The 56,625-nt window shown below is 37.9% G+C and overlaps 2 protein-coding genes and 2 pseudogenes across 2 annotated transcripts; all 4 read left to right on the top strand.

The window, feature by feature from the left end:
* The first annotated feature begins 2,215 nt into the window (after positions 1 to 2,215).
* LOC124864955 lies at positions 2,216 to 12,028 on the top strand (annotated as a pseudogene).
* A 6,691-nt stretch (positions 12,029 to 18,719) lies between these two features.
* Positions 18,720 to 26,234, top strand: LOC124863707 (GTPase IMAP family member 8-like). Its single transcript, XM_047358148.1, has 6 exons — positions 18,720 to 18,849; positions 19,475 to 20,185; positions 21,546 to 22,262; positions 22,967 to 23,100; positions 23,182 to 23,864; positions 24,334 to 26,234. Exons 1-5 carry the CDS (start codon positions 18,819 to 18,821, stop codon positions 23,836 to 23,838), a joined length of 2,250 nt encoding a protein of 749 aa, XP_047214104.1. The 5' UTR covers positions 18,720 to 18,818; the 3' UTR covers positions 23,839 to 23,864; positions 24,334 to 26,234.
* A 2,764-nt stretch (positions 26,235 to 28,998) lies between these two features.
* On the top strand, positions 28,999 to 44,308 carry LOC124864768 (GTPase IMAP family member 8-like). The gene is made up of 7 exons (XM_047359673.1): positions 28,999 to 29,096; positions 29,236 to 29,958; positions 38,562 to 39,054; positions 42,065 to 42,288; positions 42,372 to 42,505; positions 42,617 to 43,289; positions 43,375 to 44,308. Exons 1-7 carry the CDS (start codon positions 29,069 to 29,071, stop codon positions 43,662 to 43,664), a joined length of 2,565 nt encoding a protein of 854 aa, XP_047215629.1. The 5' UTR covers positions 28,999 to 29,068; the 3' UTR covers positions 43,665 to 44,308.
* Positions 44,309 to 51,071: 6,763 nt separating this feature from the next.
* LOC124864952 lies at positions 51,072 to 56,285 on the top strand (annotated as a pseudogene).
* Positions 56,286 to 56,625: the final 340 nt, after the last annotated feature.

Here is a 56,625-nt window from a genome sequence, read left to right as displayed (position 1 = left end):
ATTTTTTTAAAGACACTGCATAGTGCTGTTTACCTGGGAGACTGGCTCAATGACCTCCCTGTAGGTCAACTTCATTAAGGAGGGCAAGGAGCTCCAGGAGCTTCTGGAGAAGTGTGGAAACCGATACCATGTTCTCAACCCTGATCCTGAAATAAATAGATTTAGAACTATATGCCTGTTTTAATTATTTATATGATAAATATTTTAATAATTAAATGTCTAAACCATTAATTACAATTTCAATCCGTCATATGTTATTAGCATTTATTTTTTATGTCTGTATGCATATATCTTTATTTATTAGACCAGAACTCAAGTTTTGATTCATGATTCAAACATTTTTTACTTGTGTTTTAATAAATTATTGCTATGTTTACCTAAAATATAATTCAGTAATTTAATTTATTTTTCCAATTCCGTTTAAATGATTGTCTACATCACATTTTGACAAATTATGTATTTGTTCACTTTTGGCTGTCAGTGTAGAGATTATTTATTTATTCAATTATTTATTTAAGTTTTTTAAACTATAATATGCATTACTATTATTAAATGATAATTTATGGCTTAGATTGTTGTGCTTTTGGCCACTTTTGATACTAGTAGGCTTGGGTATACTTTTTTATAGAAAATGTTTAATTAATTTTAACTTCTCACTAGAGGTGAGATATCTAGAGGGAAAAAAATTCATTTGTGTTTTCTAAGTAAACTGAAGACTCTGAAACAAAACATAAAAACCAAAACTTGATTAGTTATTACGGTGATTAGTTATTATTCGTTTGATATATTGAACAATTTGATAATTTGTTTCCCTGCAGTTAATTTAATATGACTTCTGACTTCTGATACAACTGCAGTCTAAAGGAACTAGCCAGACCATCCTTGTGGATATGCATGAAAAACCCTCCCTTCATGCTCAGTTTTACATTTAAAACAAGGTCTGTAGGTCCTAAAGTGTCAATGCCAAAGGAAAACAATGACTGGTACATCTGATTAGTCCAACAATGCCAAGTTCCAAGTACTTTCAAGTACTTTCAGTAATCTCGTCATCTGTTTAGTGTAAGGGAATGTGATTAAGTTACTCAAGTTAATAATATATAAAGAGATAACCCCTGAACATCATTGTTTCTCTTCAGTTTGAAACGTTAGTGTTAACGCCAACCCCCATGTTCTGTTGTGTTTTATATTACTTCATTCAACTAAATGGGGATCATAACCACAATAACTGGAAACATGGTGGAATATAAACTGTTTTGGAAAAAAATAGATTAGCTTGTGCCAAGAACATAAAACATAAAGAGTAGATTAAAAAGCATTGTAATTCTAGTTGTAAACAGTATTTATTTATATATTTACTGTAAACCATGATGTGCTTCTCTTATAGGACTGAACCCTCCTCTGGAGCTGAGGATTGTGTTGATGGAAAGAACAAAATTAATAGGAATCCCCAGTGGAAAAACTTGACTGGAAACTTAATCCTGGTTCAAAATGTTTTTGATACCAGCAGAAGAACAGCTAAGAATGAAGCAACGCAGCAAGACTTTGAATCAAACCATTTTGGAGTTCATTGTGGTCACTCTTTATAGTCATTTGAAGGTAAAAACCAAATGCAGAAACAAAGGAGGAAACTTAGAAACTCACAAGTTTTTGAATGTTTTAATAAGGCATGAAATGTTGCAGCAAACAACACTTCTGTAGCATTTCTGAATCCTTCAATGTATATTTCAACAGTATTCAACAGCAAAATTAGAATTGTATCAATCTCATTTATTTTAAAGAACAAAAACAGAAAAAGGCACAAAAAAATCCTTCATTTTTTAAACAACTTGTGTTAAAATGAGTCTGCATCACACAGTTTATGCAGCACATTTAGCATCATTTAGAGTATTTTTTTAAAGACACTGCATAGTGCTGTTTACCTGGAAGACTGGCTCAATGACCTCCCTGTAGGTCAACTTCATTAGGGAGGGCAAGAAGCTCCAGGAGCTTCTGGAGAAGTGTGGAAACAGATACCATGTTCTCAACCCTGATCGTTCTGAAGATCCTGTTAAAGTCAAGGATGTGTTCCAAAAAATTATTGACATAGTAAAACAACGCAAAGGATGCTTCACAACTGAAGCCTAACAAAGGTTTCAGAAACTGCCTTGATCAACAAAATCACACATTTGCAGAAGAGTAGAGGAACAGAGGAGAGGAGGAGCTGATAGAGCGAATGATGAAAGCTTTAGCAAAGAAACCAGAGCAACCAAGAGTGCCATCAACAAATGAGGGTAATATATTTAGCTTAAAATGGACATCAAACTACGACTGCAAGAATCTAAGTAAATAACAAAATAAATGAAGGTATTCACTTTTTCTTTAAAGCCTGTCCTGAAGGATTATGAACAGAAACTGTTCTTGAACCCTCTGGTTTTGGACCAGATGGTCCTGTTCTACTCACCTGATGGCAGAAGCATGAATTAATTAATAATAATTACAGCGGGTTTACTTGAATTTATTTACAGGTCCTTCTCAAAATATTAGCATATTGTGATAAAGTTAATTATTTTCTATAATGTCATGATGAAAATTTAACATTCATATATTTTAGATTCATTGCACACTAACTGAAATATTTCAGGTCTTTTATTGTCTTAATACGGATGATTTTGGCATACAGCTCATGAAAACCCAAAATTCCTATCTCACAAAATTAGCATATTTCATCCGACCAATAAAAGAAAAGTGTTTTTAATACAAAAAACGTCAACCTTCAAATAATCATGTACAGTTATGCACTCAATACTTGGTTGGGAATCCTTTTGCAGAAATGACTGCTTCAATGCGGCGTGGCATGGAGGCAATCAGCCTGTGGCACTGCTGAGGTCTTATGGAGGCCCAGGATGCTTCGATAGCGGCCTTTAGCTCATCCAGAGTGTTGGGTCTTGAGTCTCTCAACGTTCTCTTCACAATATCCCACAGATTCTCTATGGGGTTCAGGTCAGGAGAGTTGGCAGGCCAATTGAGCACAGTGATACCATGGTCAGTAAACCATTTACCAGTGGTTTTGACACTGTGAGCAGGTGCCAGGTCGTGGTGAAAAATGAAATCTTCATCTCCATAAAGCTTTTCAGCAGATGGAAGCATGAAGTGCTCCAAAATCTCCTGATAGCTAGCTGCATTGACCCTGCCCTTGATAAAACACAGTGGACCAACACCAGCAGCTGACACGGCACCCCAGACCATCACTGACTGTGGGTACTTGACACTGGACTTCTGGCATTTTGGCATTTCCTTCTCCTCAGTCTTCCTCCAGACTCTGGCACCTTGATTTCCGAATGACATGCAGAATTTGCTTTCATCCGAAAAAAATACTTTGGACCACTGAGCAACAGTCCAGTGCTGCTTCTCTGTAGCCCAGGTCTGGGGAATGCGACACCTGTAGTCCATTTCCTGTACACGCCTGTGCACGGTGGCTCTGGATGTTTCTACTCCAGACTCAGTCCACTGCTTCCGCAGGTCCCCCAAGGTCTGGAATCGGCCCTTCTCCACAATCTTCCTCAGGATCCGGTCACCTCTTCTCGTTGTGCAGCGTTTTCTGCTACACTTTTTCCTTCCCACAGACTTCCCACTGAGGTGCCTTGATACAGCACTCTGGGAACAGCCTATTTGTTCAGAAATTTCTTTCTGTGTCTTACCCTCTTGCTTGAGGGTGTCAATAGTGGCCTTCTGGACAGCAGTCAGGTCGTCAGTCTTACCCATGATTGGGGTTTTGAGTGATGAACCAGGCTGGGAGTTTTAAAGGCCTCAGGAATCTTTTGCAGGTGTTTAGAGTTAACTCGTTGATTCAGATGATTAGGTTCATAGCTCGTTTAGAGACCCTTTTAATGATATGCTAATTTTGTGAGATAGGAATTTTGGGTTTTCATGAGCTGTATGCCAAAATCATCCGTATTAAGACAATAAAATACCTGAAATATTTCAGTTAGTGTGCAATGAATCTAAAATATATGAATGTTAAATTTTCATCATGACATTATGGAAAATAATGAACTTTATCACAATATGCTAATATTTTGAGAAGGACCTGTACTTCTTGTAACCCCAATAAACGTATGGGTACTCAAGTCGTGCAGCAGATGGCGCTTTCTACCAACCAACTATCATCCCTCAACAACATTCACTTCTGCAGGATTTACTTTCATTTACGTTTTGTGAGAACAGACAACAAGCAGAGACATCAGCAGAGAGAAGGTAATGAAATGCCTGCTTAGGTTGATATTTTCAACTCAGGTCAGTGATCTTTTTGTAAAACTTTCCCTAAACTTCATGCCGTCTTGAATTTTGCTTTTGTAAACTCTTATTTTACTTGCTGAAAATGTTGAATTCAGGAGCTTTGATTTTATACGGAAGATGGGAGTTGGACAAAATGGCTCCAGTGGCTTTTCTAGTTTTTATGATGAAAGTTTTTTGTTTTGTGTGAATGTTATTTTTAATTATTACATTGTATTGGTATTTCAATGGAAATCTTCTGTTGGATTAGAAAGGTGTTTGAAAACTGTATGCAAATAATTCCTTATCTCTAATAACAGCTCAAAGCCACCCTGCTGCAGAGTTGAGGATTGTATTGATAGGAGGGAGATTTAATGATGGTCTCAGTGGTAGAAGCTCAGCTGGGAACATCATTCTGGGTCAAGATGTTTTTGACACCAGAAGAAGAACAGCTCAGAGTGAAGCGAAGCAGCAGGAAGTACTTGGAAGATGAGTTACAGTAGTTGATACTCCAGGCTGGTGGTGGGCTTATCCAAGAGAAGACACTCCAGAACTGGATCAGATAAAAATACAGAACAGTGTCCATCTGTGTCCTCCAGGACCTCATGTGTTTCTTCTGGTCATTCCTGTTGATTTTTATTTATCCAAATCATCACTAAAGGAGCACCTGGAACTTTTTAATCCAGATGTTTTTAGTCACACCATTGTGATGTTCACTGCAGTTGCTCCATGTAGTGATGAAACAATAGAATCTAAAATCAGAAGATGTTCAACCCTGCAGTGGATTCTTCAACAATGTGGAAACAGAAAACATGTTCTCAACATCAGGAACAGAGACAATGAAAATCAAGTCAAGATGCTTTTAGAGAAAATTGAGACCATGGTTAAAAACAATGGAGGCAGACACGGTTCTGTTGATATTTCTCATGGAAATGCTCTGAGAGAGAAATTAAAAGTTTTGGTTGAAAAAGCCTCCAAAAGGTTTGGTGACGTACAGAAACAAAGAAGACAACTGAAGATACAGATTGAAGGTAATTCAAGTTTTTTTTCTATTAGTCTGAAGTGCTCTATATGAATAGAAGAAAATGCACATGCTACATACAGGTCCTTCTCAAAATATTAGCATATTGTGATAAAGTTCATTATTTTCCATAATGTCATGATGAAAATTTAACATTCATATATTTTAGATTCATTGCACACTAACTGAAATATTTCAGGTCTTTTATTGTCTTAATACGGATGATTTTGGCATACAGCTCATGAAAACCCAAAATTCCTATCTCACAAAATTAGCATATCATTAAAAGGGTCTCTAAACGAGCTATGAACCTAATCATCTGAATCAACAAGTTAACTCTAAACACCTGCAAAAGATTCCTGAGGCCTTTAAAACTCCCAGCCTGGTTCATCACTCAAAACCCCAATCATGGGTAAGACTGCCGACCTGACTGCTGTCCAGAAGGCCACTATTGACACCCTCAAGCAAGAGGGTAAGACACAGAAAGAAATTTCTGAACGAATAGGTTGTTCCCAGAGTGCTGTATCAAGGCACCTCAGTGGGAAGTCTGTGGGAAGGAAAAAGTGTGGCAGAAAACGCTGCACAACGAGAAGAGGTGACCGGACCCTGAGGAAGATTGTGGAGAAGGGCCGATTCCAGACCTTGGGGGACCTGCGGAAGCAGTGGACTGAGTCTGGAGTAGAAACATCCAGAGCCACCGTGCACAGGCGTGTGCAGGAAATGGGCTACAGGTGCCGCATTCCCCAGACCTGGGCTACAGAGAAGCAGCACTGGACTGTTGCTCAGTGGTCCAAAGTACTTTTTTCGGATGAAAGCAAATTCTGCATGTCATTCAGAAATCAAGGTGCCAGAGTCTGGAGGAAGACTGGGGAGAAGGAAATGCCAAAATGCCAGAAGTCCAGTGTCAAGTACCCACAGTCAGTGATGGTCTGGGGTGCCGTGTCAGCTGCTGGTGTTGGTCCACTGTGTTTTATCAAGGGCAGGGTCAATGCAGCTAGCTATCAGGAGATTTTGGAGCACTTCATGCTTCCATCTGCTGAAAAGCTTTATGGAGATGAAGATTTCATTTTTCAGCATGACCTGGCACCTGCTCACAGTGCCAAAACCACTGGTAAATGGTTTACTGACCATGGTATCACTGTGCTCAATTGGCCTGCCAACTCTCCTGACCTGAACCCCATAGAGAATCTGTGGGATATTGTGAAGAGAACGTTGAGAGACTCAAGACCCAACACTCTGGATGAGCTAAAGGCCGCTATCGAAGCATCCTGGGCCTCCATAAGACCTCAGCAGTGCCACAGGCTGATTGCCTCCATGCCACGCCGCATTGAAGCAGTCATTTCTGCCAAAGGATTCCCGACCAAGTATTGAGTGCATAACTGTACATGATTATTTGAAGGTTGACGTTTTTTGTATTAAAAACACTTTTCTTTTATTGGTCGGATGAAATATGCTAATTTTGTGAGATAGGAATTTTGGGTTTTCATGAGCTGTATGCCAAAATCATCCGTATTAAGACAATAAAAGACCTGAAATATTTCAGTTAGTGTGCAATGAATCTAAAATATATGAATGTTAAATTTTCATCATTACATTATGGAAAATAATGAACTTTATCACAATATGCTAATATTTTGAGAAGGAATATTTTGTAAATGAATTAACACTTTTGGAAAATGTTTATTGTCTGTAAATAAAATAAAACAAAAACCACAAAAATCATTTTAAAACCATCTTAAAAATTTTCTCATACAACCACCAATAATTAATAGCTGTTATTGCTTTGACAAATGTTTGGATAGACACATAGATTATTTTTTGTTATTTGAGTTACAATATTCTTTAAAATAAAAATGTATTTCTTTGTTTTGATGGTTTAGGAGAAAAAATACCTCCTAACCATTTGAGAATAGTGATGATTGGTTGTTCATTGGCTGGCAAGAGCTCAACAGGAAACACCATTGTAGGAAAACATTTATTTGGTGTTAAAAAAATGGATCAACTAACACCAACACACAGTGAAATAAGCCACAGTGTGGTTGAAGGAAGGCGGCTCACGGTGGTAGATTCTCCTGGATGGTACCTCATCCACACCCTTCAGGACACCAATGAGATGGACAAACTGGAAATAAGGAACAGTGTGTATCTGTGTCCTCCAGGACCCCATGCTGTGCTGCTGGTTATTCCTCTAGCAATCAACATTGATGCATCATACCTAAACGGTGTCCAGCAACACATGAGTCTGTTTAGAGAAGACGTCTGGAAACACACACTTGTTCTGTTCACCAGAGGAGACTGGTTAGGAGTGAAGACTGTGGAGGAGCGGATAGAGAGTGAAGAAGGTCTGCAGTGGATAGTGAACAAGTGTGGGAACAGGTATCATGTCCTGAACAACACGGATCACAGTGATGCGACTCAGGTACATGAGCTCCTTGAGAAGATTGAAGAGATGTGGGCAGGAAATGAAGATCCTTATTATGAAGTGGACCTGGACCGAACTGCACAGATAGAAGTCAAGAAAGAGGCTGAAGACAAGATGGCCAGAAGATTGAAGAAGATCAATGAGAGACAGTAAAGAGTGTTGAAAGAGGTACTGGGAGGTAAGCAATAAATATAACTTATTTTACGATATAGTGATGTAACAATGTTTTAGAAATAACTGCTTTTTTTGGTTTGTTTTACAGGTGAGAGACAGCCAGTCTCTGACATCAGGATTATTCTTGTTGGCCAGAAATGTTCAGGAAAAAGTTCAGCAGGAAATCAGATTCTCTTTAAGCATAGATTTAACATAACGTTTGGCAGAGCTATGTTAATGAACTTGAAAAAGATAAACCAACATGCTCATTAAGCAAAAGCATTTAATTCAGTCTAACATCCAGACTTGAGGTTTCCTTTGAGTAAAGTATGTCCCTATATACATTACTGGTCAAAGGTTTCAGAAAGCCTTTCTTATTTAATGGTTTTCTTTATGTTTATGACTATTTACACTGTATGTAGATTCTCAATGAAGGCATCAAAACAGTGAATGAACACATATGGAATTATGTAGCAAACCAAAAATTGTAAAATAAGTTTATATATACTATATTTTAGATTCCTCAAAGTAGCCACCCTTTGCTGTAATGACTGAAATAATAACCTCTGGCCGTCACTTAATGAACGTCTGGGAAGTTCTTTCAAGACTCAAAACCATTTCAGGTGACCTCCTCATGAAGCTTATGGAGGGAATGCCAAGAGCAGTCATCAAAGCACATGGTGGCTGTTTGTAATAATCTAAAATATAAAAATGTTTAGAGTTATCTTACACTTTTTGTTCACTACATAATTCCATGTGTGTTCATTCACCAGTAGTGTGTGTGTGTGTGTATATATGTATATATATATATATATATATATCTTTTACTGTATTATTTCAGAACTACCAAGATGAAAGAGGTACCAGAACATGTGTAAAACATGAAGGAAACTTTAATGGAGTAAAGGTCTCAGTTGTTGAAACACCAGGTTGGTTCACAGACCCAACACCACCAGACTGGATCAAAGATGAAGTTCTCCACAGTGTCTCTATGTGTCCTCCAGGACCTCATGTTTTTCTCCTGGTTGTTCCGATCTCCAGAGCTTTCACAGAGAAAGATCTCAGAGCTCTGGTGGAGGTCTTGAAACCATTAACAGAGAGAGTGTGGAGACACTGCATGGTGCTGTTTACCTGGGGAGACTGGCTCAATGACCTCCCTGTAGAGAACTACATTGCCAGAGAGGGCAAGGAGCTCCAGGAGCTTCTGGAGAAGTGTGGAAACAGATACCATGTTCTAAACCCCTACATTTCCGATGGTCCTGTTGAAGTCAAAGAGCTGTTCCAAAAAATTATTGACATGGTAAAACTAAACAAAGGATGTTTCACAACTGAAGTAAAAAGAAAATCGTTTGAGATTTCTTCTTGGCTGGGAAAGAAACACATGCTGACAGAAGATGAGTGGAGTAGACGTGAGCAGGACCTGATAGAGAGAATGTTGAAGGCTTTATCGAAAGAACCAGAGGAACCAGCAGTACCTTCTGAGAAAATGGCACATAGCATGGATGATCATCACATTCCAGACAGTAAGTTTAATTTGAGCAAATATTTAAACCACTATTCATATGTATTCATATGTATTTTACTGCAGACGACTTTTCATGCAACAGTCAATCAGATTTTATTTAGCAAGAAGAATCAAGCATGCAAACAGCCAACAATGAAAATGTGGAACTAAACTACTATCTTCTGTTTCAGTGAGCGGAGATGTTGCCTCAGAATATGGGAGCCTTTCAGAGTTCAGGAATCAGCGAGCACATGACAACGTTGCTGAATGGTTGAGCAGGAGAGTGAGAGAGTCTGAGATCAGCTCTGGGATTGGCAGCATTTGTTCTTCAAGCACTTATATGGAAAATATTGATGAAAGTCCCATAATGGCAGCAAAACAACCAGCAAATAGTTCTGTCTCTGAAACGATCCCCTGAAATTTTTCTCAGACATCACAAAGATTCAACTTTTCTGACAGGTTTAACCTTTGTTCAAACATTTGAAGGCCAAACATATAATTAAAAAAACTTCAACAAACAAAATAAAATAATAACTACAGTTACACTAAAAACCTACATGTTGGACTGACCCGTAGATTTTCACTTTTAGCTATAGATAAATGTGCTGATATTTAAACATTCAGGAATACACTTCTCATTAGGACTGAACCTCTCTTGCCTGTGGTGGATCGTAAATGTATTTCAATACATTCCCTCCTAACAGTTACCACTGGCATGTGTGGAGATAAAGTGAAGTCCATCAACCAGAGGTTTTTAGTCACCTTTAAGTCCGAGCAAACTTCTGATCTTTGTAATTCACACTTTACTGTCTCTGCTCCGTTTAGAAGTTAATTACTGCAGCATTCATCTCAAGGTGCATGGTTACTTTCACATAATCAATAACGTAAGATGTTTTTCTTAGTCTTCAAAGATGTTCATGGGTACTAAGTGAAAGAAATGTTGTAATGAGATGCTGTATCTTTGTGTTGAACATTTCTGCTTCACCGCCTCTCCAAAATGTTCTCGTCACCAGCAGTACCTTGTTAGACTTGTTTCTTGGTCAGGCAGCAGAAGCTGTTCACTCAACTTTTTTTTTCTGTTATTGTTAACAAAAACAAACTGGTCTTCTTCTGATAAAACATGACATGTCTATAAACCTTTTAAGTTTTAGATGTAGAGGTGGTTTCAGAGAAGAACCTCTTGAAAATTGGAGGGTATTGAAAAGAAGAGATTAAGTAAACAACTTTAAAAACATGTTTATGGGGATTTTTCAAATGAAATTTATACTAGAAAATATAAAGCATAGTACATTGACAAATACTGATATTAAACTTGGGGATTGTCTGAAAGTGATGTGACAAACAGATATTTGAATTTAAAAGGGATTTTATTCATTTATATGTGTTATACATTACAACTAGGTTTTAATAACTGGCAGGATTGTTCTTGTTGGACAAAAATGTTCTGAATAGAGTGAAGCTGGAAATCTGTTCCTTTTTAATAAAATATTCCGCCTCAGTTTGAATCTAAGTTGGTTGAAGAAGGTAACCTTGTATTTTGCCTGCAGATCAATATTTTACATGTCAACTCTGTGAGGGATGCCATGTTTGAGGTGTCAGAGATTTCACAGAAAAAGATCTCTGAGCTGTCCAGACACATCCTCGAGAAACATAGGCCACCAAAACCAAGGGGGCAGCAGACATGTATGTCTAAAGTACATTAAAATTGGGGTTGTGGCTGGGGTCTGAGAGACACCCATGCTTGCTGACAGTGGAGTCTCCTTCAGCCCAAGCCCAAATGTTTGGCAGGATAGAGTCACCACAGAGGGGACCCCAAACCCATGTTCTGTAAAGTATGTCCAGGGTTTCTGCAGTTTCAGTAAGTTATATTTAGGAACTTTAAGGACTCTTTTAAGACCATTATAAATAAAATTTTAGACCTATAACAATTATACAAAATAATGCACCTTAATACCTGGCTTATTTAATAGCGTATGTGTAACTTATTTGAAAATTTAGGCAATTTTTAAAAACAATGTTATCCACTAAATTTGGTATTTTGCCGTTCTGACAAGTAACTAAAGTTTTATTTCACAATTAAAACCGTAAACAATAAACTTTATAACTGTCATATTGATGGGTTTTAGTCAACTACAAAAATCACACATTTCAAGCCAAACCCTAAATTATGCTTTTATCATAACGAAGGACCTGGTTGTAAATATCTAATCAGAATGTTTTGATTTTAATTTCTTCAAGAAAGGTTCTGAAAGTTCTGTAGTTTTGTCGAAGCATAACAGTGCCAAGATCTCATTCAGAACCAAAGCAGATAAGGTTAATGAAAACTGTAACTTAATAAAAAACAGTAAATATAATGAATAAAGAACAACATTTTAAAATAAGACCCTAGTATAAGGTAATTTAAGACATTTTACGGAAAATCTCAGCTTAATTAAGACTTTTTTAAGGCCTAAAATCTAAATGGTTAAGTTCTAGATCCTGCAGAAACCTTGATGACAAAGTTTTTATTTTCTGTCTTTTTAGGACCTTCAGAGTGTTGATGAAAAGTTTGGTGCCTTGGATAAGAGCCCTCGTCATAACCTGATAGTCTGCCTGACATAAAATAGTAATCACCCCGCTCCCTGTCATTTAATCTATGGCCTCCCATGTGCATGGTGATCAATAAAGCTAACCTGAGTGACGATCTCGAATCTTTTCCCTTGGTAAATACAATTTTTTTTTACTATGAAAACTAGCTCAATAAATTTTATTTTGAAAGTTTCTGCACCACATAAGTCAAGAAGTTTAGGAACTTCTGTAAATTTTAGAGAACACATTTTATCTTGTCAGCCTTTTTTATTTCTGCGATTCAAAAAGTCCTACAATAGCTCAAAAAAACTCTTCAGATGGTAAAAAAACGACTTAAATTACATTACCATTTCAACACAAACAGCTTGTCATCACACTGAGACAATCCTCATCATCCAATGCTTGAATGTTTTCTTTGAAACGTCTTCTCTTAAGACTACAACTTCTGAATAGAATTTGAATTTATTTGTTTGTGTTTGTTGTTAGGTTTTAGCAAATACCAAAAACTTTACATCATGACCTAAATTAATTTGCGATGCCAGTCCTTTATTGGGCCTTTGGAAAAACAATAAAAACATGATACAAGATTTGAGATGCACATACAACACAAAATAAAAACAAGAAACTCAATAAAAACAATCAGAACAATAATCAATCATATTACAATCAATAAAAGAGATCTTACAATCATTCATGACTACAAAGCGGTTCTTAAACTTTAACTTAAACTGATGCTTGTTGGAGTTCAGTTTTAGTCCTGCAGGACAGGAAATTCATGTTAACTCCTTGTACAGAGGATGCTGTTTCTTCCAGAGAGGTTTTACCTAAAGGCATCTTAAAACTCTTACTCAATGCTTTGTGCTGAACCTGTAGTTTTAAGAGGAACAAAAAGGTCACCAAGGAACCTAGGAACCTTATCGAGTAAAAACATTTAACAATCAGTTTAACATATAAAAATTTTATAAAATTATTAAAATCCATCGTGTTCAATTTTATGAGAACATGGCAGGGATGGGATCTAACAGGCTTGCCTTCCAGGAATTTAATCACCCGCTTCTAAATAAATTTAAGTGACTTAATAGTTGTTGGAGCTGCTTGTGAACAAGAGGTGCACAATAATTTAGATCAGAAAAAAAGTCACTGAGTGCATGAAAACATTTGCAGCATGTGTCTAAAAAGTCTAAAAGTATCCAGGTTTGCTTTTGCAACTCTGCTCATCATCTTGCAATTAATTTATCTGGGTGGAATTACTTTGACTTCCAGTATCACTGTCAATGACCTTGGAGTTGTTTTTTTTTTTTTATCAAGATTTGTCTTTTAGTTCACATTTAAGTTTCTAGAGCCGCTTTCTAAGCTTGATGATTGTATTGTTCTTTAGTAGGTTATTCCAAAGTAAGTCTGAGAGGTTTTCAGCTGATCCAAAACACTGCTGCTAGAGTTTTAATGAGAATTAACAGGAGAGACTACATTTTACTAGTTTTATCTTCCCTCCACTGGCTTCCTGTTCAGTTTAGGATTAGGTTTAAACTTCTTACTCTAGCTTATCAAATACCTAAAGGCTTTACTCCTCCTTACCAGACATTATCATAACTTACTGTCCAAAAAGAGCACTTCACTCCCACACAACTGGTTTGCTTGTGGTTCCCCGAGGGGGCAGAGCCTTTAGCTACAAGGCATCTCTTATGAGGCATCTCAGCATTCAAGGTCAAACTGAAGATGTTTCTTGTTGAAAGAGCTTTTAATTTATTTTTTTATTCTTATCAATTGTTTTATGTTCATCCTAATAATTGTCATAAATGGTATGGTTTTTAGTATTCTATGGAAAGCACATTGAGATGTTGAAAGCAGCTAAATAAATAAAGTTTGATTTGTTTTGATCTTGGCATGCTTATCAAATTTAAATTCAGTGATGTTTTATTTGTCAGTGGTGGTTAATCTTTAAATTCAAAGCTTTATTGACAGTCAAGACTCGTGTCCTAGAAAAACGTTGATTGACAAAGTTTTCATATAGTTTAACGTGATCCGTTCCTCGGTGGTGTAAAAAGGTCTAAAAACAGAGACAGCATTGAAATAGTTGTAACCTCTGTACCAGCTACATGTGTAAGTATGTCATCAGCATACATCTGGGATCCTGCACCGGGATATAAATTTGACAAATCAGTCAGATTCAAAGTAGACAAATACCCCTATTATAATCCTTTGTCAATTTCTCACCTTCTATAACAACCCATTGTTCACTGTTAACAGTATATGATTTAAACCACTCTAAACCTAACTTAAAAAATGTCATGTTTAATCATTTCTGAATATGAATTTCATGCTTTGATGCAATAAATGCATTTAGTTATCCAAACAAACTGCCCCTCTACTACTTTACCCTGATAAAGTAAAAAATTCACCTGCTAGATAAAGAAGCAAATAGCAGACTCTGTCGAATAGTGTGGAAGAACAGGTGTAAACCAGTATGAGCTTCTTCCTAATTAGTTGATTTGGTAAAATCTTCCCCAGAACCTTAAAACATACAGGTTAAATACAAATTAACCTATAATCACATCCTCTTTCAGGGGAAATCAGTTATAATGGGTAAATTAATAACATGAGTAAGAGGCATGAAAAGTACAGGAAAAGAAGCATGTATACTGAATCACCATCTTAGATGTCTCCTACTTTCATTTGCCAGTGTGCTTTTGGAACACCTGAACAACCAGTTTTTTGAGTGATTATAATGAGAAACCCATTGCTCAGTGTATGAACCCAGCGTGATCAGCTGACTGGGGGTGCAGCAAAAGACGTGACTCATTTTAAAGTGCTTATATTCATATGAACTCTTCTATTTCAAAATCAGTGGAGACCTTGCATGTGTAGAACATGAATATGATATATATTTTGGATTTCTGGCACAATTTCCATCTACTTCCAATGTAGATGAAGAGGGTCAAAAATCTCCTAATACAAAGACTCCTGCAACACTTGAAGCAATGTGAAACCAACCAGCATTACCAACTAGAAGTAACTGCGTCGCACTTCCTCTGTCTACAAAACCACCAGGCTTTGGACATCATGAGTCTGTCAGCACGTCCCGTGCATGAGATGATAATCTAATTTCTAAATGCTGGCACAGCATTAACTAAAGGAAGACGAACCGAACAGCTAAAGATATGCTTGGGTTTTCATCTAAGAGCCAAAGCTGTTGAAAGGGTGTATGAGCTGTATTAGTGTATATTAGTGTATATTATATATTATATTATATTATATTAGTGTATATTAGCTATAATATGTGATAATTGGCTATTTTAGGAGAGGAATAGACCATTCTCATTCAAGATTCCTCAATGGAACCAGACTTAACAAACCATGACACTACAAAGGTAAGGTTCAAAAGTTCAGTCCTCGCTGAGTTGCAAATAAATTATAATATGTTTTCATGTAGATTTAGTCTCCTTTTGAGAAATGAAAACATCATAAAAAAAAGAGACTATTCTTGTTCTTGTAAATGGGAAAACAAACATAACTGTGTTAAAATAAGCCCAGGAAATTGAGGATTATTTTTCTCACTGTATGTGCATCATGTTTATTATCATGCAACACCCTTACCCAGTTTTTTTTTTTGCTAACCATTCTAACCATCAAGTATGAACTGCTCCAGTCCTGAATTGACTGGGTTATGGATATGACCCCCAAACTGGGTTAGGTTTTTAAGTGACTTATAGTGACTAATGTTAAGGCTACCAGATTGTGTTTCAAAGAATAACCAACTTCACTGTTGTTTTTCAGCTGTATTGTATTAAAATCAGGCTGATCCTTATAGTTTAGGAAGTTAATTTCTGAGATTATTTTCTTTATGTTAACCTCTTCCATTTTTCTTTGTGGTGGTCTTCTTACAACTTAGCAGTACACCCCTCTAAACCGCAGCATCGCCAGCAAGATTGCCCCAGTGATCCCAGTGAGTCACACTCAGTTTCTGATCAATTTGGGAGTTAAATATTGGTCATTGTTTTCTTCTTCTGTTTTGATGTGCATCATCTTTCTTTTGGAAAAATATTTAAACAATGTCCTTATCTTCAGCCTTTAGGCTAAGTCTAACTCTGTTTCTGATAATCCGTCTTTCTTTTTAATTAACTAACCCTAAACCTTTAATTACACCCTTAGACACAAAGAAAAACGGAGTAATTAAGCAAGAACAATCAGAATCAGAAAAGCTTTATTGCCAAGTACGTTTTTGGACATACAAGGAATTTGTTTTGGCGTAGTTGGTGCAATACAATACAAATTAAACCGTATAAACATATCTACAATATAATATAAATATATGTGCACAGTTTTAAGTGAGTGAGAGTAAATATAGAGCAGTATAAGATGCAAGAGCAATACAACAGTGCAGATGATCATTGTGCAAGTATGGCAGTGCCAGTAAAGCAGGAGACGCTACAAAACAACAAACGTTAAACGTTTGTATGTGTGTAAAAGCAGGTGCACAGGTTGACACCTCAACGTATGGCTTATAATAACATGCTTTAAACGTTAAAGGTTTGACACCTTTCCTCAGAGAAATCTTAGCAATTTAGCCCTATGTTTACCTTTCTTTAAGGAGATTTCGCAAAGTAGCATTATGCTTTATGCTCCCTATAGCAGGGTGGGTTAGGCTTTATTAATTCAGCTTTATGATTCACCTTTCTTTAAGGGATATTAGGAATTTAGGGATTCGGAGTTTCTCTTTGTTTGTGTGCAGTTCAGTCCATGTTTCATCCATTGGCTGCAGCACAACAATTGCAACATTCCCCTCATATAATTAACTTCTCCCTGTCTGTTTTAGTCCTCGATGGAAGCCCTCTACAAACCATTACTCAGCAGACCTTACCTCTTCAGTTTGTTGTCTCAGGGAATCACCATGAAGAAATGTCTTTCTTTGTTTTCCCAAACAGGACTCACCTTGTATTGGTTTCTTCTGGTTACAGAAACACAATCGCCACATAAACTGGTCAGAGTCCGGAATCAAGCTCTCGAGCTTCGTCTGTTTATCCACCTGCCTGCAGCATGCCATTCAACCATCATCTACTTCTTCTGCAATTATGAAAGACCCTCCTGATCTTTCCAAAGTTCCATCTACATACCGTGATCTCCAGAGAGTTTTGGCAAGGATCTTGCTCTTTCATTACCACCCCATTGCACATATTACTGCTCCATAAATCCCTTTCAGGTGCTACTCTTCCATCTAGCCGTCTGTAAAACCTCTCTCTTTCTGAGAAAGAAGCCATGGAACAAAATATCAACGACTCTCTTAATGCAGGCATCATCCATCCATCCTTTTCTCCCATGACAGCTGTTTTTTTCTTTGTGGAGAAGAAGGATAAGATGTTCAGACCTTGCATAGACTACCGTGAACTTAAGCAAATCACCATTGAAAATAATTACTCTCTACCTCTGAGCTCTTCCTTCTTGAATCTGTTCAAGAAGCTTCCATGTTTTCTTAACCAGACTTGTTCACAGCTTACCACCATGTTCATGTTAAGAAAGGAGATAAATAGAAGAGTGCTTTTAAGATTCATGTGGGGCATTTTGAATAGTTATGCCTTTTGGCCTAACTAATTCTCCAGCTGTCTTCCAGTCTTTAATTAATGACTTCTTCAGAGACTTTCTATACCAATTTGTTTTTGTCTACCTTGACAACATTCTTATCTTTTCCAAGAGTCTTCCTGAGCATAAGATACATGTCAAGCAGGTCCTCCAGAGGCTTCCAGAGAACTGCCTTTATGTGAAAACAGAAAAATTTGACTTTACTTCCTCCTCCATAACGTTGCATGGTGGGCAGGTGAAGACAAACCCCAAGAAGATTCGAGCAGTTCAAGAGTGGCCTACACACACCTCCAGAAAACAATTACGTTTGCCAACTTCTAAAGAAGATTCATCCAAAATTCCAGTCTATTAGCAGTCCCCTCTTACTACTTTCACTTCCACAAAAAGACAATTTATCTTGTCTTCTGAGGCAGAATGTGCTCTCTCCGACCTCAAGAACCTTGCTTACATCCCGTGTGCCAGATCCCTTAATCTCCATCAGGCCTGCTGGTCTGTGTCTTCTCCAGGTTCAGTTTCACCATCACCCTTAGATCTGGTTCTCGCAACATAAATGCCTTTAAATCACATAATATCCATGATGTAAATAATAAGCCTGGTCATATTACAGTGAAAGCTTCTAAAAAAGCTCAGTGTAACAACGTTTTGATCACTCTGACACAAACATCCACCCTGTCACTGAACTCAGAAAACATCCTTATATAACAATCTAACCATTTACTGCAGCAGGGTTTTTCCATCTTAAAACATCTTACACCTTTCATTTTCACTGAGAGACTGTATAATATAAAATGGTATAAAACATGACAGAAACCACACTGCTATCAAGAACAGTTTCTAGTATTAGTGTCAATAAACAGCAATTATCCAGGGTCTAAAACTGATTTATGCAGCAATAAAGTTGAAATAAACCCTCAGTATATATTTCAAATGTGTAAACATTACTGATTCGCATTTCAAAGTAGGAAACTAATGTGTTTGTGCTAAAGGACACCGATTCTGACCATTTTTTGATTTTTAATTAGACAGAGCAAATTCTTGAAGTAAGTAAATAATGAAACTGTTTTTCTTTTTGGATTTGTCCCAATGGGGTTTATTCTATTTTTATTGATAAATGAATTTGTTCATTGATTAGGTCATTTTTAATTAAACCTTTGATAGCAAACGTAGACCTGTAGTTACTCTAGCTGTCCAGCAGATGGCAGTCTCTGAGTATGTTTGAGTTTATCAACCAACCCTCAACACCAATATTCTTCTCTGCAGGTTTTACTTTCATTTACGTTTTGTAAAACTACAAGCAGAGACATCAGCAGAGAGAAGCTAATGAAATGGGTGCTGCGGTTGATATTTTCAGCTCAGGTCAGTGATCTTTTTGTAAAACTTTCCCTAAACTTATTGCCTTCTTGAATTCTGCTTTTGTGAATTCAGTTTTCTTTAGCTGAATATACTGAATGCAAGAATTTTGATTTCATAGAGAAGTTAAATTACAGAGTCTGGCACGTGTCAGTGGGATAAAAAAAAAAAAAAAAAAGCAAAGCCGGTGGAAATCCGTGCTCTCAGTTTCTGTAATCCGACTGATAAACTGTGCTCCCCATTTTGCAATCCATGCGTGCAGATTAGTCATCGACATCTGTCGAGAGTTTGGACGCTTGGGCCACACCTGTCAAGTGTGCTGATTAAAACATTGCTTTGCTTTAAGTTTTTATATAAAAACAGATCCACATGCGTCTCAACATATGTCAATGAGTGATCTGCGCGCAAAGCGTGAGCACAGATTAGTTTGTTTTGGTCTTTTTTTTACCCACTGACACTTTCCGAGTCCGTACAAAATGGCGTCCTCAATTTTTTTCTGACCTTTATTTTGTGTGGATGTTATTTAATGATTCAATACAATACAAAGTAAATATAAAGTTCATACTTTCTTCAGCTAAATCGACTTTTGTTTTTCAAAATAATGTTATTTATACCTTATTTCTGCTGACAGGGCAAAGCCACCCTGCTGCAGAGTTGAGGATTGTGTTGATAGGAGAAAGTAACTCAAAAGCAAGTAGTACAACTGGAAACATCATTCTGGGTGAAAATGTTTTTGACACCAGCAGAAGAACAGCTCAGAGTGAAGCGAAGCAGCAGGAAGTATTCGGCAGACTAGTTACAGTGGTTGATACTCCAGGCTGTTGGTGGCATTATCCAAGCGAAGACACTGCAGAACTGGATCGGATAGAAATCCGTAACAGTGTCCATCTGTGTCCTCCAGGACCTCATGTCTTTCTTCTGGTCATTCCCGTTGATTTATATTTACCTCAGCGGGTCAAATCATCACTAGAGGAGCACCTGCAACTTTTCAATGAAGATGTTTTTAGTCACACCATCGTGCTGTTCGCTGCAGACGATCCATGTAGTGATGAAATGATAGAATATGATATCGAAGATAGTCCAACTCTGCAGTGGATCCTTCAACAATGTGGAAACAGAAAACATGTTCTCAACATCAGTGACAAAGAAGATAAAGATCAAGTCAGGATGCTTTTTGAGAAAATTGAGACCATGGTTACAAACAATGGAGGAAGACACTGTCCTGTTGACAGACGTCAAGGAGAAGCTCTGAGGAAAGAAATGACAGATTTGTCTGAAAGAGCCTCAAGAAGGTTTGATCAAGTTCAGAAACAAAGAAGGAAACTCAAAGAGCTGATTGAAGGTAGGTTACAAGTTTCTCTGTTAGATACAACAAATGCAACTCTTTAACATTACTGTTCATATCAACCCTTTTTTTCTAAAAACCTTCTAAAATTACTAAACAAAAGAAACTAAATCTATTTTCTCAAATAAAATAAAAAACACAGTTGTTGATATATGGAAAAACTAAGATGTATCTAAACAGCAATTGAAATGATTGGTACACAAACACTAAATGAACAAAGACTGCTTCATGGATACAAATACCAGCTTTTGGTGACTGAAGGCAAGTTATAAATTCCTCTTTTAGGAAAGAAATACCAAAATGCTAAAAACTGAATTACTGAAAAACATATGCAACGTTACACATTTAACACTTTATTTCCTACAAAGCCCCTACAATTATAAAGTAACAAAATTCATTTTCCTAAATTTCTAAAAACATTTACTTACAGGCAACAGAGATAATGAACAGGGAACATTTAATTATTTAGCCTCAGCAATCCAGAACAATGGTGAGTGTGGAAAAGTGGTGAAGCAACATATCCAAGCAGGTTGGAACAGGTGGAGAAAATTGTCATGCGTGTTGAGTAATAAAAGAGTGTCAGTGAGAATGAAAGGAAAGATGTACAAGAAGATGATGAGACCAGCATTGTTGTACGGTTTAAAGACAGAGGAGACGAGGCAGAGCTGGAGGTAGCAGTGATGAAGATGTTGAGGTTCTCTTTGGCAATGACGAGGATGGATAGGACCAGGAATAAGTACTTAAGAAGGACAGCTTATGTTAGATTTGTTGGAGATAAAGTCAGACAGGCCAGACTGAGATGAACATGTTCAGAGGAGGGATAGTGAGGAAGTGAGGAGATTGGTAGAAGGATTCTGAGGCTCGAACTGCCAGAGAAGATGCCTATAAAGACTAAAGATGGAATTTATGAATGGAGTGAAAGAGGACAGGAAGCTAGTGGGTATGAGAGAAGAAGATGCAGAAGAGAAGTTAGATGGAGACAGCGGACTCGCTGTGGCGACCCCTGAAAGGAAAAAGGTGAAAGAAAAAAGGTTTACAATATAAATTTGGAGATATATACAGGGAAATGCTTTCTTAGATACCTTCTTGGACTTTCTATTGACACCCTTTAAAATATTGGTGATACATACAATAAACAATTAATAAATGAAGAATAACTTCAGTTGGAATAGTTTACACATTCTGTTATTTATTTGAATATTTTAAAATCTGTTTCATACAACCAGGAGCAGTCATTTTTGAAGTACCTTTTAAACTTTTATCCGATTTGATTTTTTTACATCATCAGTGTGCTAAAAAAAAAATGTTATATTAATCATAAAATATTACTTTTGGGGGGGGGGGGGGGTTTATTCAGGTGGGAAACGTCCACCAAAACATTTAAAGATGGTGTTAGCTGGTGCAGAGTGGGAAGGCAAGAGCTCAGCAGGAAACACCATTCTGGGAAAAAAAGCCTTTCATGTTAATACAAATGGAAGAAGGACAGCGTACAATGAAATAAGCCACAATGTGGTTGAAGGAAGGCGGCTCACGGTGGTAGATTCTCCTGGATGGTTCTACATCAACACCCTTCAGGACACCAATGAGATGGACAAACAGGAAATGGAGAACAGTGTGTATCTGTGTCCTCCAGGACCCCATGCTGTGCTGCTGGTTATTTCATTGGCAACTGCTCTGAATATATCAAGTCTGACAGCTGTTCATGAACACATGAGCCTGTTTAGAGAAGACGTCTGGAAACACACACTTGTTCTGTTCACCAGAGGAGACTGGTTAGGAGTGAAGACTGTGGAGGAGCGTATAGAGAGTGAAAAAGGTCTGCAGTGGATAGTGAACAAGTGTGGGAACAGGTATCATGTCCTGAACAACATGGATCACAGTGATGCGACTCAGGTACATGAGCTCCTTGAGAAGATTGAAGAGATGTGGGCAGGAAATAAAGATCCTTACTATGAAGTGGACCTGGACCGAGCTGCACAGATAGAAGCCAAGAAAGAGGCTGGAGACAAGATGGCCAGAAGATTGAAGAAGATCAATGAGAGACAGTCAAGAGTGTTGAAAGTGCTGTTTGAAGGTATGTTAAAAAATTGTGGCTGGGCGGTTGCATCCTCTTTTTGAATGTATGGTCACCGGCATTTGGATCAGCCTAATGGTGAAAGATGGAGCTGAACTGGTTGGTGCTCCTACCTGGGCTGTCTTTGCAGTGGCAGTAATTGGCACCTGGACCTGGGAGTATAGAGTATGTATGGGGAGTGCAAGTGAATGTACAGCATCCATTGTTGTGTGTCTTTACATTGGGTGTGTGAATGTTTTTATGTGATTGTGACTGTGTGTGCCTGTTTTTGTGTCAGATTGGGTCTTAGGCTGCTCCCTGTCATCTTAGCCCCCCCATCAAAATGCGGGGCCCATTTTCTCCCTGCTGGTGTGTTGGTGGTTCTCAGTGTCTGGGGCTGGGTGTGTGCCGGGTCCCCAACTTGCTTCTTTTTTTTCCTTTCATTTCTGTCTCCGTGTCCCTTGCATTTGAAATAATGCCAAAGCAGTTTCTAATAAAGTTTTTTTTATATATACAGAATCAAGCGAAGCATTAAAGCATTAGCGGTAATGCTCCACTTGTGAAAGTAAAGCTGTTAGGCTTCTTCTTGGTACTCAGACAACAATTCGGAGTGCTACTCTGCCAGAAAGGACACTTAAAAAACAAAAATTACAAAATATGTGACAATAGTTTAATGTATTATTACAAGTTTTGAATAAAAATATGAACTGCATAATTTTTTACAGGTGAGAAACAGCCAGTCACTGAGATAAGGATTGGTCTTGTTGGCCAAAAATGTTCAGGGAAGAGTAAAGCAGGAAATATAATCCTTCATAATGAGATATTTCACAAGGTTTTTGACACAGCTCGATTGAAAAAGGTAATTCAATAGAATGCCGTAAAAATATTTTAGATAGTCACAAAATGCCTTTTTAATAGTTTTTATTTTTCATCATTTCAGAACTACCAAGATCAGAGAGAAACTTCAACATGTGTAAAACACGAAGGAGACGTTGACGGAGTAAAAGTCTCTGTTGTTGAAACACCAGGTTGGTTCACAGACCCAACACCACCAGACTGGATCAAAGGTGAAGTTCTCCACAGTGTCTCCATGTGTCCTCCAGGACCTCATGTTTTTCTCCTGGTTGTTCCGATCTCCAGAGCTTTCACAGAGAAAGATCTCAAAGCTCTGGTGGAGGTCTTAATGCCATTAACAGAGAGAGTGTGGAGACACTGCATGGTGCTGTTTACCTGGGGAGACTGGCTCCATGACCTCCCTGTAGAGAACTACATTGCCAGAGAGGGCAAGGAGCTCCAGGAGCTTCTGGAGAAGTGTGGAAACAGATACCATGTTCTAAACCCCTACATTTCCGATGATCCTGTTCAAGTCAAAGAGCTGTTCCAAAAAATTATTGACATGGTGACACAAAATAAGGAATGTTTCACAACTGAAGGAACGAAACTCTCTTTCCTTGAGAAATTCAGTTTTTTCTTTGGCAACAAAAAACAAATGGAAGAAGAATGGAAGAAGAGGGAGGAGGAGCTGATCAGGCGAATGTTGAAAGCTTTAGCAAAGGAACCAGAGGAACCAACTGTCTTCTGCGAGGATGGCACATAGCATGGATGAGTTTCTTATTCCACACAGTAAGTTTGAAATAAATCACAGAAAATTCTGATGAAAAAAATAAGTAGTTTACTGAGTTTACTCATATTCTTAGTTACATTCATTGTTTTAGTACTCAAAAGTTTGGTTTAATGTCATTTCAGCAACAATGGCTATATCATAGCAACAGCATATTATAATCAAAATACTTTTTTAAAACATTAGATAAAAATAAATGAATTCTCAAATAAATAAATATCACAGGCAATTAAACCGTGAGGCAGACACCCCGTCTACTTTTAAGGCTAGGCTTCAAACCTTCCTTTTTGATAAAGTTTATGGTTTATCCTGAGCTATCTCTGTAGTTATGCTGCTATAGGCTTAGGCTGCTGGATGGCATAATGACCACTTTCACTCTCTTTGCCACATTCTCATACTACTCTACAATTCTGCATTATTTGCTGTTATTTCAGCTTTTAACTTTATGTTCTGTGTTTTTTCTCTTCCTAGAAGCAACAGACCTGGCTCTGTGTTTAGCTGTGGCACCTTCCTGGAGGGGGACATCAGCCAAGCGGCTGGCAACAATTAATGCTCACCTTCTACAGATGATACACTTGGCCCTGTCTTTCAGTGTTTTACCCTGTCTCTTCTTTGGAAGACTAATTCTATGGAAAATGTTTTTAATAAAAACAAAGTTTTTTATAGATTTGTCAATCAAAAAATCCTGGAAAATTTCAAAGTGGTAATTTTTCCTATTAGCTTCTTAAACATAAAGGTTCAACAGTATTGTTCTTGGTAGGTTAATCAGAAAAAAACGAGAAACATATAAAGATACAACATGAAAGTATATCCACAGCTCTAAGAACCTTAGCGAGTGATAATTATATCCATTATCCTGGCAATATTATAAATGTTTTGATGAGTATTAATACTGTGATATCGGTGATTAACCTGATTTAGTCCTCACACTTTCATTGCTGTAGAAAGAGTAAGTGCAACTTTCTTAATCAGAAAAACAATTGGATAATATCAACCCAGTCAACCAGCAGGTGGAACAGCACAACACAGGAGATGTTGATCCAAGCCATCAAGACTGGTCTCAACCAAGGCTCAGATCAGTACAACAAACCGCTGGTCCAAATATACAGTCATCACTGAGCTAGAACCTCATATGGTGCAACCATCAAAACCTCCTGTGTTTCTCCAGGTCCAGGAGATGCTGGATGAGTTTCTTTGGACAGAGATCAAATTATTATTTCATGCATTATGTGCTCAGATTTTGCTTTTATGGTTTTCAGAGTGAGCACTCAGTAGGCACAGGGGAGAAATGTTTAAGAAAATCCAGAATTACTCTGAATTATGTAACAGTTATTCTTACTTGGATTTTTAATGTGAAAAACTCATATCTTTCACCAGTGACTCCACATCTGGAGGGCCAGCCTCCCTAAGGGGGGCCCTGAGGAGCTCAGGTGGAGGCTCTAATGTGTTGATAAAGATAACAAACCGAGATGATCAATTACAGGAGCTATTAACAACAGTTACATTTTATCGCATCATGTGATGGTTTGCCACATGTATCTGTATATTATGAGCATGTTTATTAAAATATGTATCGGACAAATTTTTACATCAAAACTCAATAAAAACTTATCCAGTGTTCACACTGAAGTAAAAAGTTATAATAAAAAGCTGTGCATGCATCTTTCAGCAAATTAAATCTTGGTTGACTGAGTTAACACAGAGCTTGCTTCTCAAACGAAGTGTACTACTGGAGAAATAAAACAAGTTTGCTGTGATGAAGTTTTTTTAGGCTGATATAGAGAGAAAAAGAAATCCCAGAAGCACATCAACCAAAAAAGGTATGCTGGAAAATTTAGCTTATTGTGACAATACCACAAAGTCTGTATTATCTGCCAAATCCTAATATTTGACCCCTGCACAAAAGTACGAAAGAAAAATACAGGTTTTAGTGTCCAAAGGAAAGAATTGTTATATTACTGATAAAGAAATTACTAAGTTTTGACATTCGCACATAGGCGTGCGTCTGCATTACACTGATGGGGCGGGTAGACTTGGGGAACTCTTGTGATTTTATAATTATTACATTTTAAAATGTCCGTTCAACTCAAAAAAGACAAATAAATGTATTTGTGTTTTTTATGATGGACAAATTCTATATTTTCACAATAGTTTTTGTCTGGAAACCCAGCTGCTGCAAAATTGTTTAAGAAACTGTATGTTAATCACTGACTGAGCAAATTGACTTTAATGACTTGTGCAGCCACAATTTGACTCCCAACCTTTCTCTCTCTATCTCCCCCTCCACCTGTCTGAAACACTGTAAATAAAGGCCACGTGTTTTACAAAAGTTTTAAAAAAACAAACAATAAATGACTTGAATTTTTCCAGAATCATTTTGTATTTAATGTTACATGTGATACAAAGAAATCAACTGCAAATGAAGATTTGTTTTTCTGCAACAGGTTTCTACCATATTAAAATAAACAACCTCTTTGCTTTGTGCTACCACCTGATATAATATCACATTAGATCATTTATGACAGAGGCATACCTTTGTTTTCAACAGCAGTTTTAGATTTAGTCTTATGATCCTGACAAGTCTAGAAAAATGTTGCTTTGTGCGGGCCTTCGATTGGTCCAATACATCCTCAGTTGGTGTTCTAAAGACGTGTCCTCCATTCATTTCACAGTATGTGAATAAAACTGACATGTCTATGCAAAATTATAGAGTTGTGTAAAAAACAAAGTTAACATTTTAGTGACAGAGCAGCCAAGAGTCAGAAGTTTCCATTGACTTGTTCTTGGCATGAATGTCGTAGATTAGGTTTATTTGAATGGATGTTTTTCCAGGTGGAATGGTCATACAACAAACTGATTCAATGAGATTTTTAAAAATAAAAAGGCCTGGTCCATAGCAGGATACCGTTCAGTTTAGATGAATTCGTCTTAATTTGCCAACAAGATTGGTTGAATATTCAGCTAGAATGCTTCCAGAAACGTATTGATGCCTATGTATGTTGCTCAGAGACATTTAACCACATATTGGTTGGTGTGTTTGTAGTGAAGCGAAATTAATGGATAAATGTCTCCATTCACACAATGCATAGGTAGCATCTGTATTTTTTAAAAGTCAGTCTCATTAAATGTAATGTTATATTTGTCAGTCTGAAATCTTTAAATCTATTTGTCTAAACAGTAAATTCTCTGTCAGAGAGCCTAAATTGCACACTTTATGAAAGGAATGAGAGAAATATATAATGACAATATATTATTTCTTACATTCACAATTTTAACAATTTCAATTGGAAGTTTAATGATTATATAGGAATAGTCAATAAATAATCAGTAAACTATTATTAATCACACTAATATTAGCTAATGCAACATAACTTAAAATGTCACTACTTCAAGAGAATTCTCAAATACTCTGAAAATGATGAAGATTTTACTTTATCAGATTGTCTCACTGGAAAGTTAAACTCATGGTTTACTCACATATGTTTGGTTCTGATTCATAGACACAGCTGAAGATGAATCGATGAGATGTTGGATGTTTGGCAGTTCCACTCTTTGGGATTTAGAGTTAATTTATAAGCAATTCAAATAAATTGTCTTGTAGAAAGATCTTGGAGAAATATCAGAACAGATACTATGTTGTAAACCCATGGCCTAACAGAATGTGGGGTTTCAGTAAGTCAAGCTATTCCAAACAACATCATACTTATTGAAGAGGAGTGGAACAGGAGGAAGAACGAGCTGGTAGAGCAAGTGATGAAAGCTTTACCAAAGGAACCAGAGGAAACAGCTATACATTCTGCAAAGGAAACAAATAGCATGGATGATTTTACCATTCCAGACACTTGAGTTTTAAAATTCTAAAACAAAATAAAACATTTTACAAATTTTCAGTCCCACTAACTCTTCTAATGAATGACACCTTTTAATTGGTTTACTCTCATGAAAGAATAAAGAAGATCCTCTAAGCATGTTCTTAAACCCAGCAAAGAATCAACACAAGAATTCCTGTTGGACCAAACATCTAAATCAGAATACCCTGAGTTAGCACACAGAGTTAGCTCTTTAATAAGCTATAAATATATTTAACATCTGAGCCTTCCTTTTGATCTTTCAAAATGAATATTTGTTACATGGTTATAATGTAGTAAAAGAAACCTGCTAAGACCTCACGCTATATTTGTATATACATTTTTTTCATTAATTTGTGTTATTAAAGCTTCACTCAGTGACATTTGAGCAGGACTGATAAACTTTGAATCCAGAAACTAAACTTTAACGTTATGATTGTTTGAGATTTTTACTGAATACACTCTGCAGGGGATAGTTAGTACATTAACTTTAAGAGCAACATTTCTGATAATTATAGCTGGTCCGTTTCATTAATCAGTTTCTGCTGCCACATGTAGATGTCATTTGTAATTCTGTGTTATTATGTAAAGGTGTGTAACATTATTCTACTTCATCTGTTAGACTGATATGGGTTTGTGGTGAGTTCAAAGTGCATATACCGTGGAGATTTTCCAGAGAGTAATAGTGCATGCAAACAAATTTGTCAAGAAACATTGAACAATGGTGAAAAATAACATGAATTCAATTCAAAGTCAATCCAGGTTAAATTCACAGTAGAAGATCATGACTACAAGACAATGTTTGGAACCAGATTCAACACTGTGCAAAATGTGGACACAATGACAATTATTTCTCTCAGTGTTTTCAAGGAAATTTTCATCAATACTTGGAGCTTTCATCTAATAATCTCATGACATAATTTAGAAATAATACTTCCCTTAATAAACACTGTGCTACTTTGAATTGACCACTTCAAGCTTCTGTTGTATAATTATTCTAAGTATACAACCAAAAAAATTTAAAGCAATATTCAATTCAAAGATACTTTATTGATCCCGGAGGGGATATATGAAGTTATCTTTCCTCTTGTCTTTTATTTTTATTCATACATATAATTTTTTATTATTGGTGTGTTCACTTAGTAAAGCACACAGTAATTGTTCCAAATGTGGGCTTCCGGTACCTACAGTAGACTTGTCAATCAATTCTATTCATCCATGAGATGGCGATGTTTCTCTATTTGATTTTGCGAGTATTTACTTTCGTTTCTGAATCAGAGCTAAAAAAATGGGCTTCCTGTATCAGCAGCCACATTTCTTACTTTCGTTATTTTAGAACACATCATCAAGTTAACGCGATGGGTTTTACTGATATTTCCAACTCAGGTCAGTGATCTTTATATAAAGTTCTCTAAAACGGAGTTAGAAATTAAGAAATCACATTCTGTATAGGCCTACATAGGCCATTGTGCTTATAAACAATATAAATAAATATATGTAAATAATTCATTATCTCTTTTAACAGGGCAAAGGCATAAAGCTTCAGAGTTGAGGATTGTGCTGACAGGAGGAAGAGAATCAAAAGGAAATCTATGTGGTAGAAGCTCAGTTGGAAACATCATTCTGGGTCAAAATGTTTTTGACACCAGCATGAGAACAGCTCAGAGTGAAACAAGGCAGCAGGAAGTATACGGCAGACTAGTTACAGTAGTTGATACTCCAGGGTGGTGGTGGACGGATACACAAGAAAATACACCAAAACTGGATCAGATAGAAATTCAGAATAGTGTCCATCTGTGTCCTCCAGGACCTCATGTGTTTCTTCTGGTCATTCCCGTTGATTTATATTTACCTCATTGGGTCACATCATCACTAAAGGAGCACCTGGAACTTTTCAATGCAGATGTTTTCAGTCACACCATCGTGCTGTTTGCTGCAGATGCTCCTTGTAGTGATGAAACAATAGAATCTAAAATCAGAAGAAGTCCAACCCTGCAGTGGATCCTTCAACGATGTGGAAACAGAAAACATGTTCTCAACATCAGTGACAGAGACGATGAAGATCAAGTCAAGATGCTCTTTGAGAAAATTGACACCATGGTTACAAACAATGGAGGAAGACACTGTCCTGTTGACAGACGTCAAGGAGAAGCTCTGAGGAAAGAAATTACAGATTTGTCTGAAAGAGCCTCAAGAAGGTTTGATCAAGTTCAGAAACAAAGAAGGAAACTCAAAGAGCTGATTGAAGGTAGGTTAAATTTTTTTTGTTAAAAAAGCTAATTTTCGCCCCTTAAGGGAATCTGTGTGTTATACCTTCCTTAAAAAATACTTTTAACCATCCTTTCATATAAACTCTTTTAAAACGATCAATCAAAAGTGACTAAATATTGACTCTTTTTAGGGTAAACGGTTTCTTTTTCCAACATTTGAGGACATACAATGCCCCTTACATTTTGGTTAAAACTATGAAAATTATAACTTAATTAAATATTTTTTCCACCTTTGATGTGACATACAGGTCCTTCTCAAAATATTAGCATATTGTGATAAAGTTCATTATTTTCCATAATGTAATGATGAAAATTTAACATTCATATATTTTAGATTCATTGCACACTAACTGAAATATTTCAGGTCTTTTATTGTCTTAATACGGATGATTTTGGCATACAGCTCATGAAAACCCAAAATTCCTATCTCACAAAATTAGCATATTTCATCCGACCAATAAAAGAAAAGTGTTTTTAATACAAAAAACGTCAACCTTCAAATAATCATGTACAGTTATGCACTCAATACTTGGTCGGGAATCCTTTTGCAGAAATGACTGCTTCAATGCAGCGTGGCATGGAGGCAATCAGCCTGTGGCACTGCTGAGGTCTTATGGAGGCCCAGGATGCTTCGATAGCGGCCTTTAGCTCATCCAGAGTGATGGGTCTTGAGTCTCTCAACGTTCTCTTCACAATATCCCACAGATTCTCTATAGGGTTCAGGTCAGGAGAGTTGGCAGGCCAATTGAGCACAGTGATACCATGGTCAGTAAACCATTTACCAGTGGTTTTGGCACTGTGAGCAGGTGCCAGGTCGTGCTGAAAAATGAAATCTTCATCTCCATAAAGCTTTTCAGCAGATGGAAGCATGAAGTGCTCCAAAATCTCCTGATAGCTAGCTGCATTGACCCTGCCCTTGATAAAACACAGTGGACCAACACCAGCAGCTGACACGGCACCCCAGACCATCACTGACTGTGGGTACTTGACACTGGACTTCTGGCATTTTGGCATTTCCTTCTCCCCAGTCTTCCTCCAGACTCTGGCACTTTGATTTCCGAATGACATGCAGAATTTGCTTTCATCCGAAAAAGGTACTTTGGACCACTGAGCAACAGTCCAATGCTGCTTCTCTGTAGCCCAGGTCAGGCGCTTCTGCCGCTGTTTCTGGTTCAAAAGTGGCTTGACCTGGGAAATGTGGCACCTGTAGCCCATTTCCTGCACACGCCTGTGCACGGTGGCTCTGGATGTTTCTACTCCAGACTCAGTCCACTGCTTCCGCAGGTCCCTCAAGGTCTGGAATCGGCCCTTCTCCACAATCTTCCTCAGGGTCCGGTCACCTCTTCTCGTTGTGCAGCGTTTTCTGCCACACTTTTTCCTTCCCACAGACTTCCCACTGAGGTGCCTTGATACAGCACTCTGGGAACAGCCTATTCGTTCAGAAATGTCTTTCTGTGTCTTACCCTCTTGCTTGAGGGTGTCAATAGTGGCCTTCTGGACAGCAGTCAGGTCGGCAGTCTTACCCATGATTGGGGTTTTGAGTGATGAACCAGGCTGGGAGTTTTAAAGGCCTCAGGAATCTTTTGCAGGTGTTTAGAGTTAACTCGTTGATTCAGATGATTAGGTTCATAGCTCGTTTAGAGACCCTTTTAATGATATGCTAATTTTGTGAGATAGGAATTTTGGGTTTTCATGAGCTGTATGCCAAAATCATCCGTATTAAGACAATAAAATACCTGAAATATTTCAGTTAGTGTGCAATGAATCTAAAATATATGAATGTTAAATTTTCATCATGACATTATGGAAAATAATGAACTTTATCACAATATGCTAATATTTTGAGAAGGACCTGTATATCCTGTACAATTCACATGAAAAATAGAGATGCTGGGATATAAGGGTGTTCACATTTATCGTTGCATAGGTGTGCACAACTGGCATCTTAAACTAAAACTTTGTTAAAGTACCTTTTAATTCAGTTTCAACATTTAGTCTTCCTTTGTATGAGCTCATTATCTTGTCACGTCAACATTGTCATCATTGTGAAATCAACCAGGTCTGTTCTTACAAATATCTGGGTGCAGAGATCATATTTCTTACGTAGACTCGGGGTCTTCGGCTTGACCAGAAGTGTGAATGTTTTCATTCTATCAAGCTATTTTGCAAAGTATTATCCGGTATGGCATGTCAGCGTGGTATGGTAATTTCTTTGTGAAATTAAAATCGAAACTCAGTCGTCTGGTCCAGACTGCAATAAGGGTCATAGAAGGACCTATAACTCCTTTATTAGGAGTCTGTCCTCAGCCTTGCTCACAAAGTACAGTCTGATCCCGCTCATATCCTCAAATCACTATATGAATTGTTACCATCTGGCAAACGGTACAGAGTCCCTGCTTGCAAACCTAATAGATTCAAATATTCATTTGTCCCTACCTCTATCAGATTAACAAATAAGGTAGAAATGTAGTCTGAGGATTTATTACTGTCATGTTGTGCTCTGGTCTGTTTGCTGGTTTGTTGTTCTTTGGAATGTGTGTGTTCTGGTGCAATGTGTGTTTTATTGAGCAACTGAGCGATATGTGTATTTTCTGCATTTACTGCGGTGTAAATGTGCAATTTGTGAATTTAATGTGTATTTATTGCATTTTATTCCATTCAGTTTGGTGAAATCTGATGCTTTTTTTCTGTGCCAAACATACATTTTGGAGTTGTGTCCCAACGTTTCTGTTTGGTTCTTTTAGACTATAAAACATTTGCCCTAAGGTTTTGAGAGATGTTAGCCAAGCCTAAATGTGTTTTGTTTTGTTTTTGGCAGAAAATGCTTTTGTGTTGTAACCATGTTTCTTAACCCAGACAGATGGAGAATACATCATATTGTTGCCACATGTAGAAAACAAGAAACACTTTTGGAAAGTTTGCTGTGCAATTTAGAGGTAAAATAAATTACAAGGCTGAATCTACGTGAGCATCCTAACAAAGATCTAAATGCAGAGAATCATTATCAGCTTGCGAGGAGACGCTGGAGAATTTTCCACTGCTTGATGTTGAAATACTCTGCAAAGTTATTTCATTTGTTATTTGTTTAATAGGAATTACTGTGTATTAACATTATCAGGCTACAACTGGCCTGGCTTTAGGTCTACCTGTGACACCTTTCTGGAGAGGGGCATTGACCCAGCTTCTGCTGGCAACAACTTAATGCTCACCTTCTACAGATGATCCACATAGACCTGTCTTTCAGTGTTTAACCCTTTATCTCTCCTAGATATAGCGATTGACTGAGCTTTTAATGTAACTAATTATATGTGCTCTCTTTCAGACTCTAACCTTGAAAACTGGCTCAGAGTTTATCTGTTCTTTCTTTCTAGGTAAAACGACTAAAGGAGCTACATCCATTAACAATTACTTTTCCTTCCCATAGAAAGTACTCCTGGATCAGTGCTTCTTTGTTCTCTTTGTGTCTCTGCTCTGTTCTCTCTAACTCCCAGTCGGTCGTGGCAGATGGCCGCTCACACTGAGCCTGGTTCTGCTGGAGGTTTCTTCCTGTTAAAAGGGAGTTTTTCCTCTCCACTGTCGCTACATGCATGCTCAGTATGAGGGATTGCTGCAAAGTCAACACCAGTGACTGTCCACTGTCTCTACATGCTCATCTGGGAGGAGGGAATGCTGCAAGTCACTGACTGGATGCAATCTGCTGGGTTTCCTAAGATAGAAAAACGTTTTAACCAATTTGAATAAATAACTGAATCTGACTGCACTGTTCAATGGTTAGGATTAATTGGAATGTATGTACCTGACTTCAAATCTGTATTATTCGACTAAACTGACTTTATAAAGTGCCTTGAGACAACATGTGTTGTGAATTGGTGCTATATAAATAAAACTGAATTGAATTGAACATTTTAGAAATAGAGTATCCTACCAACAGTTTAATGTGGTGGAGGTAGTGTGATGGTCTGGGCCTACTTTGCTGCTTCAGGACTTGAATAGCTTGTCATAAATGATAGAATCATTAATATTTCTCTCCACAAGAAAATCCTGAGGTAGAATGCCCTACCAAAAATGTTTGGGCTTGAGTTCGAGCTTACTTGGATTATGGGGCAGAACAATGATTATCGAAACACAAGCATGTCTACTTCTGAATGGCTATAAAAATGAAGGTTTTGGAAAATGTTAGTTCTTTTGAAAATGTCGCTGTCTAGCCCAAAGCTTTACATTGTTGAATATTTACAGACCTTCAAATTCAATCCAGAGTTCTTTGACAAGTTCTCTAAACTGCTGTATATTATGGGCATTGACTTTGACTGCATTCCTATAGCTGATTCAACATTCATGTTAATGTAAAAGATAGATGTGCTTTTGAATATTGTGAATAGCTTTGGCTTTTCCTAACAATAACAAGGGGAAATGTGCTTGATCTGATTATTTCCAAAGGCTTAAACATTGCTGATGACTGATGTTGCTCTTTCTGATCATTACTGTTTAAAAGGAACTTCAGCTCTGGGATAAACTCGTTGTAAACCTTAGATCTACAGAAATTGTTGAGTGCTGAAAACACTGTTTACTGCAGCTTTCGATCAATAATGATATCGATGAACTGTTTGCTCAACAGGAGAAAGTGAACGAAAGAACTCAAACTGAATATCAGACACAGTAAAGTGTCTCAATGTTCAGACTTCGTCCTTTATTCATTTGCTGTGGATCCTTGTTCAATTGTTTATTTTAACACCTGATTAAATAGTAAATCATAATAAATGTCTGTTTAGTATAGAATATCGCCGTTTATGAGTACCTTATTTATTTAAATTGTTTGCAAACCAAATGTTATTAAACATTTGTTTATATAGAAGTACTTTTAAAGTAAATTCACAAAACACAATTTTTTTTCTTACTAAATTTTGCACGTGACAGTGCAATTATTCCTGATTAAGAATTTTAATAGTTGCCCAGCACGTATAAATAAAGACAGATTAATAAAGCTAGACAGACGGAGATGAACAAATAGATGAGGACAGATGGAGAGAATTAAATATAAAAATTGAAAGATAAAGATAAATATATAGATATGTACATGGACTGATTCATATAGGAGTGCTTGTTCAATAACTGTTAAATTATATTGTGTTTATAATTGTATATTGATTTTTCTGTCATATTGATTGATTGCTGTTATTGATAGAAAAATTAAAATTATTACTTTTTTGTGTGTGTGTGTCGGTACAACCAAAATCCACTTTACACTCTAATGACAGAAGGAAACACATTTTAATCTAAAGTGTTTTTAAGCAGTTGAGCTGTACACGGTGTGCACTGACAGCTAGATGCTTTCTCAATATTATCAGAGACAAAGTTCAAAGTTTGCATTAGAAAAATGTCAGCTGTGCAGGAATAATCACAATTACCAACCCGAACTACTACACACCTCTTGTGACAGAGTTGTTCAGAACACAGGGAGAATGCAGCGGTCACAAAATGTCACAGAGGCTCATGAGGAACAGAGTTTCATTTTGCAACAGTAATAAAAATCTGAGCAATTCACGTTGAAAAGTCATGGATTTGTATATTGTGAGCGCAAGAACTTGCATGCTGACAAACAGCTCAGTTAGAAAAACCTAGGATGAGACATCAAATATTCACAATTTTGTGGCTAGTTGCTGTAACTCCTTTTCTTTTTTTCAATCTCAGCCTAAAACATTTCTACGTTCGGACTCATAATAAATGTCTTAGATATCACAAAAACATTTGAACCAAATGTTTACTAAATTTAGAGACATCTATGAACCATTTAGACACTGTTTAGATGTGATTCAACAAGAAAATCCTCAGTGGGTTAGGTTCAGTTTGGCTCAGGAGGTTCTGGTGCTTGAAAAAAATCTGTAAACTGAAGCAGCCGACTGTACCTACAAAGACCTTTGAGACTTTTAGCTGTTTGGTTAATGCTGCAAAAAACACTAAAACACAGAAGTATATCTTAAGATGTGGATCACAATCAAACTTGTGGGAATGTCTCTGCTGTCCCGAGGGAGGTTGGAGACATGGAATCTGAATGGACCATGTTCAGGACCTTCATTGTGGATGCGGCTTCCAGGAGCTGTAGTCTAAAGTTTATGGGTGCCTATATAGATGGGAACCAGAGTACCAGCTGGTGGATAGCAGTGGTGATGGAAGCCATCATGGTGAAGAGGGAGGCCTTTAAGGCCTGGTTGTCCTTGGAGACTCCAGAAGGAGCTGACTGGTACCAGATGAACCGAAGGACTGTGGCTTCTGTGGTGACGGAAGCAAATATTCGGGCATGGGAGGAATTTTGAGAGGCTATGGAGAGACACCTTAGGTTGGTTTCAAGGACATTCTGGAAAACAATTCAGCGACTCAGAAGAGGATACAGGGTCCATCCCAAGCTGTGTGTTATTTGGGGGGAGTTTACTGTAGATCCAGACTGAGGATATCGTTGAGTGGCAGGAGAACTTTGAGGGTCTCATTAATCTGGTCACTCTGTCCTCCATGCGGGAGATCCTGAAGACGTGGGACAATGTTATTCCCTCACTGTGTCAGAGTTTGCTCCCCAACAGCAGGGTGCCAGGTATGGATGAGATTCAGCCTAAGATGCTGAAGGCTCTGGACATTGTGGGCTTGTCAGGGTTAACATATGTCATCAATGTTGCATGGAGGATCACTGTTGGAGAGGCAGACTGTGGTCCTTTTTATAAGAAAAGGGACCAGAAAGTGTGTTCCAATTGAGGAATCACACCGCTCAGTCTAACTGGGAAAGCTTACTCTGTTGTATTGGACAGAAGGCTCCGACAGTCAAACCTTGGATCCAGAAGAAATGTGGCCTGGCCCTGTAACAGTGGACCAGATCTATACACTAGTGGAATGGGTAATGGGAATATGCTTCTCCGGTTTCGTCTTTGCTTTCCACAGATGATGTGGTTCGCTTGGCTTCTTCAAACCATGACCTCCAGCATGCAAGGGAGCCGTTCCCTGTTAATGAGCATGGAGGATGTCACTGGAAAGAAGGATGTCTGCAGCTTCTTCCTGGATCTGTTGCCCACACGATGGATGGATGGATGGATGGATGGATGGATGGATGGATGGATGGATGGATGGATCTTCTGTGTATGCCAACTGTTTTACTCACGGTTTTTAACATATGGCGACACACTTCCTGTTTCCTCTTTTTCAACATTTCTTCTTCCATTATTTACAAACTTACCACCAATGAAATGTATAAAAACAAGATGATTTGTGGTTGTTTGGTTTTTGGTTTCGGGTTTTTTCTTTATGTTTTTCACATTTAAGGTTTTGAATCGTTCTTCTGTTTGTAATCCTGGTCATGCTTTAGTTTTTGTATTCATGTTTTGCCAAGTTTGGTTTTTGGATCTGGTTTTGCTTTAGTTTCATGTTTTTCTAGTTTCTGTTAGTTTGTACTCATGAGTCTCTGTTTTGCTCCAGCCACGTTTTGTTCTGTCTGTCATTATCTTTATTTGGTTCACCTGCTCCAAGCTAATCTGCCTCCTTACTCCACCTGGTTCACACTTCATATATACATCCATTATGCATCGTGGAAACATTTTCAATTCATGCTCATGTCATGCTGTTCACGCTGAGCCTGTCTTGCCAGCCTGCCTATGTCAGTTTTGCCTGTGCGTTTATTGTTTTGGTTTCTGCCTCCTAGTGTGTGAGTTTTTTGTTATTAAATCTTTTTCCACTTACCATCATGCTGCCTGCTAGTCTGCATTCTGGGTTCGTCTGTTGCGCAAGCCCTAACAGAACCATGGCGAAAAAGGTGAAAATGTCAAAACAAAAAGGCTAACAATGCCCAAAATGTTGCAATAAACATAGTGTAAGCACTCCAAAACTCTCCTAAAAAATTCTTATACTAATATTTACAACACCAAAATATTACTTACACAAAGAAGAGGGAACTGGTGTATTAGCTAAAACACCATCAAAACATCACCATATTACTGAGGACATTTTTCTCTCATTCTTCACTTGTCCTCTACACAATCAATCCCACAGCAACTACATTAATGACCGTATATCAATGTAAAGCTCAATTTGTCAGCTTTCAGAATCTGTTAAAATCACATCACCAGAATGAAAAGTTCTGCTAATTTGAATTATGCATGTCCTTTTCTGTTGTCTGCGTTAGGGCAGGCTTAATGGGCTTAATGGGTTGTGAAATCTTAAAGCACTGTACATATCTATTGATCAATCGATCAGAAATATAGTCTAACTTTGTTTCTCTGGCCCCCCAAGCCCCAACATATTTCTTTTTCTTAGTGAATCTGTACAGGATATCAATCAAATTTAAGATGGAAAAACTTTCAAAATGACCATTCATGGCCCCACATTTTTAAGTCTCAAAAACACATTCTTTGCCTGAATGTTTTTTTTTATTTTTTTTTTATCCTAGACTGTTTTACACAAAACCAGCAGTCCAATCTGGTGATTCATATCCTGTTTTGTTTTACATCCCTTTGATGTTTCTGTATTTTTTTATAAGGTTTGTATTCTGAATGTACCACATTGTTTTATTAATTAGATCATGTATATTTGGTTTAATTTTCTTTAGGTGGAAAACCCCCACCAGAGCATCTAAGACTGGTTTTAATTGGTGCAGAGTGTGAAGGCAAGAGCTCAGCCGGCAACACCATTTTAGGAAAGACTGCATTCGTTGTTAATAATAATGGCAACAGAACCACACACTGTGAAATAAGCCACAGTGTGGTAGAAGGAAGGTGGCTCACAGTGGTAGATTCTCCTGGATGGTTCTACATCAACAGCCTTCAGGACACCAGCGAGATGGATAAACTGGAAATAGAGGACAGCATGGACCTTTGCTTACCTGGACCACATGCTGTGCTGCTTGTGATAAGCCTTGAAACAGCAATCCATGCATCATATCTGAGAGCTGTCCAGGAACACATGAGTCTGTTTGGAGAAGAAATCTGGAAACACACTCTGGTTCTGTTCACCATGAGTGACTGGCTGGGAGTGAAGACTGTGGAAGACCGTATAGAGAGTGAGGAAGGTCTGCAGTGGATCGTGAACAAGTGTGGGAACAGGTATGTAGCGTGAGCAGGCCATGTTAAATTATATTAATGTACATAACTAAATCAGTCTCATAATATATCAAAAAATAGTCCGAAGAAGGAATTCATCCCTTCTGATTGAGAAATCTCCACCAGATATTTAATTTAGAATCAGGAAGTTTTGTATCTTGGAGGATTAAGATTTATTTACATTGAAATGATTACACTTCAATTAAAATGGAATGATTATGAGAAATATAATTGGGAACTGGAAACAGCATTGGGAATGTTACACACTAAGGTGTATTTACTAATGAATTAATTAAACCAAATAGAAAAACATTAACACTAATTATGCTGAACAAAAGCTCCTACCAAGGGGAAAAATTATGACTAAAATTTGAGCAGCAGAGTACATTGAATAGCAATTGTATTTTCAGTATAAATGTGGACAATGTCAAGGGCTGCTCGGGTGCAATATTTGGTAGAATATTGTATTTCAAGTGTCATGTATTCATGCTCTGAATGCCGGTAATATATTTTGTTAGTTGGATGGACTGAGTTTCCTTGATGCCCAAACCTAAAGTATATTTTTATTAGCTGAGATGCTTAATGCTAAAGGAGAATGGTGCAGATATTGGGATTTGGATGAATAGTTAGGTAAATGTGGCAAAATGTTAACTGATGCGCCATTGCAATATTCTGCTTCAGTTTCACATTTGCATGTTCTTTTCTGAAAACTGAGTGCTTTAATTCAGTTCAGTTTTATTTACCGGTATATAGCGCCAATTCACAACACATGTCGTCTCACATTATAAAGTCAGTTTAGTCGAATAATACAGATTTCAAGTCAGGTATATCCATTCCAATTAATCCTAACTATCAAACAGTGCAGTCAGATTCAGTTTATTATTCAAATTGGATAAAAAGTTTTTCTGTCTAAGGAAACCCAGCAGATTGCATCGAGTCAGAGATTTGTAGCATTCACTCCTCCTGGATGAGCATGTAGAGACAGTGGACAGTCGCTTGCATTGACTTTGCAGCAATCCCTCATACTGAGCATCCTTTACTTTGGCTCTGATTGCTGTTTACCTTCTCAAAACCAGTTTGCATTTCTGCTCCAATTGTTTTGTGAACTCAGTCCCTCTCAACTGAAGGGATAGTCTGCTTCAGCTTCGAAAACTGCTCTGTATACCTAGAGGAGAGATTGGTAGCTGTCAGCCCATACAGAGGTCTTTTAAATATCTCCTCCCACTTTGGATTCAAAACTGGGTTGAACACAAGAGAAAGTGAGTTAGCAACTCAGTTACTGCACTCAAAGTAACTAGTTACTAGGCAAAGTAACTATTCCGTTACTTTTTAGCATCTAAAATGATGATACAAGTTGCTGACCAGAAAAATCAAGCCTTTTCTGTTTGCACGGTGTAAGATAGTTGGAGCTCCCGCTGGCCACAGCTGGGCTCAGGTTGTTAGCCCGAGTGTTGTGGAAGGGTGAGACGATGCGAGGTGCTTCATAAGGTTGGAGTTGCTGGTCACGGACTTGGATCATTTCTTTGTTCCCAGACATAACTTTCAAATCACATGCACATTTTTGCCTTTAACTTCAGCGAATGTGAAATATTGCCTATACAGTGCCTTGCGAAAGTATTCGGCCCCCTTGAACTTTTCAACCTCTCTCCACATTTCAGGCTTCAAACATAAAGATATAAAATTCAAATTTTTTGTGAAAAGTCAACAACAAGTGGGACACAATTGTGAAGTGGAATGAAATTTATTGGATGTGTCAAACTTGTTTAACAAATAAAAAACTGAAAAGATCCAAAACATAAAGTCAAATCTACAATGGAATGGTTCACAAATAAACGTATCCAGGTGTTGGAATGGCCTAGTCAAAGTCCAGACCTGAATCCAATCGAGAATCTGTGGAAAGAGCTGAAGACTGCTGTTCACAAACGCTCTCCATCCAACCTCACTGAGCTCGAGCTGTTTTGCAAGGAAGAATGGGCAAGAATTTCAGTCTCTTAATGTGCAAAACTGATAGACAAACCCCAAGCGACTTGCAGCAGTAATTGCAGCAAAGGGTGACGCTACAAAGTATTAACGCATTAATATTGCACACAACACTTTTCACTTATTTATTTGCTAAAAACGTTTGACACATCCAATAAATTTCATTCCACTTCACGATTGTGTCCCACTTGTTGTTGATTCTTCACAAAAAATTAGAATTTTATATCTTTATGTTTGAAGCCTGAAATGTGGCAAGAGGTTGAAAAGTTAAAGGGGGCCGAATACTTTTGCAAGGCACTGTACTTCCAGCTTTCGAAACGCTGCCTTTGAATTTACAAGACTCCCCTCCATTGTCATGTTTCTCTCTTGCTGTTGGTTTTCTCTGTCTGTGTGGTGAAAACCAGCTTACCTGATGCCTTCTCAGCCAATCTGCGTCACGTATGCCGCTTTTTGTCCGTGCCCCCTTCCCTCACTCCCCCACCTCCTGCTTTTTCCTTGGAGAGCTTTAAAAACACTCACTGCAGCTGCGGGAGAAAAGGAGAAAAGCAGATCTCTCCGCAGCAGCAGACTGTGCTCTTATTAAACCCCGCTTACTAAGTTGTAGTAACAAGTCGCATTACGTTGTAAACATCATAATGGCGTTACAGAAATGAGAAAAGTAATTAGTTAGATTATTCTGTTACTGAAAAAGTATTCAGCAGTGTAAGCTCAAGGAGAGGAGATGTCACGATGGGCTGCTCAAGTGCTTCGTATTTCTTAGTTTGACACTTTAATCAGTGAACTATGATTAGTTCTCTTTTAAAGCTTTTGGATTTTTTAATTAGCAAAATAAAATTGTCTATCAGTAAAATTTGACATATATTGACAACTATTGAGAAAAACAACTCTTTTTCATCATGTTATAAAAACATTGTAGAGATTTACGGCCACCACCTGCGTGGGATAAGATGACTAGATCAAAAAGGTCATTTTCAAGGGACCTGTAGGACAGTAGTTGTTTACATTACGTCTGCTGTGGCTGTGTGCACTACAGGTATCATGTCCTGAACAACATGAATCACAGTGATAAGACTCAGGTAAAGGAGCTCCTTGAGAAGATTGAAGAGATGTGGGCAGGAAATAAAGATCCTTACTATGAAGTGGACCTGGACCGAGCTGCACAGATAGAAGCCAAGAAAGAGGCTGGAGACAAGATGGCCAGAAGGTTGAAGAAGATCAATGAGAGACAGTCAAGAGTCCTGAAGGAGCTTAATGGAGGTAGACACAAAACCTCTGACATTTTATGATACAAAGCAATGTTTTCATTTTCAGACAAAATGTAACTCTGCAATTTATTGCAGGTGAGGAAAGTCCAGTCACTGACATCAGGATTGTTCTTGTTGGCCAAAAATGTTCAGGAAAAAGTAGAGCTGGAAACATGATCCTTTTCAATAATTTATTTGATCTCAGTTTCAACATGAGTCGGCTGAAGAAGGTAACCATGTATGCTGCCTGATCAGAAATATTTTACAGTTTAACAGTCAGAGTGGACACTGCATTTCTGTAAAGTATTTAAAATCATAGTTTTTGTTTTTCATCACTTCAGAACTACCAAGATCAGAGAGAAACCTCAACATGTGTAAAACATGAAGGAAACTTTAATGGAGTAAAGGTCTCTGTTGTTGAAACACCAGGCTGGTTCACAGACACAACATCACCAGACTGGATCAAAGGTGAAGTTCTCCACAGTGTCTCCATGTGTCCTCCAGGACCTCATGTTTTTCTCCTGGTTGTTCCGATCTCCAGAGCTTTCACAGAGAAAGATCTCAAAGCTCTGGTGGAGGTCTTAATGCCATTAACAGAGAGAGTGTGGAGACACTGCATGGTGCTGTTTACCTGGGGAGACTGGCTCAATGACTTCCCTGTAGAGAACTACATCGCCAGAGAGGGCAAGGAGCTCCAGGAGCTTCTGGAGAAGTGTGGAAACAGATACCATGTTCTAAACCCCATTCAAATCAGTGGTTCTATTGAAGTCAAAAAGCTACTACAAAAATTGATTGACATAGTAACTCAAAACAAGGGATGCTTCACAACTGAAGACAAACAAAAGACATTTCAGGTACAACCTTGGCAAAAACAGCTAATAGAAGAGGAATGGAACAGGAGAGCACAGGAGCTGGTAGAGCGAATCTTGAAGGTTTTAGCAAAGGAACCAGAGGAGCCAACAGTCCCTTCTAAAAGGATGACAAATAGCATGAATGAATTTTACATCCCAGACAGTAAGTTTACTTTGATTTAAAAATATATTTATTCACAGTTGCATGCTGTGTTCTAATTAATGACATGTTTCATTTTCTGTTTCAGTGAGCAGAGATGTTGCCTCAGAATATGGCAGCATTTCAGAGTTCAGGAGAGGACGAGCACATGACCATGTCACTGAATGGCTGACTAACAGGGAGAGGCAGTCTGAGATCAGCTCTGGGATTAGTAGCATTTGTTTGTCAGCTACTTCTATGGAAAAGTTTGAACGTTCGCCTATAAATAAACATTCGCCAAAAAATAGTTCATTCTCTCAAAACAATAAAGAAGATTCTGTGAGCATAATCTCATACCCAACAAGAATTACAGGAAGTCCTGTTAGTCCAAACAATTAAGGCAGAAAAATCTGACAAAACCTGTGAACCACACAGGATGTAACATGAAAATACACCAAGAAAGAAATCCACAAAATGTGACATTAATGTTTGATATCTGACCGTTAATTCTCATCTTTCAAAAAACACAACTGTTGCATGTTTATAATATTGTTACAAAAAAACTGGTTAGTTGGTTGGTTAATGTTTTGCATTATTAAAGTTTCAGAGAGGGACATTAAAACAGATCCAATAACCCTATAATCAAGAATCCCAAACTTACATTATGGGTACATTTAAATATTACAAAAAGATTAATATTTTTTGTCACTTGTTTCAGAAAATAAACTTTATATTCTATATATTCATTACAAATACACTCTAAGAAATAATTCGCTCTATGTGTAATAAATCGTTATTTCAGTTTCACTTTCAGAAACTTCTGAACTTAACAATATAATTTTTTTTTAGATGTATCTTTATATAGGCTACATGGTGATTTTTCTAGGGTCATGTACTTTGTTTTCACAATATTTAAAGACATTTACACCAAGCTATTAAAATTAAAGTTAATGTATTAAAAACAAATTAATGAAAGCTTCCTTTTAAATTCAAATCAGAATCAGAATCAGCTTTATTGCCAAGTTCGTACATACAAACAAGGAATTTGACTCCGGTACACTTTGCTCTTTTGTTCTGTTTTTGCATTACAGAATATACATATTTACAATTTACAATGTACAATACACACATATCTAATAGAAAAGGTGCATTTGCAGCATCTGTATGCTGTTGTTCTGTACTCTATTGAATGTTCAACAGAGAAACAGCCTGGGGGAAGAAACTGTCTCTGTGGCGGCTGGTTTTAGTAAACAGTGCTCTGTAGCGGCGGCCTGAAGGTAAAACTCTAAACAGTTTATGTGCAGGGTGTGTGGGGTCTGCAGCTCTTTTCTTGACCCTAGACCTGTATAAGTCCTGGATGGAGGGAAGGTCAGCCCTGATTATTCTCTCTGCATTCCTGATTATTCTTTGCAGTCTGGACCTGTCCTGTTTTGTGGATGAGCCAAACCACACTGAGATGGATGAAGACAGGACAGATTGAATGATGGCAGTGTAGAAGATGACCAGCAGCTCCTGTGGAAGGTTGAACTTCTTGAGTTGCCTCAGGAAGTACAGTCTCTGTTGGGCCTTCTTTCGAACAGTGTCTATGTGTGAAGACCATCTCAGGTCCTCAGAGATGGTGGTTCCTAAGAACCTGAAGTGGTCTACAGCTGCTACGGTGTTGTTGAGGATGGTGAGGGGGGTGTACGGGGGTGGTATTCTCCGAAGGTCCACCACCATTTCCACAGTCTTGAGTGGGTTCAGTTCAAGGTAGTTCTGACCGCACCAGTGTACCAACCGATCCACCTGCTGTCTGTATGCAGACTCATCACCGTCCTGGATCAGTCCAATGACAGTGGTGTCGTCTGCAAACTTAAGGAGTTTCACGGACGAGTCTGATGAGGTGCAGTCATTTGTGTACAGGGAGAAGAGGAGTGGGGATAGAACACACCCCTGGGGGGCACCAGTACTTATTGATCTGGATCGGGAGAAGATGCTCCCCAGTCTCACCTGCTGCTGTCGGTCCGTCAGGAAGCTGTTGATCCACTGACAGGTGGAGGCTGGGACGTTGTGCTGGGTGAGCTTCTGGTGGAGGATGTCTGGTATGATGGTGTTGAAGGCCGAGCTGAAGTCTACAAACAGGATCCTGGCGTACGTCCCTGGGCGGTCGAGGTGTTGCAGGATGAAGTGTAGACCTAAGTTAACAGCATCATCTGCCGACCTGTTTGCTCGGTAAGCAAATTGCAGGGGGTCCAGCAGGGGGCCTGTGATGTCTTTCAGGTGCTTCAGCACCAGCCGCTCAAAGGATTTCATGACCACAGACGTCGGTTCTGTGTCAGTATTTGGTAATGTACTATTCTTTATTATTTCTGTGTTATAAATTTATGTCTGAAATACCAAACCCAACAATGCAAATGACCTGATGGCCACTATCAAAGCAACCTGGCCTTCCATTACACCTCAGTTGATCCACAGGCTGATCGCCTCCATGCCACGCTGCATTGATGCCGTAATTTATGCAAGTGGAGGACCAACCAAGTATTGAGTGCATAGAAAAGAACATACTTTTTAGAAACCTGACATCTAATCTAACCTTTATCTAACATTCTAATGTGCAATTTAAAGTTTTTGAGTTGGACGACATTAATGCCTGAAAGAAAGCACCAAAGTCAGTTTATTGTGAAGAAATCAGATTTTTGTTTATTCCCACAGCAGCTTCTTTTTTGGGTGCCAGTTTCAGTCTGGCCTGATCACATTGAGGATGAGAAGAAAGCTTAAGATGGATCGTAGATGGACTGATGACAGAATCAAAGACAAATGGAATAGTTTAAGTGTGGATGATTTAAAAGGAAAGTCTTTAGCTAATTACAAAACTCTTTGACCAGGTGAATATGTAGGAGCTGGTAAACATTTACAATTGAAGATTCTTTTATTTTCAACAGATGCTCTTTCGAGGGCCAGTTTAGTTTTGTTCTTTGGCAATGGCGGAGATGAAATCTGACTGAGAAAATGATGGGATCTGGGAAAAAAACGAGAAGAGTCAGTTGGTAACCCAGAGAACCCTCAAAAGGAGAAAGACCAGATGATGTGGAGGTGTGAGTTATGAGCATGTTTGATCCATGAAAGGTGTTGACTCCAGGTGACTGGGTTTGATGGGAACTTTTACAGAAACATATTTAACCACGACCTTTTCAAAGGAGGCCACCAGAAATACCAACATAGTAGACCAATAGTCTGTTTAACTCCAGGATGGCAGGAGAAATTTGATATGTGAGCCCAGTGAATGAGATCAGCTCTGAGATCAGCTCTAGGATTGACAGCATTTGTTCCTTAAACACTTATATAGAAAACATTGAAAGTTATTAAATGGCAGTAGATCAACCAACAAATAGTTCTTTCAATAAAAAAGAAAGTGGATCTTCTAAACATGTTAAACTTCACAAAGATTCAACGCAGAAGTTCTTATTAAAACAAAAGCCAAAAATGTCACGAAAACTAACTTAAATAAACAGGAAACAACAGGCAAGTAATATTCAAGCAGTTGCAATAATTTGTGAAATCTAAGCATAATTTGAATCAATTAAGAAGCATAAGTGTTGCAATGCCTGTAATATTAAGACTGCTTCAGGTCTCATAACAATTTATAATGTGTTTTTCTTCAAATGGTCTGTTTTGTATAATTTCTTGTGTCATAAATGGATAAATTATGTCATACTGTTTTATCATTCAAAGATGTTTCACATTTTTCTGTTCTTATCCATATCCGTTTTTGGTTTCCGTGCATGGATGGAAGTTAATAGGTGATCTTTACTTCAGTGCAATGACTACCTCCTGTATGTCTGTATAATACTGTAAAAACTACAGGTATATTACCAACCCAAATGTTGGCCTGAACTGCATATCTTCACTGTTAGTTTTCGAGAACGTGATAAAAAATATAAACCTGTAGATGAATGTGTGGAAGGTTAAAGATTGATTCAGGAAAAATACTACACTCGTCAGCACTTCATTATTAACAGATACAGTATTTTCTATAATTGGTCAGGTCAATGAAAAAATTAGATACTGGTGAAGCTGGTTCCAAGTTTATATGTTAAAGAAAGATGATTATTTTGATTTGACATATTTTTATGTTTCATTGTGCTCTATAAATGTAAGTATCCAGCTGCTGATTAATTCAATAAATGATGTCTTAAAAACAGGAAGATTTCAATATCTTGTTTAAATGAAAGTGTGCATATTCCTCAGCTTCCTGCTGTTTCCTTCTGCTTGTGGTTCATCATGTTTCCAGGGGTAAAAATTAACTCCTAAAGTCAGTTCAGTTCGAATTCAGTTTAAATGCATTGTCAAGTATGAGTTGCAGTAGAACATAATTAGTGCAATAAAACTGCAATAAAATCTGCACTATTGCACACTTAAATTGTAATTTAAGAAATAGTAAAGGACAAGTACAAAATAAAACATGTTAAGACGATCAAAGTCACTTAAATATTAGTAAAAACCATCGAAATAGCATTACAGTAAAAAGGCCACAGTGCTTTTAAGTGTAATCTATTAGACTTTGGATGCAAAAATCAACCAGTGTGACTGCAAGACTTAAATAGGTGTAGATTGATTAAATGAATGAAAGCATGCACTTTTTACAGCCTGTCCTAAAAGCTTACCTCCTGTCTGGATGGTAGATCCACGTGTGAGTGGGATGGTCGGGGTCAGCGCTGATCTTCATTTCCTTCCTTTTACAGTCCTGTCTCTAGAGGTCATGGATGGCTAACAGTTGTGTTGATCTGATCTCCAGTAATGTATAACTATAACTGGGTTTAGGGGGTATATGTTGAAATAGTAGTCTCATAAATCACAGAAAGTTTTTACTTGAACACCAAATCCTGCATCGTCTTTTCCACCTAAGGCTCCTGAGACATAATTTGTGGTTAAAGGGTCTGAATTAATGTCCCAGGTGGTTGGTTCTGCTTTGGGTTGAAATGTTTGTGACTCCCCGATGTTCGTGGCTTGTTATCAGCTGGTGTTTAAACCACCAGTTAGAAGCTAATGTGAGGTCCATCAACCAGAAACCTTTATGGAAAAACCAGCCACATTTAGGCCAGGGGAAACCACTCACCCCATTAAGTCGAACTTTAATGTGTCTGCTTACTTTGGAAATTACTTACAACAGCATTTGCTTCGAAATTAGTAAAGTAAGTTCGTCTTTGGACCGGAGTCTTTAAAAAAGAAACTGCTTAGTCAGTCACTTAACCTGGATGGCATTAAATTGACCTCCAGTAATAAAGTAAAAAACCTTGGTGTTATTTTTGACCAGGACATGTCATTTAAATCCCATATTAAACAGGTTTCTAGGATTTCCTTCTTTCACCTCCGGAACATTGCCAAAATTAGAAATATCCTATCCAGGAGTGACGCTGAAAAACTAGTCCATGCATTTGTTACTTCAAGGCTGGACTATTGTAATTCTTTACTATCAGGATGTCCACAAAATGCAGTTAAAAGCCTTCAGCTGATTCAAAATGCTGCAGCAAGAGTTCTGATGAAAATTAAAAAGAGAGATCATATGTCTCCTATTTTAGCTTCCCTTCATTGGCTCCCTGTTAAATCCAGAATATAATTTAAAATTCTCCTCCTCACATATAAAGCCCTTAATGATTTAGCTCCATCATACATCAGAGATCTGATTGTTCCATATGTTCCTAACAGAGCACTTTGTTCTCAGACTGCAGGTTTACTGGTGGTTCCTAGAGTCTCTAGAAGTAGAATGGGAGGCAGATCCTTTAGTTATCAGGCTCCTCTCCTGTGGAACCAGCTTCCAGCTTTAGTCCGTGAGGCAGACACCCTGTCTACTTTTAAGGCTAGGCTTAAAACTTTCCTTTTTGATAAAGCTTATAGTTAGAGTGGCTTAGTTTATCAGGGAGGGAGCCTTCCTCCCTCCCTGTTGGGTGGAGTAAGGGGGAGTCAGGTTTAGCCTAAACTGGCTCAGTTATGGTTGAGGTGCAAACACACCCTCCATTTCTGCTACCTGTATGACCCCTTCTCTTTTCCAATGGTTATAATCAGTCTGACAGAGAGAGGTATCCCAATCATTGTGGTTTTTAATATAACAATGACCATCAGTGGGACCCTTTGTGAGGTGTCTTGAGACGACATTGTTGTAAATAAGTGCCGTTTAACTAAATAATCTGAACTGAAACTATCTGTGTAATTATGCTGCTATAGGCTTAGGCTGCTGGAGGACATAATGACCATTTTCACCCTCTTCGCTACATTCTTACACTACTCTCCAATTTTGCATTATTTGCTGTTATTTCAGTTTTTAACTTTATGTTTTCCCTCTTTTCTCTTTCTAGAAGCTACACCTGGCCTGACTCTGTGACACCTTTCTGGAGAGGGGAATCGTCCGAGCTTTTGCTGGCAACAACTTAATGCTCACCCTCTACCAATGATCCACACAGCCCTGTCTTTTAGTGTTTAACCCTTTCTCTCTCCTTGACTGAGCTTTTACTGAAACTAATTATATGTGCTCTCTTTCAGACTCTAACCTTGAAAACTGGCTCAGAGTTTATCTGTTCTTTCTTTCTAGGTGAAACGACTAAAGGAGCTACATCCATTAACATTTACTTTTCCTTCCCATAGAAAGCACTCCTGGATCAGTGCTTCTTAGTTCTCTTTGTGTCTCTGCTCTGTTCTCTCAAACCCCCAGTCGGTCGTGACAGATGGCCGCTCACACTGAGCCTGGTTCTGCTGGAGGTTTCTTCCTGTTAAAAGGGAGTTTTTCCTCTCCACTGTCGCTACATGCATGCTCACTATGAGGGATTGCTGCAAAGTCAATGCCAGTGACTGTCCACTGTCTCTACATGCTCATCCGGGAGGAGTGAATGCTGCAAGTCACTGACTGGATGCAATCTGCTGGGTTTCCTTAGACAGAAAAACTTTTTATCCAATTTGAATAAATAACTGAATCTGACTGCACTGTTCAATTGTTAGGATTAATTGGAATGTATGTACCTGACTGTTGTGAAGTGCCTTGAGACAACATGTGTTGTGAATTGGCGCTATATAAATAAAACTGAATTGAATTGAATTGAAATGAATAAGTTCTCTTTCCTTTTGGATTTGTTCTGATGGATTTGTTTCATTCTCTTTTTATTAATACAGTTCTTTGTTGAGCTTAGTTTTATTTCTGGTAATCACAGTAGGCATATTTATTCTAGTCGTCTAGTAAAATAATGTGAAAAAGAAACAGCAAACTTACATGAAAGTTCAGGAGAAAAAGACATAAAGGATAGTAACGGAGTTCAGGCAGGAGAACGAAAGAAACCAGCAAAGAACACTGAAAACTAAACAGCTTAAAGAGTGAAGAGAAAGACAGGTGAGGATAATTAGGAGAAGATAAGATGCATGGAGAGAGCTGAGGAAGATGAGAGTAATGAGCAGAATCAGACACAGGGGACACAGGGAGGAGATCTAAATATAACAAAGGACAAGAGTAAAATAAGAAACAAGTAATCAACAGGATGAACTAAAATGGCAATACCAAGAGAATATAACCACAGGGAAATAAAGAAACAAGAAACTCAAAAACACCTGACCCAGCAGGATAATGACAGGAAAGCTATTTATATACATAACTCTGGAGAAGTGTTTGAATAGATACCATGTTCTAAACCCCTATCATTCTGATGATCCTGTTCAAATTAAAGAGCGGTTCCAAAACATTATTGATATGGTAAAACAAAACAAAGGAGGTTGCAGCTTCAGACAAACAATGCAATTTCAGAAACTCCTTTGTAAGAAAAACAACATGCACTTTCAGAAGAGGAAATGAACAGAAGAGAACAGGAGCTGATAGAGCGAATGATGAAAGCTCCAGCAAAAGAACCCGAGAAACCAAAAGTTCCCTCTGTGAATGTGGCAAATAGCATGGATCAGTTTTATATTCCAAACAGTAAGTTTAACTTGGTGAAGAATTAATCGCTGATTGATTGCGCTGTTCTTCAGAATAACACACTTCATCTTCTGTTTCAGTGAGCAGAGATGTTCCCTCAGAGTTTAGGAAACAAGGAGCACATGACAATGTTGCTGAATGGCTGAGCAACAGAGAGAAGCAGTCTGAGATCAGCTCTGGCATTGGCAGCATTTGTTCCTCAAACACGTATATGGAAGGTATGGATGAAAGTCTCATAATGGCAGCAAATCAGTCAACAAGCAGTTCTGTTACTGAAAGGATCCTCTGAAATAGTTCCCATTCATCACTAAGATTTAACGCAGGAACTGTTTTTAAAGCATAAGTAGCTCAACAATGTGATGAAAAGTAACTTCAGTTTTAGAGTAAGAACTGATTTACTGATGTCTGTTTCTTTAAATACATCATAAAGATGATCTTTTGTTCAGTGCAGTGACTGTATGCTGTATAGAATAGAATAGAATAGAATAGAATAGAAGAATAGAATAGAATAGAATAGAATAGAATAGAATAGAATAGAATAGAATAGAATAGAATAGAATAGAATAGAATAGAATAGAATAGAATAGAATAGACTTGTTTATGTGGGTGTTGTGTGTCTCCCTCAGTGGGAATATTCAGGTGTTTCAGCAGCAAAGTGAAAAGCAAATGAAAGCATGCAGATAACAGAAATAAGAATAAGAGACTGTACAATAAGGGCAAATTTACAGCATATGTAAAATGCTGTAAGGTTATTAAAAACAGCATAATAACATCGAAAGAAATGTGCAACTGAGTAGAATAAATTAAAAAAAGAGCAAATAACCGCAGGGATTTAAACACTTGTTAAGTTTGTTGGGAGCAGTGATGGTTATAAAGTCTAACAGCTGCTGGGAGGAAGGATCTGCGATAACGCTACTTTGTGCACCTAGGACGCAGCAGCCTGTCACTGAACGAGCTCTCCAGCTCTGCAACAGCTTCATTCATGTGGTGGGAGACATTGTCAATGCAGATGTTATAGTTGCTAGAGCCCGTCTGTCTCCCACTACCTGCACTGGGACCAGGGGGCATCCTAGGACAGAGCTGACCGTCCTGATGAATGTGTTATTGTCTGGTTAATACACTAAAAACTACAGTTTTTAGTACATTTGATTGCAGAGCAGCTGCAATAGCAGAATCTCATAACATATTTTAGATCCGTTTTCTACATGAAGACATTGTTATTGGTTTATTATTAAAATTGTTTAATGTAAATTTCATACCGATATATAGTATTTCAGGATTTAATTAGACAGAGCAAATCTTTCAAAATTAGTAAATAATGAAGTTGTTTTTCCTTTAGGATTTTTCCCAATGGAATTTATTTGTATTGATAAATCTATTTCCTTCCTGAATTGTTCGTCTTTAGTTATATAATATAGTTAATATAATATAGGTCAGTTATGTAATGTGGTTACTTTTGGTGGCCAAAGTATACCTGTAGTTACTCTAGTTGTTCAGCAGATGTCTGACTGTGTTTAACTGTAACAATCAACCATCATCCCTCAATAACAGCCAGCATTTACTTTCATGTAGGAACAGGTTTTGTTAGAACAGACAACCAGCAGAAAAGTCAGCAGAGTGAAGCTAATGAAATGGCTGCTGATATTTCCAACTCAGGTCAGTGATCTCTTTATAAAACTTTGACAAAATTTGATCAGATCTTGGATTCTCCTTTTTTAAACTCTTATTATAATGACTGAATATGTTGGATTCAGAGACTGACTTTAGAGAGGAGTTGGGAGTTAGACAAAAATTACTCCCTCTGCTTTTCAAGATTTTATTATACTAGGTTTTTGATGTTGTGTGAATGTTATTAATAATTACTTAATTTTATCATTGCTCCAACAAGAATATATTGTTGAATTAAAAAGTACAGTCTGTGATTGCCTAAACAATGTGTTTGTAAACTGTATGCAGATGATGCCTTGCCTCTCTTAACAGCGCAAAGCCACCCTGCTGCAGAGTTGAGGATTGTGTTGATAGGAGGACGAGAACTAAATGGAAGTCTCAGTGGTAGAAGTTCAGCTGGAAACATCATTCTGGGTCAAAATGTTTTTGACACCAGAAGAAGAACAGCTCAGAGTGAAGCGAAGCAGCAGGAAGTATTCGGCAGACTAGTTACAGTAGTTGATACTCCAGGCTGTTGGTGGGGTTATCAACAAGAAGACACGCCAAAACTGGATCAGATGGAAGTCCAGAACAGTATCCAGCTGTGTCCTCCAGGACCTCATGTGTTTCTTCTGGTCATTCCTGTTGGTTTATATCTACCTCAGCGGGTAAAATCATCACTAAAAGAGCACCTGGAACTTTTCAATGCAGATGTTTTCAGTCACACCATCTTGCTATTCACTGCAGACGATCCATGTAGTGACGAAACAATAGAATCTAATATCAGAAGAAGTCCAACCCTGCAGTGGATCCTTCAACATTGTGGAAACAGAAAACATGTTCTCAACATCAGTGACAGAGAAGATAGAGATCACGTCAAGATGCGTTTTGAGAAAATTGAGATCATGGTTGCAAACAATGGAGGAAGACACTACTGTCCTATGGACAGACGTCAAGGAGAATCTCTGAGGAAAGAAATGACAGATTTGGCTGAAAGAGCCTCAAGAAGGTTTGATCAAGTTCAGAAACAAAGAAGGAAACTCGAAGAGCTGATTGAAGGTAGGTTACAAATTAAACAGCTACTTTATAGAAGGTTGAAACAAATTTATTCTAGCCTTTTGAACTCTGCTTTTCATCCTTTGTTTCCTACAGTAGCTTGTTACCAACATAAGCTACTAAATCTATTATGTCAAATTTGCAAAAATCATTCCCAGTAATACATGATATAGAATCAATGTTTGTTTTTTTCAAATTGTAATCCTTATTTGACCATCTATCAAAATTACTGGTAATGTATAGCAACAATAAATAAATACAAACTTTTGAACTCTGTCTTATTTTTATTTTTATTTTCAAATCTGTTTCACACAACCCCAAACAATCCAATTTCATATTCAGTAAAAAAAATTTGGGGTTGTGAAGTTTTGTTTAAGCTATTTCAATTAATGTATTGAGAGTATTATATAAAAACAGATTGTGTCATTAGTTGTATCATTTAGAATTCAATTTTATTTTCTTCAGATGCAAAGTCCGCATCAGAACATTCAAGACTGGTGTTAGTTGGTGCAAAGTGGGCAGGCAAGAGCTCAACTGGAAACAGCATACTGCAAAAAAATGCATTTAATGTTAACAACAATGGTAGAATAACGCACTGTGAAATAAGTCAGTGTGGTTGAAGGAAGGCGGCACACAGTGGTAGATTCTCCTGGATGGTTCTACATCAACACCCTTCAGGACACCAATGAAATGGATAAACTGGAAATAGAGAACAGTGTGTATCTGTGTCCTCCAGGACCCCATGCAGTGATGCTGGTTGTTCATCTGGCAGCTGCTATGAACACATCATATCTGAGATCTGTTCAGGAACATATGAGTCTGTTTAGAGAAGACGTCTGGAAACACACACTTGTTCTGTTCACCAGAGGAGACTGGTTAGGAGTGAAGACTGTGGAGGAGCGTATAGAGAGTGAAGAAGGTCTGCAGTGGATAGTGAACAAGTGTGGGAACAGGTATCATGTCCTGAACAACATGGATCACAGTGATAAGACTCAGGTAAAGGAGCTCCTTGAGAAGATTGAAGAGATGTGGGCAGGAAATAAAGATCCTTACTATGAAGTGGACCTGGACCGAGCTGCACAGATAGAAGCCAAGAAAGAGGCTGGAGACAAGATGGCCAGAAGATTGAAGAAGATCAATGAGAGACAGTCAAGAGTCCTGAAAGAGGTGCTTAAAGGTTAGCTTACATTTTGGATATTTTATGATTCATCAAAGCAGTGTTATAATTATTAAGATAAATAATTCTGGTATTTTTTTTTTACAGGTGATAGACATCCAGTCACTGACATCAGGATTGTTCTTGTTGGACAAAAATGTTCAGGGAAAAGTAAAGCTGGAAACATGATCCTTTTCAGTAATTTATTTGATCTCAGTTTCAACATGAGTTGGTTGAAAAAGGTAACCATGTATTCTGCCTAATCAGAAACATTTTACAGTTTAACAGCCAAAGTGGACATTTCCGTGAAGAATTTCAAATCATAGTTTTTGTTTTTCATCATTTCAGAACTACCAAGATCAGAAAAGATCTCCAACATGTGTGAAACATGAAGGAAACTTTGATGGAGTAAAAGTCTCTTTTGTTGAAACACCAGGTTGGTTCACAGGCCCAACACCACCAGACTGGATCAAAGGTGAAGTTCTCCACAGTGTCTCCATGTGTTCTCCAGGACCTCATGTTTTTCTCCTGGTTGTTCCGATCTCCAGAGCTTTCACAGAGAAAGATCTCAGAGCTCTGGTGGAGGTCTTGAAACCATTAACAGACAGAGTGTGGAGACACTGAATGGTGCTGTTTACCTGGGGAGACTGGCTCCATGACCTCCCTGTAGAGAACTACATCGACAGAGAGGTCAAGGAGCTCCAGGAGCTTCTGGAGAAGTGTGGAAACAGATACCATGTTCTCAACCTCTATCATTCTGATGATCGTGTTCACGTCAAAGAGCTGTTCCAAAAAATTATTGACATGGTAAAACTAAACAAGGGATGTTTCACAGCTAAAGCCAAACAAAAGAAATTTCAGAAATTCCCTTTGCAAGAAAAGCAGATAGAAGAGGAATGGAGCAGGAGAGAACAGGAACTGATAGAGCGAGTGATGAACGCTTTAGCAAAGGAACCAGAGGAACCAACAGTACCTTCTCTGAAGATGGCAAATAGCATGAATGAGCTTTACATTCCAGACAATAAGTTTAATATAGTGAATAATTACCTGCTGAGTTACTGTTGATTATATGCACTGTTCTTCAGAATAACACACTCCATCTTCTCTTTCAGTGAGCAGAGATGTTGCCTCAGGATATGGGAGCATTTCAGAGTTTAGAAATCAACGAGCACATGACAATGTTGCTGATTAGTTGAGCAAAGGAGTGAGACAGACTGAGACTGTACAGTAAGGGTGAATTTACAGCATAAGGAAAAATACTGTACTGTTATTAAAAACAGCATAATAAGATTTAAAGAAATGTGCAACTGAGTAGAATAAATTAAAAAAAACTGTGCAAATAACAGCAGGGATTTAAACACTTATTAAGTTTGTTGGGAGCAGTGATGGTTATAAAGTCACAACAGCTGCTGGGAGGAAGGATCTGTGATAAAACTCCTTTGTGCACATAGGATGCAGCAGCCTGTCACTAAAGGAGCTCTCCAGCTCCCCATTTTAGATCATTTTTTCTACATGAAGACTTTTTGTTATTAATTAAAATTGTTTCATTTCAATTTTCTACCACTATGTAC

The sequence above is a fragment of the Girardinichthys multiradiatus genome, chromosome Y (assembly GCF_021462225.1).
Source record: "Girardinichthys multiradiatus isolate DD_20200921_A chromosome Y, DD_fGirMul_XY1, whole genome shotgun sequence".
NCBI classification, from domain to species: Eukaryota; Metazoa; Chordata; class Actinopteri; order Cyprinodontiformes; family Goodeidae; genus Girardinichthys; species Girardinichthys multiradiatus.
The sequence above is the reverse complement of the archived record's forward strand: the minus strand, read 5'-3'. Positions and strand labels throughout refer to the sequence as shown.

Excerpts from the sequence above, each read along its gene's own strand:
- LOC124863707 (XM_047358148.1), top strand. The coding sequence starts at position 18,819 with ATGGGTGCTGCGGTTGATATTTTCAGCTCAG. Across the intron at positions 20,186-21,545 it reads ACTCAAAGAGCTGATTGAAG|GTGGGAAACGTCCACCAAAA; the intron begins GTAGGTTACAAG and ends GGGTTTATTCAG. Across the intron at positions 23,101-23,181 it reads ACACAGCTCGATTGAAAAAG|AACTACCAAGATCAGAGAGA; the intron begins GTAATTCAATAG and ends TCATCATTTCAG.
- LOC124864768 (XM_047359673.1), top strand. The coding sequence starts at position 29,069 with ATGGGTTTTACTGATATTTCCAACTCAG. Across the intron at positions 42,289-42,371 it reads CCTGAAGGAGCTTAATGGAG|GTGAGGAAAGTCCAGTCACT; the intron begins GTAGACACAAAA and ends AATTTATTGCAG. Across the intron at positions 42,506-42,616 it reads ACATGAGTCGGCTGAAGAAG|AACTACCAAGATCAGAGAGA; the intron begins GTAACCATGTAT and ends TCATCACTTCAG.